General features: G+C 31.5%; 1 protein-coding gene across 3 annotated transcripts; it reads left to right on the top strand.

Annotated features, from left to right (window-relative positions):
* Positions 1–29,820: 29,820 nt before the first annotated feature.
* On the top strand, positions 29,821–50,582 carry LOC134700125 (mesotocin receptor-like). Of its 3 annotated transcripts, none has more exons than XM_063561495.1 (7): positions 29,821–29,870; positions 43,520–43,654; positions 44,602–44,755; positions 46,607–46,923; positions 47,885–48,023; positions 49,236–49,337; positions 49,981–50,582. In XM_063561495.1, the coding sequence occupies exons 2-7, from the start codon at positions 43,523–43,525 to the stop codon at positions 50,238–50,240; spliced, it is 1,104 nt and encodes a 367-aa protein (XP_063417565.1). In that variant the 5' UTR covers positions 29,821–29,870; positions 43,520–43,522; the 3' UTR covers positions 50,241–50,582. The 3 variants fall into 3 exon arrangements, with proteins under 3 accessions (XP_063417565.1, XP_063417566.1, XP_063417564.1); XM_063561496.1 differs by lacking the exon at positions 29,821–29,870 and adding an exon at positions 31,500–31,613 and having other exon boundaries at positions 44,614–44,755; XM_063561494.1 differs by lacking the exon at positions 29,821–29,870 and adding an exon at positions 31,500–31,613.
* The last annotated feature ends 21,507 nt before the right edge of the window (positions 50,583–72,089 follow it).

The raw sequence follows: 72,089 nt of genomic DNA, 5'->3' as shown, positions 1-72,089 counted from the left end.
GTGAATCGAACAATAACTCATAGAATGTAGAATAGTTAACAAAGGTACCAGGATTATAATTAAGTAAGCCAGACGCGCGGTTCGTCCACATCACTCATCAGTGACGCTCATATCAAAATATTTATTAAGCCAAACAAGTAAAAAGGTGAAGAGCATTTTTGGATCCAAAATTCCTTCAAGTTGTGCAAAATACGGCTAAGGTAATCTATGCCTGGGATAATAAAATCCTTAGTTTTTCGAAAAATTCAAAGATTTTTAAACAGGAAATTTGTAAAAATTACCACATTATTGATTTTCATGTCAACACCTAAGTATTGACTACTGGGCTGGTGATACACTCAGGGACGAAACGTCCACCAGCAGTTGTATCGACCCAGTGGTGTAAATACGTATCAAAGGTACCAGGATTATAATTTAGTACGCCAGACGCGTAGAAATTAGTTATGATTATAAAGGGAGAAAAACCATTGTACTTCCAAATCAAGTATATAGTTTTCTCTTTTATATCACTAGTATACATATTACACTATGATATCCATTCACACCACTGTATGTTAACCGATATATATATATTCAGACTTAGTAATAGTCAGACATTTAGACATTAATAAAAGATAATATATCATATAGCTGTGAATGACAATTATTGCAACACATTAACACGAGTTTTACATCATTTTTTTTATCATCCAATACGATAAAATAATTCTATAACTGTCAATAATAAACACGGAAGCCTTGTCTAATCGAATTACATGAAATTACATACAATTAGATCTAACACTTCGTTAACCTCCCAGGTTGCCTTGGGAATATAAATAACATAATTATGTTTCTGCTTCACACCGTCAGTAAAACACTTGCAAACGTTTAGCTGTGCTGTTGTTTGAAGTACATCGCCTCGTCCGGTCAGAATTGGGAAGTTAAACCTGATGCCTTGTGTAGAAAGACTATTATGCACAATGCACGTTTATAACAATTGAATCATCTCTTTGAGGGGTATGTTATTGGCATGTTGCAAAGCCAAATTATTGTCTTTATCCAATTAACAAACCTGTAAAAACATTTGAAAACATTTGAAAACATTTGCTAGTAGACGTTTATCAACCAAAAATCAATCCATTCACATAATTGCTACCTCATACTGTTCTTATAACTATTATATTCCGCTAAAACATTTATTGAAAATAATATGTTATTTTCTTCATAATCCACATCGATCTACGTTAAATATGTGATAACATGTCGGTAAGCATGCAGTTAAAAGTCTTAAAAACTGTCAGAAAATAAGGATAATATTAATGTTACAGCAACCAAGCTATAAAAAAAACGAAATTGTGTCAGGAGAGCAACAAAAAGTATCCAACATGAGACAAGTGTTTGTACAATATAAACACGTTCTGTGGACCGATAAATCTGTCTCTTATCTGATCGAAAGTATTATGAAGACAAATGACAGTTATCGTAAGTCATTATGTTACAATTTTATTTGTATTCACAATTGTCTATCAAACTAAATGTACTTCCGTTTCCGGGCGCCTTTAAGATATACTGAATTTTTAAATTTTTGAATAGGGTACAGCAGAAATCGACCTTATTTAACTGTTGCAACTGTTAAAACAATTGTCGGTAATAGGTTGGTGAGATAAAGACCTTATTGATATGTACAACAGCAATAATCAAAGGTGCAAAGAGCTAATAACATCGTAGTGTTTGAATCACGAGAAATATAACGGAAATTGTGTTTTTTCTAATTAAAGTTTTAATTGTTTTAGTTGGCTTTTTCATATAAACTTTGTAACGTTTTTGGGTAGGTATTATATTGGCTTTGCATTTTTTTCTCGCGTATTGAATGGATATTAATAATAGAAAGTAATGGCTGACATAAAAAAAAAACACACACACAAACAAACAAACAACGTGTCTATATGATAAAAAATTGTGGGTTAAAAGTAAACAATAACAAAGAGAATAACGGGGGAAAAACAGAAGTAAGAAATTTGGCCCCAATGATTTTAAAAACAAACAGAAATAAGGACCCTCAAGTGTAACATGCATGATGTGTGCAAATCGTGCGAACATTAATTATCGGTATAATATTTTGACATCTCAATCCTCTCCTTTCAAGGCGAAGCAGTGTACTAGAAAAATTCATATCTCTCAGCGGTTTTATAAATAACAAAAATATGAGTAAAATGAAGAAAAAAATATTTTAGCTTTTTCCATTCCTTTGAATATTAAACATGTTTGAATATTTGCAATAGTAGTCCGGTGTTCGTGCTGTAAAAGATATTCTAAATATCTGTTAAAAATAAAAACGTCAATCAACAGATATCTGAATAAAAGCACATGATGTGGATATTGTATCATTTAATAACATTTATAAACAGCTTTATAACCAACTTACATGGGACCAGATTTTTCAAATTAAATGAGTATGTTGATAAGATAACGGAATGTTATATGCAATACACAATGTGAAATTTATTAATCATTAAATACGCTTTAATTGCAGATTTTTTTTCAATTCTGTTTAACTACATCAGTATTAAATGTATACAGCAACAATCTGCTAACCATATCCATCTACTTTTTTTTATCATTTTTTTTAATTTTACCTGCGAACCGTGGTTACTACTTCATCAGTTATTTTGAAACAATTGTCTGGTAGTTAAAGGAGGTATATAGATTTGAGGTAATTCGTTCTATTAGTTGTTTCACTTTTTAAATCATGTTATCTCTATTTGGTATTTGGTTTGATCCTTATAGTCTTTTTTTTTTTATCTCAGCATCATCTATTTTCCATTCTTTTTTAAGCTTATATTTTTTACTTTTCCAAATACTTTCACATTTTATGCATTATTTTGTATTTATAGCTCTATACAGACTCTCATAAATACTAATGTCATGACACAAACAAATACCATCTGCAATTTACTTGTTTTTTAATGATGTCTACATGTCACATTGTATTTGGAAATTGAACAGCAAGTACCTTATCATATTGTTCATGACATTAGAGAAATGTGTTCCTTTGTTAACAGTTGTCAAGCTGTTAGGTATTGGTGCGTTTCGATTAAAATCATAAGACTTAGTGTGTTTTTTCAGCAAATATGTGTTGCTTGATTTGAAGTTTCTTGCAGATTTTAAATCTTCTTATACAATTTAATTCTATGATGAAAATATTCATTGTTGCTAATGTTTTTTTTGTTTTTTGTTGTATTTGTTTGTCTGTTTAGGATATCAATTATATTTGCCCTGATAGTATTGGATGAGTCTGTTGGTTTCAGTTATAGTTCCCAGTTTACAGGATTCCAATCATGTGCTGATGACGTAACACGTTGACTGTGTGAAAAAAAACACTTTTAAGATATCTGAGAAACACGAAATTGATTCAATTTCAAATCTTGCGGCTATTTTGTTTAAATGTAAACATATAGTTTAGCCTTATCTGTGTTTTTTACAGAAATAAACAGGACTATATTTTTAAAATAAAAAAAGAAAGATATGGTATTGTTGTCATTGAGGTAACTCTCCTCCAAAGACCATTATAGAATAAACAGTAAAACCACAAAAATACCCAACCCAAATATGTGTCAAAGGGAAACTCAAAACGGCAATTTTCTAATCAAATTACAAAATCAAAACCTCAATCATATCGAACGAATGGACAACAGCTGTCAAACTGATGACTTGGTGCATACATTTTCTTGTGCAGAAAATACTTTTCTACGCTTCGATAGTAATGAACAGTAACTTTTTACGTAGTATTCCCATATAATAAGGTGTGACCTTTATTTAATTATATTGCCTTAACATTCAACTAGTTACTCTACGGTTATCAATAGTATATATCTTAAACTTCCCATCATTCCCATGCATCCATGTAAGTTATTTAAGCATATGTTGGTCGACTGTCGTTGTCATTTTCGACATGAAGACCTCAATGTTAATAGAACGATTGATTTTGCTGTAAATTCACGATTTTCCTAAATAATACCGATTACTAGTTGACGGCTATGTACCTTATACTATATAGCTTGCGCTAATCTCTTTAAACAGACATATAATGTCACAATTATGTTATGTTTTCAAACAAATTGTTAAGCGATAAGTTCAAGTGTCTCAATATTCAGGATAATTTGAAGGTTAAAAGTAACTGGTCCAATTATGAAGAGTGAATGCAATTTAACAGTTAAGCTCGTATTACTATATATATTGTGATTATCACCCTGGACAGACAAATTATGTCATAAGTTTGTAATTTTTACTAATTATCTTCTTAAAGAGAAAACTAGATCAGGTCACTGTAAGCAGTAATTGATATAAAACATTACCTCAGTGCAATTTAATTACTACATACAATTGAGAATTGAGTTGTGGAATGTTTCAAAAAGAGACAACAACCCGACCATAGAGCAGACAACAGCCGCAGGCAACTAATGAGTCTTCAATGCAGCGAAAAACTGAGACACCCGTAGGCATCCTTCAGATGGCTCCTAAACAAAAATGTATACTAGTTCAGTGATAATGGACGTCAAATTGAGCTCCGAATTATAATCAAGAAGCTTATTTCAAAAATCATACAAGACTAACAAAAGGCCAGAGGCTCCTGACTTGGGATAGGCGCAAACATGCATATGCATTTACGGACAAAATAATCAAAATAACCATAAAATGTAGAATGTGATGTTTATTTAAACATGTTAAATATGAGTTCAATAGAACTGCCACACTTTAAAACTAAATGTTTGTGACTAGGAAATAATTGAATAAATGCATATAGTTATTTATCGTAACGCATATCACGATTTAATATTTTTTAGCAGTAATCCATGAGGTAAAAATATAACGAGCAAACAACCGCTTAAATTTACCTTACTTTTAAGTTCAAAATGTATAATGGTGCAAGAATATAACATTTTTTGGTATTTATGTTCTGCTATTTTGAAGATAATTTGGTTGAAATATTAGAATTGACACGTACATGTAAGACAATGTATTGTTGTTGTCAGCTATATCTTATAGCTGTACATGTATTATCATGCGTTTATTTTCCGGCAACATATGATATGTCTCCCTTACAAAATGTTAGATTTCATAATGTAAATATTATATATTATCAACTATTATAGTGATGGTATTTCCGTAATCAACCAGTCATATAAACACGATAAAGTTTCTATAATTGCCTTGTGTTTTACGTTACATCGTGGACCGATTAGTGTTAATACTGAAAAAATCTATATAATGCCTCAATTCATGTATTGACATTTAACTGTAACACATTTATGAGCTAGGAATACATGATCTACAATGCATGTTGGTTTTCACCAGAAGGTAAGATCAAATTGAATTGTAAATGAAAAAAAAAGCATAAGAATTTTCAGATGTTGTTAAAGCACGTATCGTTTCTTAATATTATTGACTGACATTTTGTCTGCTCTAAGTAGTTTTTAAAATTATTAAAGAATAAATTGATACAACTACATAGACACATTATTCAATCTTATGTACATGATGTATGTCTTGTATAACTTATTCCAATATCAATGAAAAGTCTGCGCTTTTGTGTTTTAATATGAAATGTTTATTTCGTCAATGAATCAACGTATACTGTAAATCAACTTAGTTTCGCGACCGAAAATTTGTAAAATCATAAATTATAAACTCTTATAAATACAATTTCACTTTAAACAAAAATACACGTATAGCTTTGTCGTCGAAAATACTAAATTATTAGTGCGATTTTGATCAAATTGCCGAGATGGCATTGGAATTCTAAAATAACCCAGATTTTCAAAAAAGTGTTTTATTTTCTATACGAGATCGTCAAATTTAACGATTTGTTTTGTAATCGAAAATAAATTATGACCTCTGGTAATTTGGGGATTTCTGTTTGAAATGTGTTTGTTAACTAATCCGAATTGATGAACAATCTATTCTATCTAGTACTTGTAAGGTATTTTCTATTTGCAAAGAAGTCAAGGAATTATTTTTTTTAAAACCAAATTTAGATTTTCCAAACAATCGACAACTTTTACAAGGTCTTAAAGTTTTAAATACGGTATGTTTTTAGACTTCAGATTTGTCAGTGCGCCGTCGAGATCAAATGAGTTCAACTCCATTGTTGTGTGAAAACTTGCTGCTCAATCTTTTCATGCTTTGAAGGTTGTTCCACATACACTCTTTTTTGTTTCTTTTAGGCCATGATGCTGTTTGTTTGTAATATAATTTTGAATTTTGTGTTTCTTATCGTTGTTATTAATACAAATGTTTGTTTACAACAATCTTAACATTGACTCCTTGCAAAAAAACCGATGATCTGTTTATTGACATTTGGTATCTTTTTAATCTTATTATGTAGACATAAAAGAGTTTCCACATTGGATGGTTCGTTACCGACGTCATTTCCTATCATTCATATTTATAGCTATGTTATTCCTAGGAACATTAATTGTAGTATCTGAACTAAATTGTAGTTTATAATCGATTTTGTAAATAAAGAAGCATCTGAAGATCTTAACTTAGATAGTGTTGAAAACGAAATACGTGGTCGTTAGAAGCTAAGAAGATATCTTGCCTTATAACAAGTTATACATTTTGAATTTACAAAAAGTTTTCTATTTGGGGATCCTTCATTCCTATATTCTCTAAAATGATAAGGCATTTTGTCTTTATCTTTAAGAATATCACTTTTCCGTACAATTCTCAAGTAATAGAACCCAATTAAAACACCGGGATGTGATCTATGCTCCCCTTCATTATTAGAATTGACAAAATGCTTTTCACTTCCATTTATCCTACTAGCTCGGCATTGAACCTTATAATTCTTTGTCTTCAATTTACCACATAAAAAAGGTTTGATGGGGTTTTAAAAAAAGGAACATAAAGGTAAACAAGATAACAAAAATAGCCAAATAGGCAAACAAGATCAATAAAAGGGGCAATTTATTTGTTTTAGAAGACTATTGGAAAGTATAGCTAATGATTACAAAAATAAAAGCCGAACAGAATAAACATGATAATAATATGAAATTTTCACAAGTTGAACATGTAGTAACGTAAACATGTACAGAAGGAATGTCAAACTTTAAATGAACTAAAATCGACCATAGGACATGGTACCATCGTTTGTTTTTGTTAAATTGTGTTGCTTAATATTTAGCTTTCTATTTTGCATTTTGTCTTTTATCAGTTATTCGCCACGACATTGTCACATTGTTTACGATTTATATGTTTAAACAAATCCATTTGATGTCGTTCGCCTTTATTTTTCATGTAAAGCTAAAGCATCCTTATGTTATCAAAGATTTAATTATAGTTTCCTACACTGTTCCATTCATCTAAGATAAATTCATTTAACAAACGATAAAGTTATAAACATGTTATTAAGTTTGGAAGAGTTATGGTTATTGTTGTATTTTAAGAGGCCAATAATTTGGAATTCGGGGTTGCAATTACATCTATTTATTGAGTTGATAGCCATCAACTGTAACATTTCATTTTATAAATCGACTTTTAATTAAATTCCTAACATGCATTGCTAAATCTTTGACGCCACAATTCTAAGAAACATTTCGCTCTTAAATGTGTTGTAGCATATTCGCGGAAATATAATACTAAGTATGATAGAGAGAGAGCGCGCGCATTCGTTACCTTTACTAGATCTAAAATCGAAGGATGTTACAGGGTTGCTGTTAAGTGTTCGGATTTCTTACGTTTATTCAAGTCACAGTTTGTATAGCTAACTGTTCGGTATTTGATTTGCTCATTGTTAAAAATAATATCGGTTGTATTCTTTTCAAATCGGCAATCATATTTTGTCTGATTTTATATTTTCATGCAGTGATATTTCTTTTATACCATATGAATATAAGGAAATACAAGTGCATTGGTAATGTTGACTAACAGCATGACGAGGTGTGTCTGTTGATAAATTAACGACTCAAATAATGTTTTAGCTGTATGCTATTTTTAGTTCCTAATGACCGTAACTAGGTATTTACCATTTAAACAAAATACACATCTTGTGATAATTTGTGGAGATTTGTTGTTCTACCATAAATGTGAAAAAGACTCTCTCGTTTAGCTCAAATTTAAAGTAAATATGCCGTTTCGAAGGAGTTGTTTAATTAAGTAATTATTCTAACCTTTCCTGGTGTCAATTTCAGAATTCAATCTGCAGGTAAATAAAAATATGACTCTTCCTAAAATAACTTATCTGGCACTCTTGACGTACGCATCAGATAAAATATAACGTCCCTTCCATGAATGAAGATTTTAGAAGCATTTATCAGTTTATGCTACCGATTTCCAATAAATGAACAACAGTGCTTACAGCAGTACGTTGCATACATCAATGCGTGTAAAATGATTTTATCAGACAAACGATGTCACAAGTGTATGCTCCAAAAGTACTTTCAGTCAAAAGCGATATAAAGTCAACTGTCGTATGACTGAAGAGGATAGAAAGGTTAGCTTGTAATTTTTCAAACATAATACCGAATACTATTTGACGTCTATATATTTAATACTATATAGCTTGTGCTTATCTCTTTGAACCGACATTTTATGTCACAATGTTGTTATGATTTAAAAAAAAAACTAAGCGATAAGTCCAATTGTTTTATTATCCAGGATAATTGGTAGGTTAGCAGTAAATAGACCAATTACGAAGAGCGATGCAATTTAACGGCTTATCTCTTTAAACTATATCTATTTTACTAATCACCGTGGACAGACAAATGATGTCATAATTTTATCTTATTATCTACTTGAAGAGAAAACTAGATCCGGTCAATGTTAGCAGTAATTGGCCTTAAACATTGACTGGGTTCAATAAAACGACTACATATATATAGGACGATATAGTAGGAGTGCCAATGAGATAACTCTCCATCCATATAGCAATTCAAAAGAAGGAAACAATTATAGGTCAATGTACGGCCTTCAATACGGAGCATTGGCTCACACCAAACACCAAGCTATAAAGGGCCCCAAAAATACTAGTGTTGAACCTTTCAAACAGAAAAACCAACAGTCTAATCTTATAAAAAACGAGAAACGAGAAACACGTATATATTACATAAACAAACGACAAATAGTGTACATCAGATTCTTTTCTTAGGACAGGTGCAAACATTTGCAGCGGGATTAAACGTTTTAATGGATCCAAACCTTCTCCCTTTTTCTGAAACAATAGCATAACATCACACCATAGAAAAACACACAATAAAATATCGATTGGTAGACTCAACTTAATAAAAAAAAACGTAAATTAATACACATGTATATTCATGTTAAATAAGAGTTTTACAGAACAGCCACACTTTGAAACTTGAAAATGTAAGTGACTGTGAAATGTAAAAAGCATTTGTTGAGTGCATATATAATAAAATTGAGAATCATCTATGAGAAGGACTACGTTAATCAGAAGCATAGAATGCTTAACAGTTATACTATAAATGGGTTTTCGTTTACAAGTACATTTTAGTTTACTAAAAGACTTTCCTCAAGGCAAAAAGAATACCTAAAAGCAGATATAAAACAAAACTTTCCAAAGTTACAAGTTCAATTAGATTTATACATGTACACTCTACATATCATTGTTGAAATTGAATTTAAAACACATAGGATACACATTATTTTATCATATTATCCAAAAGGGTTAAAAAGAGAAAATGGGCGTTGACTTTCAAAAATTCATTTGAGAAAGGAATAATATAAATAGTCCAGGTAAGAAAATACTTTCAGTAATTTTCGAATAAGTCAAGAAAGAGAAGAACTTTTAGTTTGACAATTTGCTGTATTATTTACCATTTCATCAAGTGATAATGTTAAAAAACAATAAAAAAGAGACAAAATCTCTATCAATAGTTTTTTGAAACGTACTGTGACAACACTAGAAAATGCATATATTGTTTCTTTTCCAAATATATATATTCTTACTTTGTGGTATCAGCCTGCAATACAAAAACATACATCCTCATCTTTTAAAATGTCAATAAAATGATTCGAGGCATCATATGGATAGTGTCAGTATTAACATATCAATCGGTCAACAATGTAACTCTAACACGCAAGGCAATTATAGTAACTTTATATCACTGGTAGATTACAAAAATATCAACAGTATGATGAACGATATAAGTAACAATTTGTATTATGAAAACTACATATTGGTCTGAGAAACATCTTAATATAGGGGTATATTGCAAAGTTTAAATTAATGAAATGATGTAAATATCAGATATATGTATTATTAAAGTATAAAGGATATATCAGATGTAACTGATAGTTGTACTATCGTGCGTTTTTTTCCGGCGATGTATAATATGTCTCCCTGACAAAAAGGAAGTTTTCATGATATAAAGTGTATCTAATATAAACTATTATAGTGATGGTATTCATGTAATCTACTAGTCCTTTAGGCATGATAAAGTATCTATAATTGTATGATGCACCAAGTTACAACGTGGACCGATTAGTTGTTATACTGACAGAATCTATATAATGCCTCAATTCATTTATTGACATTTAGGTGTAACACATTTAACAGCTAAGGAAAAATGTTTTACAATGTATCCTGGTATCACCAGAAGGTAAGAACTGTGAATGGAACAAAAATAAGAATTATTATTTGCTGATGTTGTCAAAGCACGTATCTTTTCTCAAAAGTATTGAATGATATCTTATATGAGTAGTTTTTAACTTGACTTAACAGTAACATTGTTATGGAAATAGACATTTTTTTTTTATAGTTTTCTCGTTATATTTTCACCTCAGCAAATGAATGACTGATGAATTATTAAATCTTGAATTGTTTAACCAAAAATAACTTAATGCGGATTTTTTTCAAAACATTTCAAAGATAAATGCATTTGTTTTTTAGTTTGGCTGCTATATATAGATATAAAATTCAATCTATATATTGATGTGGACTAATTACTTAAGAAAATATTTATCAAACATTCCAATTTAAAAGTAGATAATAAGGAAAATATAACAATATTATGACATAATTTGTTCTTTAAGGAGATAAGCGAAATAGATATAACATGACGCGATTGGCCGTGAAATTGCATTCATTGTTAAAACACATTGCAACTAGTCTACTAATTATCTTGAATAATACGACAATTGGTTTTCACTTCTGTTTCATTCAAAATTGTTAAGAAAAACAAAACATCGTTGTAACATAACGTGCCTGTCAAAAGAATTAATTGCAAGCTATATAATATAAATTATTAAGCCGACAAATAACATGCAGTATTATTATTTTGACAAATTGCAGGATAACCTTTCAATTATCTCCCATTATAAGACACTTGACATTTTCTCGCTTTTCAATGTACAGTAGTTTATAAAACATAGCATATTCTTGTGAACACGTTTATTTCACATCTGAAATTAATGGTTTTGAATTCACTTGGAAATCAATGTCATTCCTTGCAAGCAATGTGCGAATGTGGTATATTGCCAATGAGACCAATTGGTCACCAGTATGACTAGTGTTCACCAGTATGACTATTAACAATGAACAAAACTCATACCAGAAAGTAATCTACAAAAAGCCTTGACCTTAAAAAATGTAAGAAATTCAATATAGAAAACAAATCACCTAATTTCGTAATTTATTTAAATAATAAACGAAGCCTAACCGACTATTTTGACACATTCTGTTTTTATATGTATATATCAGTTCAAAAACCCTATCTCTCAATTTCGATTTCAAGGAATATGTAACAACACTATTTTTTTTCCTTCGATTTGTCGTGCCAACGAATGTGTAATGCGTGTAAAGAATTTAATCAAGAGTCAATTTATAAAATGAAATGTCACAATTGACGCATATAAATTTCTTAAATGAATAGATTCATTAAAGATAATGATTTTCAAACTAGGAATCTAAAATTTGACCTCCTTAAACAAGGCAATAACCATAACTCTTCCGCAACTAAATAACATGCTTGTAACCTCGTCGGTCTTTAAATGATTTGACATTAATTGAATTAGACAGTGTTAGAAATTACTACTTTTTTAAACAGAATGCCTAAGGTGGTACCTAACACTACAGGGAGATAACTCTGTAAAATCAGCTAAACGTTTTAATTACGTTGTGTTGTTCAGCGAATACTAAGCTTCTCAGTTACCAAAATTAATGTTTGTCAAACTGCTATATAACCAGTGTATTTTGTCTGATAAATAGGTTGGTTCATTTTTTTTGAAATTTATATATTTTTTGTCAAAGGGTCAAAGTAAATACTTTTAATTTTATGAAAATTAAACGAGCCAAATTAATTTAAGTGAAGGTGTTGGGTACCACCTTACGTTAAATATAACAAGAGAGTTGAAAGATAGCAAAGATATACATTATATATAAGTCGAAAACAAACGAACAGTGAACATGGTGAATAACAATATAAAGACAAAACAGATACAAAGGTAAAGTCTCAGCAAATATAATCCAACATTAAATCCCAGAGTGATATTGTGTGATATATGAGGGAAGGCAAATCCTAGTTCCTTCAAAGTTCTTCTAAGCCAATTTTTCTTTGTATGTGTTCGTTACTACATGTTTTACCTGTTACCTGTTTATTCTGTTCATCTTTCATTACTATTATCAGTAGTTTTCATATTTACCTCAGTTATCCTTCACATTTTTTCGACGGACCAGCAGTTTGGCTTAAGTATAGTAAAGCAACTTCAAAATCCCATCCGTACTATATTGTGAACCAATATTTCTAAAATCACACAATCATATACATCGTATATCAACATCTGGTCATGTTCATACTGTGGATTAACTAGTTTTTAATGAGTTTGATTTTACTTTTGATCATTGAAAAGTAAAACCGTCTTAATTTTGAAAGTATTTAAACAAAAATTTGAAATATTTGATTCGTTTGAAAATGAAGTGAGCATCCTTGTTCGATAAAAAAAATCCATTTGTTTGTCTCAATCGATTTGTGAGTTTCGAACAGCGGTATACTACTGTTGCTTTTATATAGTTTAGGTTCTTGAGCGGAAATAAAGAAATGGTTTAAATTTACTCAAAATCAGAAATTGAAATATTGGTTATTTGAAGGTTTGAAGGTTATCTCTGCAATTTCATCTAATTCGCATTATTAATTCAATATTTTCTACGTCAGTACTATGGGTTTTTTTACAAGAGAAATTTGATCAATTTAATGCACACGAGTTTTATTACCTCTGGTTTTAGGTTGGTGTTTTCATATTTTCACATTGTATTCAATTTAATGTTCTCCCCCAGAGATAAAACAATCATATTTGAAACTGAACATCGTTGCTTGATCAATAACACGCCAAATTGTATACTTTTAATGTATAATTATAGTGTTTGAATATTAAATGTGTTTTTTATTATCCCCGTTATAAATATTGTATTTGTTTTTATATATTTTTATATATTGGTTTTAGTTCTTTACTAAGGGTACATGCATTTTGTGTAATTTGCTTTTTGTTTATTGATTGAAAATCTAATGAGTGAAAACATTTCCGATTGTCTTTTAGTTTGTTCGTCTTGTGCAGTGTTATACCACTGTCCAACAGCAGGTGAGGGCTGCGAGTTAAGAATAATGTGTATCACTGTCACATTCTATATGTCCTTGAAGCAAGGCAAATGCCAATAATATGTTGGTTGCAGATGGTTGCTCTCTTGTTTTCTGATTCTTGTTTTCTCATTTATTATACCGTTTGTTTTGTTTTCAATGGTTTCACTTTTCATTTATTTTAATATCTGACGTCACGATTTAGGTTTTGGTCGATGTTTGGGGTCACACAGTGGTGTATACATATATTCGTGTCTGTTTACTCTGGTGAAAAGTGTTGTACATTGTAACTTTTTCTGTTATGTACATACTAAGAGGAGATAAGTCAAAGATATTGACTGGTTTGTATGAATGAATAAATGGTGAGTCATATAAGGTCTAATAAGGGATGATAATCAGAGAAGTTTTTAGCCTGGGTCCAAGGTGCCTCCTCTCCCCGTTTGTAAGGGAGGTTGGTGATTATATATGAAATTACTAAGTACTGTAATGCATGCATAAACAATTTGTCAAAACACAAACACGATTGTTTTGAATTTTCATAAAACTTACTGTAATTATAATTTCTCAACTGTACCACCCATTTGAAAATGCAGCTTGTATGTGAATAATCTTTTTTTAAGGATTATTCGCTCCAGAAAGTTTGTTAAAACGAAGACTGTGCTAGACTATATGTTTATGCTTGAACAAAATGGCTGCAGATGTTGACAATTTTTATTTCTTGTTTCACAGATAACATAAAAGATGCTATTGTATACGGTTAACGTATTAAATTTATAGTACAATCACTACTCCACGTGTGGAATTTTATTAATTTGAAGTATTTGGAAAGACTTATCTGATTGATAAAAGGAGATATCGAAAGGGGGTCTTTTATCTAGTAATTTCTGTAACTTTAAGATCTGTTTATCTCTATCCGTTAAAGGTTTGATTCTTATTCTAAATTTTATATATTTCAGCACCCTTTTATTTTCTATTAACTTTGTAGGTTATTTTTCTTTTTTTTCTTAACCTTATTTACACCTACTTTTCAATCTTTTGCGCATTTTCTGTATTCATAGTTCCATCCAGCCTCTGATAAAAACCAATGCTATGGCACATTATTCTGTTTTATAGTTCCATCCAGCCTATCATAAATACCAATGATATGACACAATATTCTGTGTTATAGACTCTCATATATACCGTTGCTTTGACACAAACAAATGCAATCTGCAATTAACTCTGGTTTAATGCTGTTCACATGTCTCATCGATTTGGGAATTGAAAAGCATGTACCTTATCATATTGTTCCTGACATTTGAGAAATTTGTTTCCTTTTAAAAAATTGTCAATCTGTTGGTTATTGGTGCGTTTAAAAATATATCATGATGTTGTACTATAAGTATGATATCGCTTGTAATGTTTTATACATTTAATATTGTGAAAGGGAATTAAAATACCGTTATATGATCAACATGCTCATTTCATTTAAGAAAAATGGTCCCATGTTAGTTGATTATAAAGCTGTTGATAAATGTTTCAATTGCAATATCCATATCACGTGCTTTTATTTAAATATTTGTTGATTGATGTTTCAATTGTTTAACGGATATTTAGAATACTATTATCTATTATAGCAAAAACACCGGACTATCATTGTAAATGTTCAAACATGATATTCGAAGGAATCGAAATGAGATATGCTTTCATTTTCAATTTACTTATAAAAATCTATTAAACCATTAATTTCTAAGAAATGTGTATTTTGTTAGTACTTTGGACCACGTTTAAAGGAGAGGGTTGAGATCAAAAAATTATATGAAATGTCTATACTGGTCAAAGTATATGTTTTATGACCAAGGGTAAGACACTGTTTCTTCTTTTGTCACCAGGGCCTCAAATCTGTTACACACTACTGTTTCTGTGAATATTGGGTACATTTCTAGGATATAACACACGTTTTTTATTTTCTAAATGCATTTTTTTCTCAGCCCTGTATGTATACTATGCTGAGATCTCATAAAAGCACATTAAGGTATTACGGCTTACTTTTTAAATTTTGAAAGGACAAAACACTGCAACAACAATATTCATCACGGATATATGAGTTGAATGACTGTAGAAGAGTAAATGCAAGCTCTTCATTGACCATAGGTATAGGTGGAGGGTTGAGATCTCATATACATGTTTAACCCTATCGAGATTTTGCGACTGTCCCAAGCCAGGAGCCTCTGGCCTTTGTCAGTATTATGTGATTTCTAATTCAGTTTCTTGTTTATTATTCGGAGTTTAGTATGACTTCCATTATTAATGTACAAGTGTACATTTTTTTAGGGGCCAGCTGACGGACACCTACGGATGCGGGAATTCTCGCTTTATTGAAGACCCATAGGTGGCCTTCGACTGTTGTCTGCTCTATGGTCGGGTTGTTGTCGCTTTGACACATTCCCCATTTCCTTTCTCAATTTTATCTTGTAACTCAATTAACACCCTTTCGTATATTATACATTTAGATTTCATACAGGACTTTAAATAAACCATGCCTCCCGAAATTTATTTGAATTAAGTTTCTTTACATTCACTAAAGATTAACCACCTGTTGTCTGCTCTTTCGTCGGGTTGTTGCCTCTTTATCAGGGACGTATATAGAAGTCCTTGCTCTTTATCTTTTCCCCATTTTTATTTTAGTTTTAATTGGTTAAATTCTACAATAAAGACGAAGTGTAAGATGCAATTCTCTACATGGCAGGGTTGGCAAAAACACGGGTGTTATAAGTATAGCCAAGCCCAGTGGAAAATACTGCGAAAACCCGGGTTTTACAGGGTTTGAGCGGGTAATACTGGGCATTACTGGGTAATATAATATACTGGTCTGAATTTCATATAGGATTAAGTGATCAAACACAACTGTTATACATTTATTAAAGATATATATAACCTTTTTTATTTGACTTGATTGGTAAAACTGTAAATATAGAGCAAAACACTTGTTTAAATAAATATTACTCCTATTAAGAATAAACAATTTAAAACTTGTATGAAAATTACATTAATATTATGTATATGTACTGTCACTAATTAGTAAGTAATTATTCAGATTAGAATGCAGATCTGTTTATGTAACAATAATCAGCCCTTTCAATTCCCTTAGGGTGTTTATCTAGCAATATGAATGTTCAACTTACATTCATAATTCACTTAAATAAAGGCAACAGTAGTATACCGTGAATCCATGTGTATTACTCAAACTATATAAAACCGTGATACTACCCAGTGTGTTATACGGGTGTGAGATGTGAAATAGCATGAAATCTTATGATAAAGCTACTTTAAACCGTTTTCAACATTTTAAAGTGAAACATATTCTCAACTTGAAAACATCCACTCGATCTGATATGTACAAAAGTATTCTTAGTATTCATCCAATAACAGGATATATTGACAGAAGAAAACTTATATTCCTACAAAAACTGTGCACCTTAGACATTTTCTCTCTTTCTAAGAGAATATTTCTCACCAGATTTTTTACTTTCTTTTTAGACTCTCAAAAAAATAATTACAGATTTATTCCTGATATCATTGTCAATTCAAAACAGTATGGACTATTGAGTTACCTTCTTGACTATATTGAAGATCGAACATTTCTATCAAAACAAATTTGGAAGTCTATCGTTTATAGCGCAGTCGATAGTATACAATTAAACAATTGGTTAAATCGTGTTATTTCAGATGACAGCTTCACACGTTTCAGGAATATCCATACGTTAGTGACAATTACGGAATTTTGGAAAAACTCAAATTCTTTTCATGAGATTAAAACTTCCTTTTTAATCACTAAATTACTAACTGAAATACCAAAAACAACAAGTAATAAACGTGATATATGTACAAGGAATTTTTAAGATATTTATGTACACGCTTGTTGCAAGTGTCCAAGTTCTAATGCACAGCGAGAAGTCTGGTGGGACATTTTAAGTGACAATTTTCCAGTGCAGCTTTACTGTGAACTAAACATGCATGACGACGAAATCCTGTTTCAAATGTTACTAGGTCGAAAACCACAGACAATGTTTTCAAGCATTAATGAATCGGTTCAATTTCTCAAGATGTGTCATGCACATGTTATTCAGTGTGTAACAGAATATAGTCGATCTCTTAGACAGTGTTTTTAGATGTGTCAATACACGATGTGTCAATAAATGATGTGTCACTGCAGTTATACTTTAAATATTGCTTTTATGGACTATTTATATATCATCTTTTGTGTATTTACCTTATACTTTGCTTTTATACTAATAATGTGTATGTAATTATGTTGTAACGTTTGCTTATATTCATTAAGTGTATGTTCATTGAATCTCATTTATGATGAATTAAAGATATGAATGAATGAATTCTATAAGTGTTAATGGCATGATCCCTTAGGGTGTTTATTTAGCAATATGAATGTACAACATTTGAAATCCATAAATCACTTAAATAAAGGCAACAATAGTATACCGCTGTTCAAAACTCATAAATCCATGGACAAAAAACAAAATTGGGGTCACACTAAAACCGAGGGAAACGCATTGAATATTAGAGGAGAACAACGACATAACACTTTTATGTAACCCACACAGACACGGACCAAGCATCAGACAAAATCCCAGGAGAATAACAAATATAACATCAAAACCAAATACATGAATTGGGATTGCGTAAACATTGCAATTAATATTTTTTTAAGGGTTATTGAAACAATGCTTGGTAATTAACAAGGTTTCCTTAAATATGCAAATTTTGTATTCTGTCTACATAGAATGGGAATGAAATTAAATGTTCATTCTTTTAGAAATGACTGTCATTGGTCATCTGTATAAAAAGTATATATTTAGCTATAATACTATGAAGCTATACCAAGACTTTACTTTTGTTTGTTAAAATAAGTTAAAAAATCATATTGCCCAGTATTTACCATTTCTGGGAGTATTGCCCAGCCATGGGAAAACCCGGACCCGGTACTTTCCGGGCGGGTAATACTTTGCCAACCCTGCTACATGGTGATAAAACATTCAGTTAAATTCGTGCTACTGTATTATATTGATGGACTTGACTTTCACATCTTTCCGAATATTCTATATTGACGTTAAATGTTTACTTATAAGTATCAATGTATTATTAGATACTGCATTTAAGGTGGTACCCAACACTTTGACTAAAATTAATTTGGCTCGTTTAATTTTCATAAAATTTTTACAAATTATTTACTTTGACCCTTGTGTAAATTTATAAAAAAAATAAAAAAAATTGAACAAAGCGTTTTATCAGAAAAAAAACACTGGTTATATAGCAGTTTGACAAACACTAATTTTGATCATTGAGAAGCTCTATATTACCTTCACAAAGCAAAGTAATTAAAACGTTTAGCTGATATAACAGAGTTATCTCCCTGTAGTGTTAGGTACCACCTTAAAGTAGACGGATTCTCTTTGGTTTCTTATTTGTACACGGACTCTGAAACACATAAATATATATATATATAATAAATGTCCTGATCTTCACGTAGTTAGCCAAATATAATAACTGTAACAGTTATTTCTTAAAATTAGGTCAAAACGGAAGTTAAAATATACTCAGCAGCAAATCAAACGCAGTATTTTCCATTAGTTGTTGAGGAGTAGGCATTTCTGTAACATATACTTTGTATCTTCAATTTGAAAGGTTTAATTTAGAATGGGTCGAATCTTTGACACAAACCGTTTTAAGAAATCCCGTGCTTAACAACACAAGATCCCGTAGGTTGATTAAGGTCCTATCCCCCCTCATTTGAATTTTGTTTGATTTCAAATGATTGCTACTTCCATGTATTTGTCTCTCTGGTTCATATTTGGACTCATGACATATCTTTTCAATTTATTCAATCTATTATTTCAACAGGGTTGGAACATTGGGCCATTCCAGTTAATTTCTGACAGGTGGGGATTTATGGGGAGAATTTGTTTATACGTATTAGAAAAAAAACATCATGAAAAACTACCTATCAGATCTAAAAGCGAAGGATGTTACAGGGTTGCTGTTAAGTTTTCGGTTTTCTTACTTTTAATTCAGTCACAGTTTGATTTTTTAACCCTGTATGCTAACATTGCCTATGTAAATTCTAAAACTGTTTGTATGCACATTGCACGACAAATTTATGTGACGTATAACATGTTCTGACGTCAGACACTCAAATCAATGCATGTGTTCGTAGATAGATGTTTTTGTTTTCTGTTAAATTGTTTCTTTTAATATTGTTATACGATGATGACTGATGTACCCATATTTTGACTATTTCATTTATTGTGTTTATTTGACGCATCATTGTAAATATAACGGAATTTGATGAGACTGTCATTAAAGTGAGAGAGTTAGCGCTATCGGACCAGGTTTAATCCACCATTTTCTACATTTGAAAATGCCTGTACCAAGTCAGGAATATGACAGTTCTTGTTCATTCGCTTTTGATGCGTTTTGTTATTTGATTTAGTCGTGTGATTATGGACTTTCCGAATTGATTTTACACTAAGTTCAGTATTTTTGTGAAATACTGTTTTTGAATAGCTAACTGTTCGGTATCTGATCTGCTCATTGTTGAAAATAATACCTGTTGTATTCTTTCAAATTGGCAATCATATCTGGTCTGATTTTTTATTTTCACGCAGTGATATTAGTTCCATACCTTATGAATATAAGGGAATATAAGTGCATTGGTAATGTTGACTTACAGCATGACAAGGTTTGTTTGTTGATAGATTAACGACTCAAATAATGTTTTCCCGTTATGCCATTTTTTAGTTCCTTTTGCACTGCAACTTGGTACTTACCAGTTAAACAGTTAAACAAAAGAAACATCTTGGGGATAAAAAAAAAATTGGAGTTTTTTTGTTTCACCATTAATGTAAAAAACACTCTCTCGTTTAGCTACAAGTTAATGAAATTCTGCCGTTTCGAAAGAGCAGTTTTATTATGAAATCATTCTTACCTTTTCCGGTGGCTATTTTTAGAATACATTCTGTAGTTGAATAATCAAAAGACTTTTTAAAATAGTACTTTCAGTCTTAAGCGAGATAAAGTCAACTGTCGTATGACTCAAGATAATTGCAAAGTTAGCCTGTAATTTGTTATTACATAATACCGAATAATATTTGACGGCTATATACTTTATAACATATAGCTTGAGCTAAATATGTTTAAACAGGCATATTATGTCACAATTTTGTTATGTTTTCCAAAACTTTTAAGCGATAAGTTCAATTGTCTTATTATGCAGGATAATTGGTAGGTTACCAGTAATTGGACCAATTACGAAGAGCGATGCAATTTAACAGCTTAGCCCGTTTAACTATATCTATTTAACTAATCATTTTGAATAGACAAATGATGTCACAATCTTTTCTTATTATCTACTTGAAGAGAAAAACTAGATCCGGTCATCGTTAGCAGTAATTGGTCTAGAACTTCGACTGGGTTTAATTAAACGACTACATGTATATTTATGTTAAATAAGACTTTTACAGAATAGCTACACATTGATACTTTAAAATGTTTGTGACGGTGAAATAGTTGAATTAACGCATTAAGTTATTTATCGTAACGAATTTCATGATTTAATTATCTTCCAGTCATCCATGAGGTAAAACTATAACGAGCAAACAACGCTGAAATTTACGTTAATTTAAGTTCTAAATGTGTAATGTTTCAAAAATATAACATTCGTTTCTTATTAATGTTCTGTTATTTGATGATAATTTGGTTATAATGGTTTAGAAGTTGACACTTAAGACAAAGTATTGTTGTTCTTTGTTGTTGTTTTTTTTGCGGGGGGTCATGTTTTGAAATTGTTTTTAATTACCTGATTATGACAAACATGACAAAGACTGGCATTTATATCTTTACCGTCATTAAGACACATTAAGAAACATTAATTTGAAAACTTAAACATATAAGAAAAAGCACTCATAACGTCTTTTGATGATTGCAAACATATGTTTAACATTTGGAGAACCATTTCTTAAAAAATAATCCGCATTCCAATGGAAACCAACCGAACACCCCTTCTTGTTGACTTGTTGTTTTGTATTAGTAGCGGGCTAACTTCTTATGGAAATTTCTGTACCAAGTACAGTTGACAGTTGTTATACATTCATTTGATGTGTTTTAGCTTTTAATTGCCATTTGATCAGGGACTTTCCGTTTGAGTTTTCCTCGAAGTTCAGTACTTTTGTGATTTATTTTTTCTTAGGAAGACAAATAATTTTGGTGTATCCTTTTAATTTCATTTCCGCTATAAAGATGATGTTCTCTTACTAAGATTTCAAAATTTAGTGACTGTATGAAACGAATCTCAAACTTGAAATAAAGGATGCAAAAATTCAGTTAAGTCTGTCAATTATCTTGAGTTACGTCTAGACATTGACAACGAGTGTTAGTTAAAAACAAAACATTACATCAACAGAGATGATTACAGTTTTCCAACTGTGAACTTTCAATTTTTATGTAGCAATATTCTTTGAAAACAAACATACAAAGTTTATATTACTAAATTGATAGATATTTAAAGACCTGTATTTCCTATCATGATTTCCTTGATATATTGTTTTGCTAAAAAGTAAGGTATCATGGCAGGAGTTCAAAATTTGGATCATATTCATTAATAGTGGATTGGGAAATAAACTTTGCCACTTATAATAATCCCTTTTTACTTTGCGGGTGCGAGCGCTGCCTTGTAGCGGTATTATCCTGCTTTTTTAAAATCTACAAGGGTGTCTTTTACGTGAGATATGGCTCTCCCTTAACACGGGTCAGCCATGTATCATCCCCCTCAGACGGACTATCGTCGTTTCCTAAAGACCACACTCTCAAAAAATAGCCAGGGAGAGTCTAATAATACGCGTCGTTTTTTCATAGAACGTAATGATAACTGTTTTAAAATCCAACCAAATTCTTAAATTTCTTAATAAAGCAACCTGTTAGAATATGAAAAGCCAAGAGGACTTTACCCAAAAGGGTTAAAAAAAGGAAATGTACGTTGACTTTCTAATAATTCATTTGAGAAAGGAACATTATAAATAGTCCACGTAAGAAAATACTTGTCGTTACTTTTCTAAAGAGACAAAATCTCTGTCACTAATTTTTTGAAACGCTAGAAAATAATTATATTGTTTCATTTAAAAAAAAAATGTTCTTACGTTGTGGAATCAGCCTGCATCACAAAAACATACATCATCCTCTTTTAAATATGTTACACTTAAATGTCAATGAAATGATTCGAGGCATTATATGGATAGTGTCAGTATTAACACTAATCGGTCAACAATGTAACTCTTACACGCAAGGCAATTATAGTATCTTTATAGCACTGGTATATTACGAAAAAATCAACAGTATGATGAACGATATAAGTTACACTTTGTATTATGAAAACAACATATTGATCTGAGAAACATCTTAATAAAGAGTAAATTAATATAATAATGTTAATATCAGATATGTATGTTTAAAGTATAAAGGATATATCAGCTATAACTGATAGTTGTACTATCGTGATTTTTTTCCCTGTGATATATAATACGTCTGCCAGACAAAAAGGAAGTTTTCATGATATAAAGTGTATCTAATATCAACTATGATAGTGATGGTATTCCTGTAATCTACAAGTCCTATAGGCATGGTAAAGTATCGTTAATTGAATGGTGCGTTAAGTTACAACGTGGACCGATTAATGTTAATACTGACAAATCTATATAATGCCTCAATTCATTTATTGACATTTAGGTGTAACACATTTAACAGCTAAGGATAAATGTTTTACCTTGTATCCTGGTATCACCAGAAGGTAAGAACTGTGAATGGAACAAAAAATAAGAATTATATTTTCTGATGTTGTCAAAGCACGTATCGTTTCTTAAAAGTATTGAATGATATTTTATCTGAGTAGTTTTTAACTTGACTTAACAGTAAACATGTTATGGAAATAGACAATTATTTTATAGTTTTCTCGTTATATTTTCACCTCAGCGAATGAATGACTGATGAAAAATTAAATCTTGAATTTTTTTACCAAAAATAAATTAATGCGGATTTTTTCCAAAATATTTCATAGATAAATGCATTTGTTTTTTAGTTTAGCTGCTCTATATAGATATAAAATTCAATCTATATATTGATGTGAACTGATTACTTAAGAAAACGTCTTTATCAAGCATTCCAATTTAAGTAGATAATAAGGAAAATATAACAATATTATGACATAAATTGTTCTTTAGGGAGATAAGCGAAATAGATATAATATGACGCGATTGGCCGTGAAATTGCATTCATTGTTAAAACAAATTGCAACTAGTCTACTAATTATCTTGAATAATACGACAATTGACTTTCACTTCTGTTTCACTCAAAGTTGTTAAGAAAAACAAAACATCGTTGTTACATAACGTGCCTGTCTAAAGAATTCATTGCAAGCTATATAGTATAAATTATTAAGCCGTCAAATAACATGCAGTATTATTATTTTAACAAATTGCAGGATAACCTTTCAATTATCTTTCATTATAAGACACTTGACATTTTCTCGCTTTTCAATGTAAAGTAGTTTATGAAAACATAGCATATTCTTGTGAACACGTTTATTTCACATCTGAAATTAATGGTTTTGAATTCACTTGGAAATCAATGTCATTCCTTGCAAGCAATGTGCGAATGTGGTATCAATGCCAATGAGACCAATTGGTCACCAGTATGACTAGTGTTCACCAGTATGACTATTAACAATGAACAAAACTCATACCAGAAAGTAATCTACAAAAAGCCTTGACCTTAAAAAAAATGTAAGAAATTCAATATAGAAAACAAATGACATAATTTCGTAATTCATTTAAATAATAGACGAAGCTTAACCGACTATTTTGATACATTCTGTTTTTATATATATATATCAGTTCAAAAACCCTATCTCTCAATTTCGATTTCAAGGAATATGCTGCAACACTATTTTTTTTCCTTCGATTTGTCGTGCCAACGAAATGTGTAATGCGTGTAAAGAATTTAAGCAAGAGTCAATTTATAAAATGAGATGTCACGATTGACGCATATAAATTTCTTAAATGAATAGATTCATTAAAGATAATGATTTTCAAACTAGGAATCTAAAATATGACCTCCTTAATCAAGGCAATAACCATAACTCTTCTGCAACTAAATGACATGCTTGTAACCTGGTCGGTGGTTAAATGATTCGACATTAATTGAATCAGACAGTGTAAGAAATTACTACGTTTTTTAAACAGGATGCCTAAGGTGGTACCTAACACTACAGGGAGATAACTCTGTAAATTCAGCTAAACGTTTTAATAACGTTGTGTTGTTAAGCGAATACTAAGCTTCTCAGTTACCAAAATTAATGTTTGTCAAACTGCTATATAACCAGTGTATTTTGTCTCATAAATTGGTTGGTTCATTTTTTTTAAAATTTATATATTTTTTGTCAAAGGGTCAAAGTAAATACTTTTAATTTTATGAAAATTAAACGAGCCAAATTAATTTAAGTGAAGGTGTTGGGTACCACCTTACGTTAAATATAACAAGAGAGTTGAAAGATATCAAAGGTATACATTATATATAAGTCGAAAACAAACGATCAGTTGACATGGTGAATAACAATATAAAGACAAAAAAGATACAAAGGTAAAGACTCAGCAAATATAATCCAACATTAAATCCCAGAGTGATATTGTGTGATATATGAGGGAAGGCAAATCCTAGTTCCTTCAAAGTTCTTCTAAGCCAATTATTCTTTGTATGTGTTCGTTACTACATGTTATACCTGTTACCTGTTTATTTTGTTCATCTTTCATTTCTATTATCAGTAGTTTTCATATTTACCTCAGTTATTCTTCACATTTTTTCGACGGACAAGCAGTTTGGCTCCAGTATAGTAAAGCAACTTCAAAATCCCATCCGTACTATATTGTGAACCATATTTCTAAAATCACACATATATATTGTATATTAACATCTTGTCGTGTTCATACTGTGGATTAACTAGTTTTTAATAAGTTTGATCATTGAAAAGTAAAACCGTCTTAATTTTGAAAGTATTTAAACAAAAAATTTGAAATATTTGATTCGTTTGAAAATGAAGTGAACATCCTTGTTCGATAAAATAATCCATTTGTTTGTCTCAATCGATTTGTGAGTTTCGAACAGCGGTATAGTACTGTTGCTTTTATATAGTTTAGGTTCTTGAGCGGAAATAAAGAAATGGTTTAAAGTGACTCAAAATCAGAAATTGATATATTGGTTATTTCAAGGTTTGACGGTTATCTCTGCAATTTGATCAAATTCGCATTATTAAGTGAATATTTTCTACGTCAGTACTATGGGTTTTTTTGCAAGATAAATGTGATAAATTTAATGCATAAGTGTTTTATTACCTATGGTTTTAGGTTGCTGTTTTCATATTTTCACATTGTATTCAATTTAATGTTCTCCCCGAGAGATAAAACAATCATATTTGAAACTGAACATCGTTGCTTGATCAATAAAACGCAAAGTTTTATACTTTTAATGTATAATTGTAGTGTTTAAATATTAAATGGTTTTTTTCATTATTCCCGTTATAAATATCGCATTAGTTTTTATATATTTTTATATATTGGTTGTAGTTCTTTTCTTATGGTACATGCATTTTGTGTAATTTGCTTTTTGTTTATTGATTGAAAATCTAATGAGTGAAAACATTTCCGATTGTCATTTAGTTTGTTCGTCTTGTGCAGTGTTATACCACTGACCAACAGCAGGTGAGGGCTGCGAGTTAACAATTATGTGTATCACTGTCACATTCTTCATGTCCTTGAACCAAGGCAAAAGTCAATATTGTGTTGGTTGCAGATGGCTGTTCTCTTGTTTTCTTTATTCTTGTTTTGTCATTACTTAGGCCGTTTGTTTTGTTTTCAATGGTTTCACTTTTAATTTATTTTAATATCTGACGTCACGGTTTAGATTTTGCTCATTGTTGGGGTTCACACAATGATGTATACATATATTCGTGTCTGTTTACTCTGGTGAATAGTGTTGTACATTGACAACATAACTTTTCTCACTAATGGGAGATAAGTCAAAGATAGTGGCTGGTTTGTATGAATGAATAAATGTTGAGTCATATAAGGTCTAAAAAAGGATGATAATCAGAGGCGTATTTAGCCTGGGAACAATGTGCCCCCTCTCCCCGTTTGTAATGGAGGATGTTGATTATAGAAAATCACTGAAGCATTACTGGAGTGTTCCCCCTCGCCTCGTATAAAAAAAATGTTGATCAGCCCCATGATATTAACAAATCAAACTTTATTATTGGAATTTATAAAAAGTTCTCTTTAAAAACACAATGGAAGCCATCTCTGTAATGCATGCATAAGAAAATTTGTCAAAACACGATTGTTTTGAATATTATAAAACATAGTGTAATCGTAATTTCTCAACTGTACCACCCCTTTGAAAATGCAGCTTTTATTTTAATATTTTATTTTCAAGGATTATTCGCTCCAGAAAATTTATTAAAGTAAAGCCTGAGCTAGACTATATGTTTTTGCTTGAAAAAAATGGCTGCAGGTGTTGACAATTGTTTTTCTTCTTTCACAGATAACATAAAAGATGCTATTTTATAAGGTCAACGTATTAAATTAACAGTACAATCACTACTCCACGTTTAAGATTTTATTAATTTGAAGTATTTGGAAAGAGCTATCTGATTGATAAAAGGAGATATCGAAAGGGGTCTTTTATTTAGATTCTGTAACTTTTAGATCACTTTATCTCTATCTTATAGGTTTGATTATACTATAATTTTCAGCAACTTTTTATCTTCTATCAATTTTTTAGCTTATTTTTTTTTCTTTCCCTGATTTACCCCTAATTTCCCATCCTTTGCGTATTATTCTGTATTTATAGTTCCATCCAGCCTCTCATAAATACCAATTATATGACACACTATTGTGTGTTATAGACTCTCATATATATCGTTGTTATGACACAAACAAATACCATCTGCAATTAATGCTGTTTACATGTCTCATCCATTTGGGAATTGAAAAGCATGTACCTTATCATATTGTTCCTGACATTTGAGAAATTTGTTTCCTTTTAAAAAATTGTTAATCTGTTGGTTATTGGTGCGTTTAAAAATATATCATGATTTTGTACTATAAGCATGATATTGCTTGTAATGTTTTATACATTTAATATTGTGAAAGGGAATTAAAATACCGTTATATGATCAACATGCTTATTTCATTTAAGAAAAATGGTCCCATGTTAGTTGATTATAAAACTGTTGATAAATGTTTCAATTGTAATATCCATAGTACGTGCTTTTAATACGATATGTTGATTGATGTTTCAATTGTTTAGCCGACATTTACAATATCGTTTAAAGCGAGAACACCGGACTATCATTGTAAATGTTCAGACATGTTTAGTATTCAAAGGAATTGAAATGAGATATGCTTTCATTTTCAATGTACTTATGTAATCTTGTTACCTATGAAACCATTAATTTCTAAGAAATGTGTATTTTGTTAGTACTTTGTTCCACTTTTGTGATATATTAAACCATTACTTCGTAGAAATTTATATTTTGTTAGTACTTTGGTCCACGATTAAAGGAGAGGGTTGAGATCCAGAAATTAAATGAAATTTCTATACTGGTCAAATTATATTTTTTATGACCAATGATAAGACATTCTTACTTTTTTCTTTGTTTTTCACCAGGGCCTCAAATCTGTTACACACTACTGTTTCTGTGAATATGGAATATTGGGTACATTTTTAGGATATAACACACTATTGTTATTTTCTTAATGCATTTTTGTTTCTTTTCCCTGTATGTTTGCTATGCTGAGATCTCATGAAAGCACATCAAGGTATAACGGCTTACTTTTTAAAATTTTGAATGGACAAAAACACTGCAACAACAATATTCATCACGGATATATGAGTTGCTTGACTGTAGAAGAGTAAATGCAAGTTCTTGTAATTCAATTTACACAGTTTTGTATATAATATATTTAGATTTCATACAGGACTTTAAATAAACCATGTCTCCCGAATTTTATTTGAATTTTATTTCTTTAAATTAACCATCTGTTGTCTGCTCTTTCGTCGGGTTGTTGCCTCTTCGTCATATTCACCATTTTTATTTTCAATTGAATTTTATTTGGTTAAATTCTACAATATAGACGAAGTGTTAGATGAAATTCCCTACATGGTGATACAAACATTCAGTCAAATTCGTGCTACTGTATTATATTGATGGACTTGACTTTCACATCTTTCCGAATCTTCTATATTGACGTTTAAATGTTTACTTATCAATAAGTATAAATATATTATTAGATACCGCATTTAAAGTAGAAGGATGTTCTTTGGTTTCTTATTTGAACACGGACTCTTAAATATATATATATAATTAATGTCCTGATCTTCACGTAGTTAGCCATATATAATAACTGTAACACTTATTATTCAAAATAAGGTCAAAACTGCAGTTAAAATATACTCAGCAGCAAATAAAATGCAGTATTTTCCATTATTTGTTGAGGAGTAGGAATGTCTGTAACGTATACTTTGTATCTTCAATTTGGAAGGTTTATTTAAAAATGGTTCGAAACTTTGACAAAAAACGGTTGTAAGAAAGTCATGAACAAAAAGATTGGTAAATTGAGATTTTTTTATTTCAATTTTTAAGGTTTAACACAAACTTTTTGATTTGTGATGTTTAATAGACAAGTGCTTATATAAAAGGATGAACATTTCATGATAATATAGGTCAAATTAGAGATTATGCCTGCTGAGCTGGTAATACTTCACAAGCAGTGGTATATATTCAGTGGTTGTTAATAAACTCATCTTAGATACCAGGATACAAATTGGGTACGCCAGACACGCGTTTTGTGTACACAAGAATCATCTGTGACGCACGAATTGAAAAACTACAATATGAAGTTGAAGAGCTTGGAGAACTCAATACAATGAGTCGCGAAATGCAATATGGTAAATCTTCAGTCGCATGATTAAAAGGAATCTTTTCTGTAAGTTCTGCATTATGCGACTGCTAGGTTATTATTAAGATAAATTCGGTTGCTACACTTTATTTGCAAACACACGATATTGTGAAACTAGTATACCTGATGAGATGTGGAGCGATATTTGATTTGCTAAGTATATATTGTATAAATCTTTCCTCTTTACAAGGTAGATACATTTATCATACACATTATGTGTAACATCCTGTAACATTACAATGTAAGTATTATACAAATTTTGCGCAATTAATTTTAACCTATTTATATTTTAGAAAATGATAATAAAAAGAGCACAGTTGTCTCTGTGTTGTGCTACATTATAAATGCATATGATTTTGAAGTATAAAATAATAAATAAATATGCCCGGTATCAAAAATTACAGTATTATACGGTATTATATACAATTGGATATGTGGTATAATTTTTATAAAACAATTTGATACGAGAGTTCTAATGACGTTTTTTAAGCAATACCAAGTTACCTACAAAATTAATTAAAACCCATATAGCAACGTCAAATATAAAAATTCCCGACATGACCTAATGTGATGAAATTAAGGCTGATGACTTCAAATAGGCCAATTCAACATATTATAAAGTTAAAAGGTTAGTGGGAGTTCAACTATTGTATTCAGTTTAAACATATTTATTTATAGTGGATTGGAAAACAAGTTTTGAATCTTAAATTAATCCCTATCCACTTTGCTGGTGCGAACTATTGTAGCCATTATCCTCAGTTTTGTGAACTTTTTTTATCTAGCACATGCAGATTTGTCATGATGAAGTCTTTTACATTGACAGTTAGGAAAAGTTTATAAATCGTTTGGCGTGAATAAATATCATGATCGCGTACTAAATTATAATCCTGGTACCTTTGATAACTACTGTAACATTGTCTTTTTTATATAAATAATGCCGTTATTTTTCTCGTTTGAATTGATTTACATTGTCTTATCGAGGCCATTTATAGGTGACTATGCGGAATGGGCTTTGCTCATTGTTGGACGCCGTACGATGACCTATAGTTGTTAATATCTGTGTCATTTTGGTATTTTTTGGATAGTTGTCTCATTGGCAATCATACCATAACTTCATTTGAATTTTGTCTGATTTCAAATGATTGCTACTTCCATGTATTTGTCTCTCTGTTTAATATTTGTACTCATGACATGTCTTGATAATCTATTCCGGGGTTGGTACATTGAAATAAGTCTTGTTGAAGATGTGAACCTTTCATTTAAAAAAAAACATATTTTCGGAAAATTACATATGGAGATTTTTATTTTCAAATTTAAATGTCTTAAGGATGTAATTAGGTAAGGTTAGGTAAAAAATAAGAAATTAAAAAAATTAAAAGTGATACTTTAAGCTGGTTGAGCATCAATTATGGATAAAGATAAGCTTATATATTACCTTATATTTGCATTGGTATTATTAAGTCTCCAAACAAATGAAAGAAAATCAAGAATCATCTAAAATCTTGATAAATGACCTTTCATGAGCTATTAAGTCTTATATGGAAAAAAATGGGTGTTATGGGGCAAAATGTTTTACATTGTTTTGTATGCGAAAATACTAAGGAGTCCGAACATTTGACAGAAATTCCAAAACCTGACCTAAGTACATATGTAAGCTCTTCAAGTTTTTTTTTTATTTACTTACAATTTTGGTTCGTCTTTGGGTATCCCCCTTTAAAGCGCCAAACAGAAACAATTTATGAAATTGTCAAGCACACACACTTAAACATTATATAATCTTAATTTTAGATCTGAATTTAAAACAATTACATATTGTTACATGCTGTATGACTTGCGTTATAACACAATTATGTCTGTACACGCACTTGACTCTGTTTTTCAATTTCATCTCAACATATTTGTCAACATTTAACTAGAAGGTCTTGTACTGGAAAAATTAGTAATTATCTGGAATACTGTGGAAGTACAACCGTGATATAAAAAGGTAAGGTTTTTAAAATATGTAAATGAATCGCTGACTCTTTTTAATTTCTTTTACTCCAATGTTTGGTTCTTTGCGTTTCTGATGAACGTCAACAAAATAATACACTTCTTTTGGTCCTCCTTCTAATTACATAAAAAAAAATAACTACTTATAGGAAATATGCTTGAACATGTGATAGAAGATACATGTAGTACGCAGACTAATGGATGATAGTATGGTCTAATAATGTATCATATTTAAAAAAATAAGTTATGAGTATCAGATTTAAAAGATCAATCTTCTATGTTGGGGTTCAGGTAACTTAATTGACTATGATTTGAATCAAACAGTATTTTTATAAGAAATATGACATAGTAATATATTCTGAACGATATCAGGGATAATGGGCTAACAATTGTCTTCGTGAGAGTACCAAATGTGGATAACCTTATGAAAAAACAGGCCAACAGTTCATGTATCGACCACTAGTTGTAATACCGACACTTAATTTTCAGGCCTCCGCAGCGTAATCCAACTATAATAAACATCTCTGCAGGTGACCAATATTAAACTAAGGAGAGGTACGTGGTGTGATTGGTAATGAGACATCTATCCATAAAAACATACGTGTATGTAACTATCTGTATTGCACCCATAAAAGTCAAGTCAGCTTTCAAAAGTCTCCAGTCGAAAAATTCAAAACCATTCAAACTAGGCAAAACTAGCTGATATATAAACAACAATAACCACCACTTAATAATAGGCTCTTTTTTGTGACTTGCACATAAAACATGTAGCGGTGTTAAATTAAAACAGAAAATGTGGTAGAATTGCCAATGAGACAACTATCCACAAAAGATAAAAATGCCACAGACATTAACAAATAACTTGTTTGTGAACACTTAACCCTCAGTTAATATTTAATATTAAAATAAGATGATGGTGTATGAATGCCACACAGGTAGGTTAAGGCACTTTAACGTAAATAGGGGCAAAATATGATATTTCAAGAATAAAATTGTTTTGACAACAATTCATAAATCTTAGTTGTTGAATTTATATTTTCATGTAGTAAGGATTCAGTAAACCGAAATTTTGGTCATGATCGCCTAGGTCACGTGACTTCCACAGGGGTAAAATGCCTTAATCAAATTGGCAAAAAGCGGGTTACTACACTGAATAAAAATCAACAAACTTTTTTTTAAACGAATCCCTGTGCTTTCCCGTTGCTTAAAAGTGCTGCGCGATTTTCCAGAAGTGAACATATTAAATTAAAAAAATATTTTTAGTTTACCCGGCAGCATATAACGTTAAATTTGTACACAGTTTCGTTCTTAATTTGATTACAGTTTCATATTCATTAAGTGCGCAGCACTTTTCTATTAGGTTATAACTATAGCTTTCTATTTCACTTGATTTTTTTGAGAAATATCGTCTCTGGTAACCCGTTTTTTTGTGAATTTAGATTTCGTTTCTATGGTTTCGATAAATTGTCTATGTCATTCAAGCGCACTGACGACCCGAACAATCATCAAAGAACCGCAACTCTGTTGTTACAGTTGACGATGCTGGAGTATTTACATTATTAAACCTCAACATAAATTGATCTTATTGACAATATCCGTTGAAATCATTTGACCTTTGTAGTAACCGACGATAGTAAAACAAGTTGTGCGTGTTTGACGCACTTCTTCAGGTTTCAACTGTATGTAGAATGTCGATTTTTCCCGGAAAAAGAGACTGACAAAATATGTGCAGTTCCACCTTCATAAATAATTTGTAATACCAATCACTATGTAAATTTGGTGGCTTGAAATTTAAAAAGTTGTCTTATAGTGTATATGTTGGTTGTCTGAGTTCTCTATATATATATGTCAGGGGCGGATCCAGCCATTTAAAAAAAAGGGGGGGTCCCAACCCAGAGTAAAGGAGGGCAGGGTTCCAACTTACTAGGCAAGGATATTCATTTCCAAAATTGATGTCCCAGTCAGTACTGTCATGCAATTACATTTCATCCATCATGCATTTTGTGTACATATATCAAACATCACATTTCATTTTGTGACCAAAACAAATATTTTGTGTTGGTGTTTTACAGTTTTAAAGGGACAGTGGCTTGCTTTAATTTGGTTCATGTCTGTCGACATATCTGTTTTTTTTATATATTAGGCTGTTAAGTTTCTCAATTGAATTTTTTTTGTCCAAGCCATATTTAGCCTGTCAACATATATTTGTTCCACCTAACAGAAGTTCCGGTGGAAACTTTATTATAAACAATGTTATAATACCTGTACCTGATGGAACAAATATTCTATACTGTTTATTCCGTTAGGAACATCTACTGTAATATTTATACCTGTGGAAATAATATTCCAGAATATTTTTTCCATTTGGAACTTATATTATGAAGGAATTTCTATTCTGTGACAGCATTAAAGTCTTTGTGTGACCATGTATTGCATACACATAGGCGGATTTAGAGGGGGGCCCCGATCCCCCCTTTTTGGAAAAAAAAATGGTTGCTTATATATGGAATTAATGAAGCGTGACTGGTGCTGGCCCCCTCTTAGAAAATTTATGAAAATTTCTGGATCCCCACTGTTACATATTTCTTGTTGACCCGCGCCCATCTTTAAAAAATTTGGATAAACTTAAAATAAAATCAGTTTATAAAACATGTAAAATCACCCAGCAATTTTTAAAAAAACTGTAAATACTATATAGTACTGAAAGTTTTGCATGCATCTAATACACTATTTCCAGTATATGATCATTTATTATTGCAATTATTCAAGAATGGATGCCTTAGCTGTTATCTGCTCTTTGGTTGGGTTGTCTCATTGACATGCATATTCCCCCAATTCCATTCTCAATTTCACTAAAAAATATCTATTTATTGAGATTTCTAATAATTCCTCATAAATGTGCATCATCAGCATGATTCAGTTACAAATGTTTAAGAATGCAAGTTCTTATTATTGCGATATTTACCTAGTCACATTATTCGCATTCAATTATTTCTGAATTTTTAGTACTGTACATGTAGTGTTTGAGTGGTTTACAATAGGCAATATGTGGTATAGGACTTTACGGAAGAAAAATAAATAAGCAAAGACAATGATAGAAGTCTCATCTGTGTCTTATTTTGATAATGGAAATGGCAATATTTTATGATTACATGTACATGTATCTGTATGATTTACAACGACTGAAAGTATGTTTTCTGTCCAAATACAGAAAAATGGAGCATACTTCATGTAAAACTTTTACTGGGATTCATGTTTAGTACATGTACCAGATTGTTGCTTTATATATGTTTAACTTCTTTAAATATTTCTTTATGAGTCCTTGTGCATGTTTTGTGTGTTTAACATCAATCAAGTTTGATTGAGCTATTAATTTATATAATTTTGTTTTATTTTTTCTGCATTGTCTACAGACATGACTGAGTTTGAACTTCGTCAATTGCTGGTATTCATTGATATCTACACGTCATTCATGTTGACCGACACTCTTTACCTTATAGTAGATTCTTTTAAATACAATGTTTATTGCAAGAATACAATGTATAAAAATCCTAAATTTAGCTTGTGAATGTACATGGTACCACCTTCTATTGAACAACCTGCATCTCAAACTTTGAACCTGTATTCACCACTGCATGTTTCATTTGTCATTATTTACATAATTTTCTAAGGATTTCTCAAGGTTGAATTTTGTACTGCAACATCCTCAATTGTTAAAGGCAGTACAATTTTCAAGACGAGCATTTCAGCTAAATGACTATGTTGTATAAAATTTGCTCGTAGTTGTAGGCCTAACACTGACCTTTAGTTTTTTTATTTTTACATCATTTAGTTGCTTGCCCGTGCTAGGGAGAGTTGTCTCATTAGCAATGAAACAACATTTTCTTAGTTTTGTATGTACCCATACATGTAGATGATATGCCCTTTCTTAATCTGATATACATGATATATGTTAATTTCACAGAAAAACTCTCAAAAACATGTTTACTATCACATGACTATTGTCTCATTGGCAATCATACCACATCTTCTTTTTATATTTACTATGTCACATTTAATGTGCCAGTTTCTCAACATGCGTAAGCTTACATTGTCCTTTTTTAGTTGCTGTCTGTCATTATTTGTTAATTTGAGTATTAAGGTAGCATAACTCATGTACAAATGTAATTGTGTGTATAAATGCAAATGATAAAGGGTTTTACTCATTATTGAAAGCTGTACAGTAACCTATAAATAGTTGTGATGAACATGATGAAACATCCAAGAACTTTCATAAAAATCTGAAATCAAACTGGCTCAATTGCTCATGAAATGTCATGTAAGAACAGTGCATAAATAGAAATATTTAATCAAATTAATGGTTTGATACACATGCTTGACAAAAAATTAATGGATGATGTTACTGTTCAAATGTTGATACTGCTGTTTGTTCTTATGAACATACATGTAATGTAAATTTACAGTTATCTATAACATTTAGCCCTGTTTTGTTGGTCTTCTGTCCGTCATAAATTGCACATGTAATTTTTCCACTATACAGGTACAACATTGTACAACGTACATGTATATGTGCACAAATTCTTTTTAATCAAATTGTAATTGTTTAGATTAATCTCTGTCTGACATGTCTGTGTTCATGTTGAAATTAGAACTGGTCATCTTTGACCATTCTTTACTGCTGTGGAACGATCTCTACGAGGCTGCTACAAGATGTTGAATTACTTTATAGATTACATGAGGTTTTTTCTCTACACATGTTTCCATCTGTCATTCTGTAGGTCCCGTTAATTTGACAATTTAACAGTCACTTTCTGCATTCTATTTAAATGGAGGGTTTTCTTTCTGTCCAGAAAAAACAGGCAAGAAAAAGTGGGTGTCAAAAACTTGGTCCTCCTTTCACCTTTAAGCTGAGTCTTACTATATTGTTTTAATCATTTTTAACATGCTGTTTGACAACACCATGATCACACTGTGGAACTTCTGGTTGGAAGTTATCTTTATTCAATTTCAAGAAGTTATGTTGCCGTGAACACATTGTTGTCCATGTTTTCTGTTCATACATCCTGCAGTCACGTATTGCAATGTACGTATCTTTTGCACTTTTGTTCTCATCATTTTCATCTTGAACCTGTAATACAAAAAGTAACAATTGACAATTGTATATAAAAAAAAAAAACATCCAGTGAGCAGTATAACAGTATCAATGATTATATTGTAATCCAAACGTACATGCAAAGCTTCTGTGAAAAGAGATGTGTTAAAAACTTAACAATATCCACCTAACATTTTGTAAAATACTCACTAACTATCAAAATAACAAGTTTTCGCAAAAATAAAAATAACTCCACGCTACATTAAGTGTGTATGTAAATATATGTGCCTGTCTCGTTTGAACATGTTGAATTGTTTTACATTGTAATTTCGGTGTTTTTTTATAGCTGACTATGCGGTATGGTCTTTGCTCATTGTTGAAGGCCCCTACCGTGACTTATAGTTGTTAATTTGTGTGTCATTTTGTTCTCTTCTGGAGAGTTATCATTTTTGCATTCATACCACATATTCTTTTTCATATTAGATAATTTAATCTAAGTCAAACCAAAAGGAATTTAAATTTATATATGCATGTTTCCAGCCTCCAATTTGAAACAAAAAGGTTCAGGTAGGTAATTAGCCTTTTCCCGAATCCATATACATGATATATAGGACTATATTGGTAAATGGTCATCTCATTGTTCGTACACCAAAATGAAAATAACGCCACATCATTGAATGGAATTCAAATATTTAGTACGTGTGAAGCCAATCACAACTTTTTGGTGAACGCTTTTGAACATATTAGCCAGAATGCATATATAAGAGTCTGAAACGACAAATCCATTTTATGTCTTAGGCAGCAACCATTTGATTTTCTGGGGGGGGGGGGGGGCTATGTTTTTTTTACTGGACAATTTTTTTTATTTCAATATTAGCATTATATATAGTCATGATAGTGGCAGCTGAGGGTGGAACAAACAATTTTTTTTTCTCAAAATCAAAAACAAATTATTTTTTTCTCCAAAAACTGGAAACAAACTTTTTTTCCCAAAAAAACCATAGCCCCCCCCCCCCCCCCCCCCCCCCCGAAAATCAAATGGTTGCTGCCTTATTTTTTTAAATTATTATACAGGTACATTTCAGAACAGTGAATGTTCTAACTTCCCAGCCTATACCAAATAAGCATTAAACACCATATATACACATGTAGCAACCCAGTGTTGCAATTGTTTTAGGTGAAGCATAAATGTAACATATTAGATTTTGACAATATTCATGATATTAAAGCTTGATTGATCATAAGTTTGTACCCTGACATTTTTTTAATTTAGGACGTGTTTTTCCCTGTACACCAAGGAATAATTGAATAATATATGTGGTATATGTGCGCCAAAGAGACAAATCTCCATCAAAGTCATAATCAGGTTGGGAACCACCCCACAATGTTATAGAATATCCCTTTTATGAGGGGTCATATACATGTAACAATGTATAAGTTATTATATATTAATTTTTTGTAAAAAAAAAACACTTTTTAGTAGAAAACGCCTTATATTTTCTGAACTATATAGAGGGGGATAGGTCCTTTATCAGGACTCCGGGATCGGTGGTTTTAAGCTCGAGATTTCAGGATTGACCCTTTCAGGATCCGGGAATTCTTTTTGTTGCATTTTGGGATGTCAGGATTTATTTTTTGAAAAAATTCAGGACCTCAGGATTTCGTGTTTTTAAGCCCAGGATTTTGGGATCAGGACCCCTCCTACCCTCCCTCTATATAGCTATCTGGTATTAAATGGTCAAAACATGCCTATAAGTTTTGTTATACTTCTCGACTTTAATTAATCACACATATCATTTACTTTTATATTATTCAGAAAGTGTGGACCCCTCTTTTAGAAAAGTTGTTTCAAATATGATGTAGTTTTCCTTGTTCTAAGTAAAACATTCTTAGCTTTTCCAAGGATTTTTATAGTAGCACTATACAAATCCTTGCTTTATTTTATTTTTCTTTTCTATAACAGTAAAATAACCCCTTACTTGAGGAAGGGTTCTTCCCAACCTGATAATAACAAATTCATTTATCGGCCTTTTACACAGGCTAGGGCTATGACCAAGACTTAAAAGCAAGGTATAAGGGCATAAGGGACCCCAACATAACTAGTGTACACAATTTAAACGGGAAAACAAACAATCTAATATATATATACAAACTGAGAAATAACAGGCTATGAACCATACAATAAACTACTGAACGACAAGCCCCCAAATCAATCCTGACAGGTACATACACATGCAGCGAGTATGGGTATTGGGTTGTTTTGTTCTGCCGGCATACAATATATTTGCAATTCTGACAACGAACATATTTTGTAAGTAAGGGGAAGGAAACAAGTGTTCAGGCATTTTTTTCTGTTATATATTTATATCGGAGTACTCTCACTTGGGATAAATAGGTTTAATTATTAATTAAAAAAATTGCACAAGATATTTATACAGTGTGGTCGCGTGCTTATACACAATGGTTTTAAACAATAAATACAGGCAAGACAGTGATTTAAAAACAAGTGTTTATATCTTTTTATAATATTTACAAAAAATGATGCGGGAAATGGACATGATTGCATTTCCAAATGCAGTAACAGAGTAAGGGTGATAAAAAAATAAATAAAAAAAATCCTGTTTTGAAACAAATAGTTGCGGGCGGGTTGGTTGGTCAAACAAGGAATAAAATTGGTGTGGCCTTTATGCATGTTACTTATTTCATAAAGACTGACCAGTATAGCAACAGAATGAACCTTATTCTGGTAGTACAAAATGTTGAACATAAAGAACTTCTGGAGCTGTCTTTTGGTATACATGTATGATATTGTACACAAAAAATGTACAATGTCAAATGAATGTACACCCTACATCTCCTTTTATTCATATACATATTAAAGAACTAAAACATGTATATATGTACAAAGAAGCATACAGAATAAAATAAGGGTATATATTGTATATATAAGATTTACACTTGGGTACAGCCTACAGGACAAACAGAGGTGGATTTAGGGGGGAGGGCTTAAGTTTTTTTTACACCAACAACTTGAACAAGTGATAGCATAACAAATTTCCTGGACAGCTCATAGGTATTCTAAAAGACTAAAACTTCACCTAAATTGCACATAAACACTGTGGACCATATAAAATGACTTGCAATTAGGACAGTTCATGCATAGTTTACTATGCAATTCCTTGGTTCAGGGATAATTTCTAAAACAGATGGAAAAAAGGGGAAGAATTTCAACTTCATGGTAGATTTTTGTCAAAATGAAGACAGTCGGCTACAGAAAACAGCAAAAAGACGACAGAATACTTACTCATAGTCAAGTTATGGCGTACAATTTGGCTTGTAAGCTGAAATCCTTGGGTACATGGGCCATTATTCGCCTCTTGCAACAAAACATTCCCGTCCTTTCAAAACATGTGGATTTCAAGCTTCCTGTTGAATCGGTTTTCCAAATAAGGAAATCAAGCCACGCCTCCGTTGCGAGATCGACAAGTAGGATTTTCATACAATACAAGTTATGGCTTGTAAAATAATGTGACATATAATTTTTATTTTCAACAAATTATAATTATTTTTCTAATTCTACATAGTTTATCAATAAAAAGATCAAAATACAAGAGCGATTGACGACCAGAGAAATGAAGCGGACAGCGTCGTCACTATGGAGACGCAACGTTACTCATTAATATTCATGAGCATCACAAGAGTTATTTGCCCCTAAAAAAAATGCCTTAACATACCCGCGCAATGATAAAACTGTCCAATCAGAGACAAGCTAGAGTAGACGTTAACATATATAGGTCATCGTACAGTCTTCTAATTAGACTATTTACCGGATTGTTTATAACGTAAGCAAAACGACGTATGTCACATGTGGAGCAGGATTTACTTACCCTTTCGGAGCACCTGAGATCACCCCTAGTTTTTTTGGTGGGGTTCGTGTTGTTTATTCTTTAGTGTTCCTTCTATGTTGTGTCATGTGTACTATTGTTTGTCTGTTTGTCATTTTTATTTTTAGCCATAGCGTTGTCAGTTTGTTTTAGATTAATGAGATTGAAAGTCCCTTTGGTATCTTTCGTCCCTCTTCTTAAATAAATTCATTCCACTTAGTAAGCTTTTAAAAATGGTTCAGAAATTGCAAATACAAAACAATTCAAACTAGAAAAGTAATCGTATTTACATGAAAATAAAACACTTAACAAATATGATAGTATATACTAATAAATCCTTATGAGAGAAGATAATATTAAAAGTGTCATATCATACAATACCAATGCATAAGTTTTTATATGAACATAAAATGTTTTATGTAAGTATTGACCGACTCTCAAAGTTAATGTGTCTACACATCATTGCATTGTCAGATCAAATCATGCAAATTGTTGCAATATTCATCTTAAATTTAAAATTTATATCGTTTGTATATATTCATAAATGGAAGTAAGGGGATCTTCATTGGTTTATCCTTTTTTATCTATTCATTCTTGTTCAATCCATCTTACTATTTCCTTTCTATATTAAAACCTTTTGTATATTTTTTTTTGTTTACTGGTTTATTACTCGCCTTTTTCAATTTTTTATTATCTTTAATAAACTTTTTCTTATTTTGTTTTGGTCAATATTCGGCATCGTGTCAACCAAATTTCAACGTATACTATATAATTATAATTTGAAATAAAGAAAAAGCACCTGGCATGTAAATTGTTGACAAATAGGGCTTATAGATAAATCTCGTTTTAATTTGATTATGTAAGGGAGTTTATTTCTTATATAAAACAGATAAGGTTAGTTGTTTGAGCTGAATTTCATATTTTTGATGACTTGTATTACGGTTTTGTCATTATTTTATTATAATAAGTTCAGACAATGCGAATCGTTTGAATTCTGTCATATATAGGATCGTGAGCATGTACGTGGTTGAACCTGAGTCGGCAAATACTTGTTACAATTTGAAAAGTTCACATATTCAAGTTACATGTTTGTGTCTATTCTACTTAACAAATTTCCCATCGGTTATGATACCAATTAAAAAACACAAACCAGATTAAGTAAGGACAATCCTATTTATAAGTTATAATGTCAGTTTCAGTTTGAGTAAAGGTAACCTGTTACCAGTTAAAAATGTGAATATTTTCAAATATTAAAAGAATTTTAAAGTATATCATGGAAATATCTATGTTGGAAAACACTGTCTCACTATCTGCAAAAAGACGTGTTTTAACGTGAAAGTCGCCTTTTTTTTCTTCAGAAGTGATTATTTCACCAATGAAAAAAATTATATCAAACTCACCTTGCGTATAACAAAAACAATCTTTGCTCTGTTAAAAAAAGGAGCAAAAGATACCAAACGCGCATCAAAATTCAAAAGTCGAATGCCATGAACAAACAAAAGACCAACATACATTTTGCACCTGCGCTTAAATGAATAAGTTTACGCTGGGATGACACTATTTAGACATTGTTTGTTTCCATTTAAGGATTATTGAATGGTTTTAATCTAGACATTTGGTTTAGGTTAATGCGAAGCATGACAAATTGAAGTGATATATATATATAAGCGTTTAAAACAATTTGTATTTAAAGATAAATTTATTCAAAAGTAGTCTGCTTATCAAATTTTTGAACTATTAAAAAAAAACCATAACGAACAAATCAATTAATGTGTATTTCCACTAGCTCCTCGATTTCAAAGTCAATTTATGTCCAACATAAGGGAAACAGCTGAAAAATAACTATTTTTGTCCATCAGATGAGTTAAGCATTGTTTTACTGATTTTTATAGTTCGTTCTTACGTTGTATTGTTATACCACTGTCCCAGGTTAGGCGGAGGGTTGAGATCCCGCTAACATGTTTAATCCCGCCACATTATTGATGTTTGTCCCAGTCAGGAGCCTGTAATTCAGTGGTTGTCGTATGTGTATGTGTTACATATTTGTTTTTCGTAAAAAATTTTACATACATAAGGCCGTTAGTTTTCTCGTTAAAATTGTTTTACATTGTCTTATCAGGGCCTTTTACAACTGACTATGCGGTATGGGCTTTGCTCATTGTTGAAGGCCGTACGGTGAACTAAAGTTGTTAATATCTGTGTCATTTTGTTTTTTTGTGGATAGTTGTCTCATTGGCAATTATACCACATCTTTTTTATTATGAAAAATATGACGACTAAACACATTGGTTGACTTTGTCTGATATCTGCTCTTTGGTAGGGCTGTAGTCTCCTTGACATATTCCCTATTCCATTCCCTATTATATAGCTTCAGCTTTCAACAAGCAGATTTAACAAACTAAGCTTGTTAAACGACAGTAAACAGATTAGTAAGACTCATTTCTCTAGGTCAACATTTCGTTTATCTTTAACAAGCTTGTAGTTTCCCCGTAAAACAACCTATCATAAATCGACTAATTTGTTGCTAAGGTAGCAGTTACCATTTCTGATGAATGGCATTGTTTATTTCATGACATGTTTGCACTGGGCTTTTTTCCATGTGTATATAAGGGAACATGTATTTATCTATGTCAACCTGTATTTAATCATAAATGGTATACAATAGGGAGATGTGGTAGGGCTGTCAATGATACAATAAACCATCAAAGTTCTAATGAAGTTTGTAAGAGCAATCATAGGCAACCGAACGACCTTCGACAATAAAAAAAACACAATACTGTATGGTTCGAAGATTTAAAATATGTTATTTTTATTTTAGGTTTTGCAAGTAAAAATCCATATAATAATTAAATCTCATTTTTAGAACAGAAAGGTAGTTTGAATGCATTCTGTCTTTAAATGTTAATATTATTGATATTCGAACAGTAAATGGAAACCACCTACCAAAAATCGAATGATTCTCTATCCACAATGGCTGCTATGTATTCCAACGCGAGTGTTAACAGTAGCTTTGACTTAGATTTAAGGAATGGATCCAGAGAGAAGATAAACACTCCTTCTGTAAGTATTGACTTTCCTGTAATCAAGATATAGTAAAATAAAATAGGAAATAGGATACTGTGTTGTGTTTGTCAATGTGAATATACTATATCAGAGATACATCTAACTTATAATTTAACTAAAGGTCACCAATATGGTTTATCCATTGAACACCGCAAGTTTATAATTATTGACTATTTATAGTAATACATGTAGAACTACAAATGAACAATTTATAAATGGACATGTTATCCAAAAACATTTTCTTCAATTATCTTGTTTAAAACTTTTCATGAATTATTAACCCTTTACATACTTTAGTCGTATCAGAAAAGATAAACAAATTGTCTGGTTGATGAGAAATCATGTGGTCAACTAAGTTACACATTCTTTAACATGCTTAATAGTTTTTGTGTGAATCAGGCAATATCAGTATTTTCAAAGTAATAATTATCAAACCTTGGTACTTATCTTATTAAGTATCTATTCTAAATTGAATCGTAAACCAACAAAAAGATCGGACTGTCAGCTTCAACATGCTCAAGAATATTAAAGCATATTAAATTGATACAAACTATCTAGTAAGAAAGAAACCCTTGTTTCTATCTTGAAATATCTTCCATTTTTTTTTAATTTAAGGAGTGACTGGAATATGTTTTCTGTCTATTAAGAAAACACATAAAAAATGTGGTTAACACTACATATCACGCGTTGCAATATTTTTAAAGTGTGCACCACATGTTTTTCGTGCTTTCGAATAGGCAGAAAAAATATTACAGTCATTTCTTATGATTAAATTCTAAATTCCATTTTAAACAGTGAATCATGAAAAAAACGTTGATGACGTCACGGTCACATAACAAAATTATGCCTTTGAGCTAATAAACAAAACGATATCAGCCAATCAGAAGACACGTTATATCCAAAATCAAATTATGTATCAATAAATATTTATTTGGTTAATTTAGTCTTCTATCCAGACAATGAATGAAGTAACTAAATGGATGGCAGTTGGAATCCTGGTAGGAATTTTGGTGTTAAACTCAACTATACTGATATTACTTTTTCGCAAGAAACATAACAGTAGAATGGCTTTCTTTGTACAAAACTTAGCTGCAGCAGGTAATATATCTAGGATATGTCAGTAGGTCCGAGACCAAAATTATTTCGTAGTGCATTTCTTTTGCAACATAAATGAAAATTTTAAAAATCCCACCTGCGCTTACTCAATGAAATTTTAACAGTGTGTTGTACTTTTTATGGGACAAATTAAATCAAAATTTTAAAAATCTTCATCTGCTCTAACTCAAAATATGGACAATTTTGTGTTTAGGGTGTCTTAAAATCTTATGACAGCTTCCGAAGTGCTATTTTTTTACCTTTTTCAGCTAGACCAAATCACTACTTTCCTGTTAAATTCTGGACCCAATTTTTTGGCAGTGTAATTTTACCCCCCTACTTACAATTTGAGGCATTAAACATGGAGAAATAAATTTGGAAGGAGTATAAAAATTAATGGCAAGTGACCGACTGTCAACACTAGGGACTATATTTGTCAAGGGACGAAAATTGTGGTCTCGGACCAGTATAAAATATGAAAAATTTATTAATTTGCCTTTCCTGAATAATCTTCACCAGGAACGTTCAAATCAAAAACAATGGAAAAAAACCAATTGAATTATGTTTATCTAGCAAATAGTGGCAACATTACTATACCTATGTGCAAAAGACATAACACAATTACAAGTTACTAACTAAAACTCACAGCAACACATCAATTATAGGAAAACAATGGAACAACAAAAGCACTGAACTGCAACTTTAAACGGACGCATGAAAAAATGTCTTTGTTTGTTTTTGAAGTAAAACTTAAGTCCTGTATTTATCTAGAAAGTAAATCATTATGACCCCCCCCCCCCCCCCCCCCCAGCTATCAGCTTCCAGGAAACAGCTGAATGCAATTAAACATTTAAATACTTTTATGAGAACTTTATACCGCCAGGGAATCAATTAAAACGTGAGTGTATTTGTTTTATACATTAATCATTTGTTGTTTACATGATAACGTCCTTTTCCGTATAATGTCTCGTTGATCAAAATTTGTCTCATTCAATCTTTACTCGGGATTTTATTTTTAATCAATTATTTATGATTGATCGCTTATAGATTCGTTAACTTCAATGTTTCTGCTGTTTAATTATGATAATTTGAGGTTTCCACGTATAAGACAAACAAGTGAAATCACAGATTAACATTAATGATATGAAAACAGTTGGTACAAATCTGTTCTTGATATTTCCTCTTTTGAGTACATACAATCAAATTTAAATATGACAAAGATTTACGTGAGTATATTTGTTTTTAAAGTAAATTTAACCAGTTAAGAATAGAATTCATCTGTGGTATATTTGTAAATGATAATTGCACTTACTTAACCACACAAATTACCTTCAGTATGCAACACTTATGGTCACCGTTCTGACATACCACAACAAGTACCTTGGATATGCAACACTTTTGGTCATCGTTCGGACATACTACATCAAGTACCGTTGCTATGCAGTACTTATGGTCACCGTATGGACATACCACAACAAGTACCGCTTATATGCAACACTTATGGTCACCGTACGGACATACCACAACAAGTACCGTTGATATGTAACAGTTATGGTAAGCGTACGGACTTTATCAATAAAATTGAGAATTGAAATGGGGAATGTATCAAAGAGACAACAACTCGACCATAGAAAAAACAACAGCAGAAGGTCACTAACAGGTCTTCAATGACCATACGCAACCGTGTTGTATATGTAAAAGCAACAGCATGATAAATACCAAGTTTTTGAAAGCTCTATTTCAAAGTGCATTTAAAAGTTGTAGCCATAATGACCATTAATGATAGACAAATGATGATAATATGATATTGCTTTGTGGTTATTTCTTAAAGCAATTGATTTTTTCCTGTTTCAGATTTCTGTGTTGGTATTATTTATGTTTTACCCGAGCTTATCGTATTTAGATTTCATATCGGTTGGACAAGATACGCATGTTATATATTGTATGGAGTGAAAATGTTTCCGCTTTACGTATCTACGTTTGCTATTGTTACCCTGACACTAGACCGTGTGTATGTTATTCTAAGACCTATATCTTCATCTGGCAGAGGTGTAAAATACAGAGTATCATTAATAATGACAACATGGATTCTAGCAATATTACTTTCTATACCATATATGGTGTGTGTAAGATTCAACAATGGAAAATGTGTACATGATTTTGAAAAAAAGGTAAAATTTCTACATGCGTATTTCAAATTCAATTAATGTGGTATTATTCTACAAGATAAAGCTATCGACCAAATACATTTATCGTAGATTTTTAGGAAGAAAGACATTTGTACGACTTTCAACAATGAGCAAAACACAAACTTTATATATGATTTAAAAGACCTCCATATGACTAATTGTAAAACAATTGTAATGAGAAAACCCACGGATAATGTGTGTTCATAAATTAAACAAAACAAATATGAAAGGCAGCAACCAACGGCACTCAGTGAATTACAGAATCCTGACTGGATTAAACACACAAACTATGTTGTTTGCCTTCAAATCTTAAAAAGTAAATATACGTATTATCAAATCACAAACATTTAACATTTTTAATTCAATGAAATAAAACACTTCTTTTTCTGACTTTAAATATGACAAAAGAGAAGATGTGATATGATAGCCAATACGAAGACTCTTTTCCAGTGACACAGTGATATAGAAATTAACAACTATTATGGATTCATTTTAAACTTCAAGTTATAAATTTCCGATATATTGAAGCAGGGTTATTTCGTTACCGTATATCGGGTTATTTTCGCGGGGTGCAAATTTTCGCTTATTTTCGCGGACAGAACTAAATCGCCAAAATAAATTCCGCCAAATTAAAGGTGTACATACAAAGGTATTAATAAAAGTTTTTAATTCGTTAAAATAATAACCGCCAAAATATTTCGTATACCTTGTTCAATGAAAATCGCGAAATTTTACACCCGCGAAAATAACCCGCTATACGGTATGTTGTACTATCCAATTATTGCGATGTACATGTACAGTGTCATTTTGCCAAATTAATTCATGTTATAAAATGACATGTACTGACATATGAAACTTCTACACATTATACACAGCAACTATACATTTCTTGTATATAAATTTTGAAGATAAATCACGATATTTTTTTTTGGTTTGTTTCTAGGTTATGCTTATGTTTGATATCAGCCTCATTCTGATTCTGCCTGTCGTGATCATTGGAGTGTGCTATACATGTATTATTGTGACAATTTGTCGTCGCGAGCGAAATGAACTTTTGAATGAAAGTACTAAAAGAAGCACTAGTGAGTATTATCTTTGAGAAACAATGTGAAACAGTAGACAAAAGAGTATGAGGGTTTACACCTATCAAAACAACCTTAGGTTTGACAAAAATAATATAACAGTAAAAATGTTACCGAAAAATACTAAAAGAAAACGTAAAATATGCATGACTCCCATAAATTGAATTACCATATACATGATATAATCATTTATTGACTTGCAATGTAACAAAAGGAGGCGACATATGATTTGAAATAAGATAAAATAACGTAGATGTTAGTAATCCCAGATCGTCGTACTGCATTTAACGATTAGCAAAACCCATACCCCAAGGTCGATCAGAGATCTTTGTCATTTTTTCTTTTAAATATTTCAGCATTTTACATATTTTTTTTGTCAGCAACAGTTATTATTTACTTTTATTTAGGAAGTTCGCATCAAACAAGTTATGTCTTTTTTTCGAAATAGAAATTACGGCCACAAATCTTAATTTTGAGCAAATATGCAAAATGTCGACCTCATTTTACTCAAAAAGTAGCGTATAAAGGTATATTTTTTATTACATATTTGATTTAATCAGGTAAAAAATAACCTATATGCAAATTTTCATGAACTTGTAAATACAGGATCAAAACTGTATCGTATGCCCTTAATCAATCATTACAAAATTGCTGTCTTCCCGTTAAATCGATTTATTTTTGTTTTTACACTCAATTGTATGATTCTGTCCTTTTGGTAAAGGTAGCATCACAATCAAACATTTAATCAAGTAAAGCATTTTTCACAAAAGATGAATGGTCGATTCATAAGAAAATAATAAAAAAAAATATACTTATTTTGTTATGAATTACAACACACGCGATCGATGTTCTTTAACTTCAATTAAAGCATGAGTGATCAATTCCTTTAAAAAATAGGAAAATGACTAATTTGTTTTGAATTCGTTTTACTCCAAATAGGTATCAAAGGTACCAGGATTATAATTTGGTACGCCAGACGCGCGTTTCCTCTACATAAGACTCATCAGTGACGCTAATATCAAACTATTTATAAAGCCAAAAAATTACAAAGTTGAACAGCATTGAGGATCCAAAATTCCAAAAAGTTGTGCCAAATACGGCTAAGGAAATATATGCCTGGAATAAGAAAATCCTTAGTTTTTCGAAAAATTTAAACTTCCAAAAAGTGTCTAAACTTATTGTTTACAATTGAATTTGAAATGCTCTTTGTAGATTCATCACGTAAAAACGATGGTCAAAAAAAAGGTACAAGGAAACCTTTCATTGCTCAGGCAAGAATACGGACCATTAAATTACTTCTGATCATCGTAACTGGTATGTATATATACTTCATAAGTGTAAAAAGTAGTGGACCAATTTTAAAATGTCAATCAACTATCAATAAGTTACACATCAAGATAAAAGGCAGAAGGAATATCAATTACTCCACAAAGAGATTTTATATAGGGTATACCTCTGATGAAGTATCCGAAAAATAAGGAAACACAATTCGTTAAGCGTTTGTTTGATTGTTTCTGTATATTACTGTATCAACAAAGATTTTGTCAGAACAAAATATATATACCAAACTAAACAAAGCTGTGAGGCAATTTTGCAAAACGACTGGACAATCGCGAATCCCTAAACATTGAAATCTTATGTCACAAAACCATGCTAGACATATACAATTTTTAAGAAAAATATGGATAGAAATATTTCGGAAAAATTTCAGAAAAACGGTAAGACACAAATATCAATCTTAAATGTTGTTTTAATAATTAACAATTATGAAAGCTGTTAACAAAACTCTTTCAAAACACTATTAGAAAGATATTGGAAGTGATTGAAATTATAAATTCGTAGTTGACCTTTGACATTTATGTATTAACGTTAATAACAAGTTCTTCAATTTAATTCCATCTATTAAGTCTTTTACTTTCCTCATTCAAAACACATGCATTTTCCTTTACTTTTACAGCATACATTGTTTGTTGGACCCCGGTTTGCGTTGGTACATCATTGATGATGTGGAAATGGATTAAATTAGGAGCTACTTATCAACTTCTGTACGTCTTGGCGCCATTGAATAGCCTCGTGAATCCTCTTGTGTTTTTATTGTTTCATGGGAAAATTTTCAAAAGAAAAGAGTTTGGAACTTACAGATTTAACCCGTCTGGAACATTAAAAACGTCAATTTTTACAAACGGGCCTGGAAAGCAGGTATCATCCAGGTGTTAGCTATTTTTTTGGTCTCTATATATTTTTTTCTGTGTTAACTGGTAATCTGAGAAAAAAGTTTTGCACACTGCCATGTCTACTGTACAACTTAATGATTTTACATTTAAGGTTGTTTGTTGTCGATAAAGTTAAAAAAAAATAATCCGGGAATACATGATTAGTTCATAGCAAGTCCGTTGTTTTCAGTCCAATCTTTTTTCCGTACACCTGGTAATGTACTGTAAAAAGATAGCAATATATGCAGTGTTGAAACTAGTACAATGTCTATATGCTATGTAAACAAGGTCTCAATGTAGTTTTGCGATGAATAGAAACAATAAAGCGCTGTTTGTCTGCTCTTTATTTGTTTTATTTTATGCTCTATTTTATGTTTTAATTTTAAATTAAACTCCATGAGGTGAACCAACGCTTGTTCTAATTTTGATTATTAATAAATATTCCATATCCCTTGATTTTCGTCTAAATCGAATGGCATTGTTATCTTAAATTGCAAGTTTAAGACTTTTAAAGCCAGTCCACATTGGAAAAGATAAAAACATGAGAATAGATCTTTCCTTAATCTTTCTCATACCAACAAAGGTCTTGATGGCGTCAACTTAGGCAATATCCTTCATAATAAATTAATTAGTTCAATCGAAAATACCTCCGTATTGCAAAGACCAGTCTGTACCAATCATTTATTATACCTATACCAAACCTTTTGTAACTAAAATTTTCAATTACAAACACGTTTTACAGAATCCTAATATCGACGACTTCAATTCTAAACCCCTGAGTGCACCTATGCTAGTTTAATTGACATATAATGCGTCTGCTCACATTAATACCGGTGACCCCAACCTTGTTAATAATACATCTCTACGAAATGTGTTATCGAAAGGTCCGAAACATCGTGAGCCTTAATCCATCAATTGAAAATACAACTTTAGATTTGATGGATTCAGTCGAGGATTAGGTCAGACAATGGGTTAAGTACGCGAAAGAAGACGTAGACACTCTTTCCGAATGGATTAAGGCAGTTAGGTCGTTGATACAAATCAGAAATATGAAACTGAATGGGTCTATCAATGCCCATGCAACTTCAATCTTTACAGACCCAAATATTGCAAAACACTTATCCTACCTGAATGAAAAATATGTTTTTGTACTCGCAGATAAAGCCATTAACAACATCGTTTTTGTGTGTAAAACTCATTACATTAATTGCTTGATAAAAGAATTACCTTTTGACAATTCTCTTAGAAACTTCACATAAACCTCACGACACTTACAAAAGAGGAAATCCTAGATAATCAAAAGTTTGTTATATGTTCCTTTACGAATTCAACCAAAGACGAAGAACTAGATCTTCTATCACTGTATTGGTTACCTTAACTACATAAGTGTCCTACCAACGGTATATTGTTGGGTTTTCCAAGTGATCCATAAAACTTCTTTCTAAATTATAAACCTCTATTATATTAGCTATCAAAGACGGACTACAGCATTATTGTGAAACTGCCTATTCTAAAGGTGGCGTGAATCAGATATGGATACTTCAAAATTCCAAAGATCTTTAAGAGTACATACAATCTAACTATCTTTCATCTTGTAATAGTATTAAAATATTTGACTTTTCAACAATTTCCTCATTCCAAACTAAAAGACAAATTTAAAGAGTTGGTATTGCTTGGTTTCATAAAAATGAATGGTCAATATAGATACTAGTATCTTGTCTTAGGGAGGGATAAATTCTACTTTGTATAGGATCACTATAATTCAAACAATTCTCTGAAACTGACATTATCAAGTTGCTTGATTTCTTGATTGACAACAAATTTGTTACGTTTGGAGGACGTGTTTTGGAACAGAATGTCAATATTCCAATGGGAACAAATTGTGCCCCATTCTTGTCGACTTATTTCTTTATTATTATGAGGCTGACTTCATACAGGAACTTCTTATGACGAAATATAAGAAGTTAGCAATATCATTTCACCCTATTTTCCGCTATATTGATAATGTTCTTTCACTGAATGATTCAAAATTTGGTGACTGTGTTGAACTCATCCATTCAATTGAATTAGAGATAAAGGTTACTACAGAAACAGTTAAGCGGGCATCATGACTTGACTTATATTTAGAAAATGACAACGACGGTCGGTTGAAAACAAAACTTAACGACAAAAGAGATGATTTCAGCTTTCAAAATATGAACTTTCCATTTCTAAGTAGCAACATTCAAGCAACAACTGCGAACGGTGTTTGTATCTCTTAATTGATACGATATTCCCGTGCTTGCATTTTCTATCATAATTTCCTAATAGAGGGTTGCTGCTCAAAAGGAAGTTTAATACCAACAGTTCAAAATGACGAAGTTGAAATCATCACTTCGTAAATTTAATGGACGCCATCACGAGTTGGTTGACCGTTATGGAATAACCATTTCACTAAGGACATGTGAATGACGTTGTAACTACAAACCCCTTCCCTTTCATGAATGTGACCTACCGAATAAGACTTTTTTTCGGATTTATAATAACATATACAAAACGACGGGTGCCACATGTGGAGCTGCTTACCCTTTCGGAACACCTGATATCACCCCTAGTTTTTTGGGGGTTTGGTGTTGTTTGTTCTTTCGTTTTCTATATTACGTCATGTTTATTTTGTTAGTCCTTCTTATTTTTACCCATTATGTTGTCAGTTTATTTTTGATTTGTGAGTTTGGCTGTCCCTTATAAGGTGATGGAGGTATAAGCGTTTATGAAAATTTAGATATAAATACTTTTCAAATCTTTCCTTTTGTTTAGTTCACATGTTGAACCTCAACATTTAAACTACAACCATCCCCGCTTTTTCTAATAATCACACGCTCAGTAAGATGGCCAGAGGTTGTTACAAAATAAGCAGAGATCGGGGAAGGGACATATCATCTGCCGCCCAATTATAGTTTTTGTTTGTTATGTGTCACTTGTTTGAAAAAGAATGTACCCTAAAAATAGATTAAAGGATTAAAACGTTTTAACTAAACTTCTGAAATCCCTTAATTGGTGAATTTGTCGTCAGAGATTTTTCAATTGGTTTCATGCTGCCTAATACTAAGCTGTCTGTATAGAATTTTGTGAAAACTTTTCCCCCTTTTTTTCTTTTTATTGTTTCTTTTTGTCGATAAGTAGTTTTGATTACTCCATTGGAATTTTTTACATTTGTTTACTGGTTGAATTTTCTCGTGTAATTCCGTGGTTGGCCATATTCACATGAAGGATGCTAAACTGAATACCATGACGAGAGTCAGAATAATCAGCAGATCAAAATAGTTAAAATGCCAAACAAGTACAAAGTTGAAAGGTATAACAAGTCTGTTCAGAGATATTACTAAATCTGATACAGTGCAAAGATGTTGGTTACCTCTTTTTTAAGCCCATACAATGTACATTGTAGATCGAATAAACGAATGATGCCATTAATGTCTTTTAAAATTATCATTCTTAGAAAAAAAGTTTTTTTTTAAGAACTACGCTAAGTATTTCATGTAACCAACGCAGATCAAAATCTTGTTTTAGTGGCAAACATTTAATCCAGTAATTCGCCGTTTCAGAATCTAATGCATACTGGGTATTTTTTTTTACACCAACACGTTGTGAATGGTTAAAAATGTCATAAACAATGGAAATTCAACCATTGGCATTACTTTATTTTCATTTTGGGCTACGAAAATGAAATTACCCATGTTTCTTTAGATTCTGAAACCCTTTAAATGTTGTTACATTCTGAAGCGGCCAATAAGCCAGCAAACGCCCGGCATTTACGTTTGATGCCAGAAGCATGAAAGTGACCAAACCAAGATTAGGGGTAAACATTTCAACATCTTTTCACGGATTTTTTTCAATGAAAATGTAACACTGACATAATGATTGAAATTAAACTATGTACTTTTTTTGTATAAGAATAACTACGCGTCGCCAGATACACTTAATTTGTGACAGTAAAACTACCGATGGGTGTCTGCAAAGCTTGAAATACAGTTATTCCTCAAATGTAAACAAATGGCCTCAATTGTGCTTAAACAATTAAGTAAAATTTAACTTCAGTCATACCATGTCGTTCATTTTTCTATCTAACTCATCGTCTCTCGTTTATTGATTCATATTTGCAGCTATGCTGCAACACTACTAACTGCGCTATGTTTATACTATTTGTGGTGTCAAAGATTGTGCAATTCTTGTAAATAATTTGATTAAAAGTACATCTATAAAATAATATGTCACAGTTGATGCTCGTAAATTACTTAAACGGATAGAGAAAATGATTTTGAAACTAGGACTAAAAGTAATGACTTCTTTTAGCAAGGCAATAATCAAAACTAAATTATATGTTTGTATCTCACCCATTCGTTTAATGAAATTACGTCAGATGAATTGGACAGTGTTAGAACCTTTAACATTTAACATTGATATAATCAGAATGTTATAGTTTAACATGACTACAAAAGGAGAAATATATCAAAATGATATATTCAACTCACAATGAGAACACAAACGAACAATGACATGGCAAAGAACGTAACAAAGATAAAATATAACATAGAAAGCTAAAAAACTTATCAATACGAATTCAACCTAAAAAAAGGGGTGGTATCATGTGCTACGGAAGAGTAAGCAGGGCCTAGTTCCTTCGTATATATAGTCTTAATTATACAATAAATGATCCTAGGTATAACATAGCAATAAATGTGAATGAATGGACTTGATGTCGACAACGACCTGTCAGAAGATTCTGGAAACTCACTCAATGTTTACATTATAAGATAGAACAGATACCTAGAGACATCTTAAATTCATTGGTCGATGGAAAGATCATCGAAATAAAACGCAAGTGGGCAATGTAGAATATTTGTAAACACAATTTTGTATTAATAACAGCGATAAAAATAAAATGATATTTACAACAGACAGCACCATTGCCTAAAAGTTAAAAACAACGAAGATATGTGGAAGAATCATGAAAAACATTACACAACATGTAAAGATAACGTAACACTATTCCACACATAAAACGGAGGTGAACTTTTTTACTCTGGACGGACCAGCTGTTTTGTTGAAAATGAATTGTTTAATCTTCTAGAAATCCTTTTTTATGTGCTCCTTATAGCGTGTTAATACTGACGCGAAAACAAGTCCTAATCAAGTTTAACTAAATTGTTAACATTAATTCTAAGTATATACAGTATTTAAAACTTTCAAAACAAAATAAAGTTGTCGATTGTTTGGAAACTTTAAGTCATAATTCGTTTTTGACTTCTTTGTAACAAAGAATGTCTAACAAAAGATAGTTAGATTAGATTGTTCGTTATTACAGGTCGATTAACAAAAACATTTCAAACCTAAATCTGTAAACGGAAGTCATTATCCATATCCAATTACAAAACAAAAACCTTTAGATGAGTACAATTTTTCTTTTAACTTAACACAAAATTGAAATCTAGGTTAAAAATGTTATCTCTGCAATATGAAATCGGTTAGTTTGCCCGAGAAAATGCTCGACTATACGTTTTTTTTTCAAGAGAAATTTTATCAATTTAATGTAGAGTTTTATTATTTATGATTTTTTAATGTTGTTCATATTTTTACATTTTAATTCAATGTAGTGGTCTTCCCGAGAGATTAAGCAATACAAATTTAACACTTAATACCATTGCTTAATCGATGTAGCGCTGTACTGTATACTTTAAATCCATAATGAAACTAATGATTTATATATGTTTTTATTATCAGAAATACGAAAGTGAATGTAGTATGAGTTTTTTCCTTTTATTTTTTTGTATTATATATATGAACATGCATTTTGCGTCATTTGTTTTTTATTGATTCTATAAAACGTGGCAATATCAGACGTGTAGTTATTTCTAATTGATTGTTAGTTTGTACTTACGTTGCTCTGTTACACCACTGTCCTAGACTAGGGGGAGATGCATCAGTTTCGTTCTTCTCAGAGCAAATAAAAGTTGGTATTTTCACACAGTTAAAGTGTTACATTAAAAGCTCAAGCGAGAGTCCATGTTTGGAATTCTGTACAATGTAAATTATAACTGAAAAGAACATACTCATCTGATAATTGTATGGAAAAAATAAAACAAAACCATTGAATAAAGCGGCTAATATTAAATATCTAAAACAAAAACAAACGAACAAATAAACAAACAAACAAAATACGAAGAAGGCACCAAGAGCTGTCTTCAGCAATATCCAATTCATTAAAAAGTAAAATCACAAAAATACTGAACTTACAGGAAAATCAATTCGGAAAGTCCACAATCACATGGCAAAATCAAATAACAAAACGCGTCAAAAACGAATGGACAAGAAGTCATATTCCTGACTTGGTACAGGCATTTTCAAATGTAGAAAATGGTGGATCAATCCTGGTTTTATAGCGCTTACCCTCTCACTTTAATGACAGTCTCACCAGATTCCGTTATAATTACATTGATGCCTTAAATAAACAGACACAATAAATAAAATAGTCAAAATATGGGTACATCAGTCATCATTGTATAACAATTTTAAAAGGGAAAATTTAACAGAACATAAAAACATCTGCTATCTACGAACACATTCATTGATTTGAGTGTCTGACGTCAGAACATTTTATACGTCACATAAATTTGTCGTTCAATGAACATACAAACAATTTTAAAATTTACATGGGCAATGTTAGCATTACAGGGTTAAAAATTCAAAAGTATGTAAGAATAAATTTCAGAAATAGATTTACAATAGTCCAAAAGTTATAAATAGAATGAGAATCCAGAAATAGTTAATTCCACTTCGGATGGAATGATTTTGACGTTTGTGGTTCAACATATATTGTAATTCATTATAGAAATATATCATAATGGCATATAATAAAACAATATCATAATGGCGGAATATTTTTAAGTACAGAGTCACATTATCAGAACAAAAGAAATACAAAACAAACCACCGAAATATCAAAGCCAATACCAACACATTGACGAGATGTATAAGTACCGAGCCACGTCAAACGTAAATCTCCTTAACTTTTAAGATCATCTTTTTTTCAATTTGTCATTTAGTATGATCATTATCGTCTTTTTTATATATGTATATCAAAATCCTTCTATTCTCTATTCCTTTTCTAGCCTATTTTTCACTTTTCCAAATGTGTTTTACTCTTTATCCTGGAACGTCCGAGCAATATTCTGTTGTATAGACTCTCAAACATACCGATGTTATGACACAAACAAACACCACATGCAATTAACTCGCGTTTTTATGTTGTCTACTTGTAAGATTGCATTTAGGAAAGAAAATCAAGAATCAGATTGTTCATGACATTTGAGGAATATTCTCCCTTGTTAATAAGTGTCATGCTGTTGTTGCGTTTCCAATAACAGCATGGTTATATTCTATAATCAAGATATCTGTTGCTGGTTTTTTTTTTCTATGTTGAAGGTAATCAATTTCGTTATGCAATTTAGTTCTCAGATGGAAATGTTCACATTTGAATTTTTGTTTATATGTATTTCCTGTTGGAATCGTAAATATCAATTCTATCGTCATAAGAAATTGTTACTGCATACATGTCACACCGATGTTATGTAAACAGAATTTAAAAACACAACATCTGCAATTAAATTGCTTTTAATGTTGTATACATGTCACATTGGATTTGACATATACAATGCCGGTATATAATCAACATGCTCATTTAATTTGAGAAATCTGATCGTGTGCTAGTTAGTTATAAAACTGTTTGTTTTAAATTTTAGCATATTATTATCTAAACTATATATTACAGCATGAACATATCCTTATCATTGCAAATGTGCAAATGTGCAATCTGAAAATAGATATGACATTTAGTTTTATTTTGTTTGTCCTTTGTATCTATTAAAGAATCACTCTGATTCAAACAAAACATTCTCTGAAACCGATATTATCAAGATGCGTGATTTCTTGATTGACAACATATTTGTTACGTTTGGAGGACGTGTTTTTCAACTGACTGTCGGCATCCAAATGGGAACAAACTATGCCCCTCTACTAGCCGACTGGTTTCTTTATTATTATGAGGCTGACTTCATGCAGGAACTTCTTAGGAAGAAAGATAAGAAGTAAGCAATATCCTTTAACTCTACTTTCCGCTATATAGATGACGTTCTTTCACTAAACAATTCAAAATTTGGTGACTTTGTGGAACGTATATATACCATCGAATTGGAGATAAAGGATACTACAGATACAGTTAAGTCGGCTGCATATCTTGATTTACATCTGGAAATTGACAATGCGGTTCGGTTGAAAACAAAACTATACGACAAAAGAAATGATTTTAGCTTTCCAATTGTGAACTCTCTATTTCTAAGTAGCAACATTCCAGCAGCACCTGCATACGGGGTATATATCTCCCAATTGATATGATATTCCCGTGCTTGCATGTCCTATCATGATTTTCTTGACAGAGATCTACTGCTCACAAGGAAGCTATTAAACCAAGAGTTCCAAATGGTAAAGATGAAATCATCCCTTCGTTAATTTTACGGACGCCATTACGAGTTGGTTGACCGTTATGGAATAACCGTTTCACAAATGATATCGGATATGTTCCTTACGTCGTTACTACAATCCCCTTCCCTTTCATGAATGTGACCTACCGAATTAGACTTTTTACCGGATTTGTAATCACATAAGCAACATGACGGGTGCAACATGTGGAGCAGGATCTGCTTACCCTTCCGGAGCACCTGAGATCACCCCTAGTTTTTGGTGGGGTTCGTGTTGTTTATTCTTTAGTTTTCTATGTTGTGTCATGTTTACTATTGTTTTTCTGTTGTTTTTTTTTTATTTTTAGCCATGGCGATGTCAGTTTGTTTTAGAGTTATGAGTTTGACTGTCCCTTTTGTATCTTTCGTTCCTCTTTTAAACCATTTTATTTTTTAAGAATCATGTTTCTTTCTAGTGCACTGGTCCACGTTTAAAGGAGAAGGTAGTGTTCCAGAAAATGAATGTAAAATACTATCCAAGGTTCTAACGGTTTGCACAGAGCATGCATGTTGTACTAGAGGTTCTTCATTTCTGTGGAAAATAATTTGAGCCAATTTTCTAAATTTTAGTTTTTGCCTGTTATTCTATTTTTTATTTGCCTTTTACCCCAAATTTGTAATTGTGTTTGCTTTTTATATAAGCCATTGTAAAGGCGTACACAAACAAAATCAATCCTGGTATCTATTGAATGTTTATTTACAACCACTGGGTCAAAGCGACTGCTTGTGGAGTTATAATTCCCCGAAAGTATCACCAGGTTATTAGTTCGCACTTCTGTGTTGACATATTTAGTTATCATTGATATGTTCATGATTATAAATGAACTGTTAGCATAAACTTTGATTTTTTTTTAAATACTACTTTTTTACCTCAGGAATAGATGACCTTATCTGTATTTGACAACACTTTTAAGAATTTGCGGTTCTCAATGCTCTTCAACTTCGTAGTTTTTTGCTTTTTTTTTTTTTTTTTTTTTACATTTTTGAATTCGAACGTCACTTGTACACAAGAAACTGAAATTAAAATAATACAATAGATATAGGAAGGTGTGGTGTGAGTGTCAATGAGACAACTATCCAACCAAATAAGGGACCGTTCAATATTGATTCATAAAAAAAGTGATTGCCAATCCTTTTAAATTCTGAAAAAAGTCCTCGCCCATCTAAACAAATCTGTAAAAAAAAGTCCTTGCCCAACTAAAGCTTAATACAATCAAAAAATATTAAAGTTCTTTTTCTATTTGAAAGTTTGCAAGTTTATGTCTTGAAATCAAATAGACTTTGTTTTAAATACAAAATTTAAAATGTGCTAGTTAATTCCATTTATATATAAATATTTATGTGTGTATCAGAACCATACATTTTATTGTTTTTAAAACCAGTATGAGTATACGTGTATATATTTGATTTTATATTTGCAGCCTCAGATACAATATTGAATTAAACTAAGGGACACTAACACTTGGACTAGTAAAAATATTATCACATGCTGAATTACTAATTATTGTCTTAATACAGCATGTTAAATATAGTTCAAATACCAATGTCCCTTTATCTAATCTACTTTTCAAAAAAGAAATTATGGTCTTTTTAAGCAATTCAGGGAGACATATTTCTGACTTTGATGTACCCTTTTTCACCAATTAATATATCCGTACATTTGACAGTACAACATCATACAACCTGGCATTCTGTAAGGTTAATATATAGATAAGATAGCTGTAAAGTTATATGAAGATCTAAATTGATTTAAAAAAGTTATAAAAATGTTTAAAGATGACAATCCAATGATTTAGCCTTAACTGAAAATTTAAGATTTTTTTAAGATTTTTATTAAATCCATAGAATAATAGCAATACACCAAACTACAAAATAATCTGGTCTTCTGTAAGATTAATATATAAACGAAATAATTGTAGAGTTTTATGAAAATCCATGTTGATTTGAAAAAGTAATGAAAAAATTTAAAGATGACTATCTGGATTTAGCCAAAACTGAAAATTTTAGTTTTTTTTTAACCTATTTATTAAATCCATAGAATGACTGCAATGCACCAAACTACCAAACAACCAGGTATTCTGTAAGATCAATATATAAATGAAATAATTGTAGAGTTTTATGAAAATCCTTGTTGATTTGAAAAAAGTTAGGAAAACAATTAAAGATGACTATCTGGATTTTGCCAAAACTGACAAAAATGCTTTTTTAACCTATTTATTAATTCTATAGAATGACAGCAATTCACCAAACTACCAAACAATCTGGTATTTTGTAAGATCAATATATAAATGAAATAATTGTAGAGTGCTGATTAAATGCTGATTTAAAAAAGTTGTAAACAAATTTAAATATGACTATCTGGATTTTGCCTAAACTGAAAATTATTGTTGAGACCTTATGTCCCTTATTTTTTTTGTGCCTACAAAAGAAATTTCTTACACACCGATAAAAATTGAAAGCAAATTTTTTCCAATAAAATAAGTTCTAGCCCATCCACTATATATATATGAAAAAAAGATCTTGCCCATCTAAATATTTCCACCAAAAAAGTGCTTGCCCCGTCCCATTTTGCACCGGCCCATCTATCTGATAAATTTTGAACGGTCCCTAACAATTTTTAAAAAGTAAACCATTATAGGTCAAAGTACGGCCTTCAACACGGAGTCTTGGCTCACACCGAACAACAATTACTAGTGTAAAACCATTCAACCGGGAAAACAACGGTGTAATCTATATAAAAAACGAGAAACGAGAAACACGTATATATTACATAAACAAACGACAACTACTGTACAATCAGATTCCCGACTTAGAACAGGTGCAAACATTTGCAGCGGGATTAGACGTTTAACGGATCCAAACCTTCTCCCTTTTTCTAAAACAATAGCATAACAGAAATACACACGATAAAATATCAATTGGCAGACTTAACTCAATCAAAATACGTCAATGATTATACAATGAACGAATAAATTTGATCTGCGATATCTGAATACAAATGCACAGTTAATAAAGTATTAGAGACAATCATTCATGACCAAAAAGCAAACAAATAAGTTCAAACAAAGCCACGGCAGGACACCACTGAGAAATATTTATTCCTTCTAAAATATTGATCAATATTCACTTTAGAAAAAAACCGGTTTTAAAATAAAATAATTATTATCTTCAAGTTTATATAAATGTAGTAAGAATAAATGAAAAATTGAAGATATTACAAATAATCAAAGCTGGTATACAGACAAGATCCATATAAATAAAAAAATAACAAAAAAGCATTATAAACTGTATCAACAGGTCGAATTAACAAGAAAATACGAAAAAGTACTCACAGTTACTGACAGCTAGTTAAAAGCCGAAACCAATTAATAATAAAAAATCATGCATCAGAGACTAAAATCAACTAAAACACATCCCAGGGATTTAGTATTTTAACGTCATTTTAACGTCATTAATAGTAAAAGAAGACATGACGTGTGCAATGCCAAAAATAAATGTATCGACAGGTAGTAGGATAGTGAGGAGCGACTTCTATAGAAATACAAATTAACGTGTCTGTGTCTCTATACATCTCGCCTCAAAAGATAATGAAATTTAGTTATGTTTTAAGTTGCTAATGACAAAATCAATATTAGTGCCAATGTGAACTAAATTCAGAGATCTAATTACAATATTAGTACGACAACCCTTACTTATAAGTTTGTTTAAAGGTTCGATGAGTTTACAATGATCACATAGTGATTTCCTCGCTTTAAGTACAATATTACCATAAAATTTAGGATGTGAAATACCATTTTTAATAAGCTTTCTTCAGGTATAGCCAAATTTGCTAATCAAATCTTTGTATCTATAAAAGAATTAAATAAAAGTTTTAAGTAATTTATGGTATCGAAATCCCTGACACAACAATTTACCAGTGATTCATTGATTACGTTCGTTAAAATTGATGACATCAGAACACACACGGGCAAACCGAACGAGTTGCGATATATAAACACCGTATGATGGAGCCAAAGGCACTTCGCCGTCTAAAAAACAGTGAAAAAGAAAAATCAATAATAGGAAATGAAAAAATCGTCTCTTTTGTCGTAAATTTTAGTGTGAAGTTTCACGTTTGAAATTGAAATGTCAAAATCTAGAAAAGGACAACTGCTGCTGTTTATGTTAGATTTAGTTAAAGTAAGTTCTTTTTGGTAAATTTCTGAAGAATATTTAGAGAACTCTGGATTATTCTACGAAAAAATATCATCCAGATAACGGAAGGTACTTTTGAATGTGTCAAGCAAATATAAAAATGATGGGTCTTTACTGAGTTTGGTCATAAACTGAGATTCATAGCAATATAGAAATAAATCTGCTATTAAAGGGGCACAGTTGGTGCCCATATGAATACCTACTACCTGACGATACACGTTATCGCCGAAACGTACATAAATGTTATCTATCAGAAAGTTCAAAGCTTCAATCATATCCTCACATTTCCAGTAAGTGTATCTATCATACTTTACTTTTTCGTTACATAAAAAGGCTTTAAACGAGTAACAGCGAATACAATTACAATGAGATTTTTCAAAAAAACATTTTATCAAATACAAAAACTTTTTCTTTATAAGATTGTGTGGAAGTGTAGTATACAGAGTAGAAAAATCATAACTGTCAACAAAATTATAAGGACAATTGAAACCATGTATTTTATCTAAAACCTGTAAAGAATTTTTTACACTCCAAAAATAATTAATACCATTATTTTCATAAGCTTTATTACAAAAGTTAATAACCAGTTCTTTGAGAGTAGTAAGGGATGTAGTTAGAAGCACCGATAGATTAGTAGTAGAACACTTACTCGAAGCGGAGATGAAACGGAATTTAGATGATTTTTTTGTGTAATTTCGGTAACCATTACATGGTAGGGACTTTCAAATGTTCGGAAGATGCTTTAAGCTGGGTAGTGGCAGTGGTATGCTTGTTAACGATTTGACTCTCTGTGTTGCGCACTGACCTGCATGTAGAGGAATTGATAATTTCGCCGACTATATTATATAGTTGGTTATATTCACGTGGATTTTAATACAAGTCGGTTTCTTTTTCAAACAATTAAAATTATCTGATGAGATAGCTTTTGTCAAATTGAGCCTTTGACACCGAAATATTGGTTCTGTTAATGTTATAACAACAACTGGTAGTTCACGAGGGTGTCACCATTTGGTACTCACATGAAGACAAACATTATCCAATATTACTGAATTACGTTAGGAACAATTATTTGCCATATCTCATATAAAAGACGGACGAAAGAGGGATAGTCAAACTCATCAAACGAAAATAAACTGACAAGGTCATGGCTAAAAATGAAAAAGACGAACAGACAAACAATAGTACATATGACACAACATAGGACACTACAGAATAGGCAACACGAACCTCACCAAAACAGGGATGATATCAGGTGCTCCGGAAGGATAAGCAGATCCTGCTCCACACGTGGCACCCGTCGATCATGTTGCTCATGTTATAATCAATTGTCTAATTTGGTAGGTCACATTCATGAAAGAAAGGAAAGGGGATTGTAGTTACGACGAAAGGAACATATCATATATCATCTGTGACACGGATTGAAGTATGCACTGTTTCAATGTTCACCGCGGTAGTTTTTTCCCTGTATGCTCTAAATCGTATTTTTTAATTATTTCTATCTAATTTTATAGATTTTGATTTTTCTTTACTTTAAATCGCATTTTGTTATATTTTTTGTCTAAATTTGAAGACAGCAGCAACAAAATATATCACGGCGTAAAATGTTGTTATTTATGACAAACTTAATATTTTGTGTTCATAAAACATACCCTAGTCTTCTGAGACATGGAATTGACAAAGATGAAAAGAAAAATTAGCGATTCCGTATCTTAAGAAATGCTCTGAAAAATACATATAATATACATTTAGGTTTATCAGATATTTTAAAGAATGTATTTTGTTTACTGAGGACTTTCACTATAATGATTATTATGATTTAGACTGATATTATCCACCATACCTATTATCTTAACGATACTTAAAACACAAAATAAGTGTTTGACCTTTATATTTTGGCATTATATATCATTTCATTTTCACAATATAATTATGCCATATTATGATACAATATCAGACCGAACTATCACTCATTATGCTATTAATTATCATGTTTTACCATATAGGTTGTTGATTGTAAGACAACATGTGTGTAATGCCATCATTTAATTCAGCATTTGTTATTCCTCCTCACATAACCTGAAAGCCATTAGACATGTTAAAGTGGACATCTGCGTAAACTACGATTATAAATGTAAAACATAATTATTTGTTACAAAACAGAATACGTTCATACGGAGACTAATCGTCTTTATAGACATTATTACAGATAATTTTTATTCTCAAAGAACATGTATAGTGTATCGACGCTAAACACATCAAACAATAAAATTGAAAAACCGGATAATGTAATAATTGTGTTTTAAAACATATTCCCACAGTTACATGATGAACCAACATATAAAGTATTCTGCATTCTTACAAATTTTGAAGTAGCATTTGTATTTCTTCTGCATTGTTAATCTGTGTATTTGAGCGCATCGGTATGGTTGCATGTAATGTGCTCCTCTGAATAAAAAAAAATAAAAAAACAAACAAACATGGCAGCGAAAGACATGAGAGAAAAAAAAAGTAATCAGCGATACATTTACTTTCTGATATTATGTTTGTACTTCAAAAGTATTCCAAAGTATATAGAATACACTTTTTTTTAGTACAAGTCCATCTTGTTATTTGTTGAAAAAATATAAAAATAAACTTGAAAAATAACCCAGTGGTTGTAAATTAACACATCGTACACATGTAGATAACAGGATTGATTTTTAAATTTACGTCTATATAATGGCTTATATAAAGATCAAACATATGTACAAATTCGAGGTAAAAGGCAAATAAAAACTAGAATAAGGAGAAAAATAAAAAAAAAGAAAATTGTCCAAAATGATTGTCCACAGAAATGAGGGACCTCTAGTACAACATGCAAACCGTTACAGTCTTGGGTAATATTTATATTTATTTGATTTTCTGGATGACAACCCTCTCCTTTAAACTTCGACTAGTGTACTAAAAACAAACATGATTCTAAAAAAATAAATGGTTTAATAAATACCAAAAGTACAAGTAAACGAAATATCATATCTCTTTTTAGATTGGACTGTGGTGGAAACTTTCTGTCCCGGTCTATCTACCAGGTGAGCTGCTTCCAGCAATGGGGCTTATGAGGAGTTGCTTGAATTGGTCCATCATGTTGACTATATTTCATGGACTTGGCCAAGTTTATTTTCAAACTTCTTCATTTTTTATCAGACCTAACTCAACTTTCCATGTACTTTTTATCCCTTACATTGGCCCTTGATACTTACGGAAAGCCTGATGGTGGTCTTTAAACTGCTCATCAGTTACCTGCCAATACTCCTGTCTATTTGGCTTGTCATATATTGCCTGCGTGTTTTGTTGGAATAGCCGTATGTTATCTATGGCCTCCTCAATACTTGTTGGCTGAAGGTTAGAGATTTACAATCCAAACTGTTTGTTTTCAATACCTCGACACAGCCGTGTTATGACTTGCTCGTACATGTTATCGTTCAATGTTTCTAAACACCCTGGTAGCTAAGGAAAGCATCCGATCATCCCAGTCCTGAAAAGACTCTTCAGGGGCTTGCCGGGCATTGCTTAACTAGACTCGGCCAGTCTCAGGGAGCGCCTTAAAACCAAAACGATTGTGAAGCTTTTCCACAAGCTCCCTATAACTGACCTCAAGGTCTTTACTGTTATGAGGGTATAATATGCAGTGGCTTTGCCCTCAAGACACCAGCAAAGTTGGTCCTTGTATTCCTGTGAACCCCATTCAATAACCTCCGCATACCTTGCATTTTTTTTTAAAAGGCCTGTCAGTTGCCCTTCCCTTCATACTTAATATTTTTAGGGGCATTGGTAACTTTAGAGACGCCACCTAAAGTTCATAGTTTCTCTGTTGTCAAGTCCCCTTGTGTTTTCCCTAGACCTATTCTCATGATATTGTACTGGGGGTACCACTGTTTACCCTTGATTCTACTGATTATTGTGTTGCCTATCACCATAGTCACGAGATGGGGTCTGACTTGTGTCCACACCCTTATTGCCTTGAATTTTTCCATAGATGTGGGCTTGAGCCTGCATTATGTCTTCGCCCCTATTGTCTTGCCACTTGCATACCAACTGCAGTTAATTTCATACTGTCCCGTACCAGTATAAGCTGGATGGGTACAGATCCCTATGGTATGAAGGTATCCCCACTTTTGGTCGGGACATTTCAGTCCCATGCATTGTCTTCAACTGCCCAGTATAGCTTGTTCCCAATACTACCTGCGTGGTGATGGGGATTACATTGATTCGGGTCCCCAATATTGTGGTGACTCCTTTCTGTTGTATGTAACTGTTCCCTGTGTCCCCAGGCTATGATAGTGTTTTCCCTGTCTAACATCTCACTATGCCTGCCTTGGACATGAAGTGGTGGTCCAATAGTTTGGCCACCTCCATTCAGGCTGAAGTCCAGCCTGCATAACAAGAGGCCCCTTGTTACTCGTAGGTGGGAGACTGTGGCCAAGTCTGATTCGGTCACAAAGCCCTTGCCCTCCCTCCCAGTTTTTATGTCTATAAATTGGAGCTGGATCTGAAATTTATTCTTACATACTTTAGATTTTTTAACCCTGTATGCGTACATTGCCTATGTACATTTTAAAATTGTTTGTATTCACACTGAACGACAAATTTATGTGACGTATATAATTTTTCTGACGTCAGACACTCAAATCAATCAAGGTGTTCGTAGATAGTAGATTTTTTTGTGTCCTGTTAAATTGTTCCTTTTAAAAGTTTTGGATTCTCATGAATTCTATGTATAACTTTTGGACTAGTTTGAATCTCGGTTCTATTTCTGTTATTTATTCTTACATACTTTTTATTTCTTAACCCTGTATGCGTACATTGCCTATGTACATTTTAAAATTGTTTGTATGCACATTGAACGACAAATTTATGTGACGTATATAATTTTTCTGACGTCAGACACTCAAATCAATCCATGTGTTCGTAGACAGTAGATGTTTTTGTGTCCTGTTAAATTGTTCCTTTTAAAATTGTTATACGATAATGACTGATGTACCCATATTTTGACTATTTTATTAATTGTGACTGTTTATTTAACGCATCATGTAAATGTAGCAGAATTTGATGAGACTGTTATTAAAGTGATAGGGTTAGCGCTATAGAACCAAGTTTAACCCACCATTTTCTACATTTGAAAATGCCTGTACCAAGTCAGGAATATGACAGTTCTTGTCCATTCGTTTTTGATGCGTTTTGTTTTTTGATTTTGCCATGTGATTATGGACTTTCAAAATTGATTTTCCTCTGAGTTCAGTATTTTTGTGATTTTACTTTTTACCTCTTGAAAGGTACAAGTGGTTATGTTTACAACCGACATTTGTAAGTTCCGTAAATCACTAACAACAATTTATAACAAGGTTTTATTTAATATCTAGAGAATAAACAACAACAACCAACACACATTAAAGGCCACAAGTTAATTATTTTTGTATCACATATACTGCTTCGGGTAACCCGTCTTTCTGGTAAATGGTTAACAGAAGTAAACAAAACAATAACACAACGGCTGGTAACCCGTCCTTTTGGTCTGCGGTTAATATTAGTAAACAAAACAATAACACAACAACTGGTAAAATAACCCGTCCTTCTGGTCTGTGGTTAACAGAAGTAAACAAGCATTTAAAAATCGGTTATGCGGTTAACGGTCACTGGTACCCAGCTGTCCCTTCAGGGTCAACAAGGTAACCCGTCGTCTACAATCCTTTCTTCTCAACTACCAACAAATATTCCTCCAAGATACTACACGAGTGCCTGAAATGTCTTATTTTCTCGCTGGAATAAACCAAATGACCTTTCCCTCCTCTCTTACTTTTCTTGCTGTCCACAACCGGCACGGCAGAAACATAAAATATAACTTAAAGCTCTGACACTGCCCGATAATTGCTCGCAGCGCAAATGTTGGGATTCCGAGTATATCTTAAGATCGATATATACATTGGATATTCGTTCCTGCACTCAGGAACGGCAGATTGCTCTTCGAGTGTAAATAGTCTGTTATAACCATTGTGTTCAACCGGAAGAGAAGGATTTCTGGGAAGTTCTTCGGACATCTCTAGTAGATTGGCTGTCTGATGACCTAAAAAATAACCCTCCGATCTACACTGTGTTTATTTGTTCGTCTGTTTTGTGTTTTTGTTAGATATTTAATATAAGTTGCTTTATTTACTTCTTTTATTTCTTTTTTTTTAGCCATGAAAGTATCGGATTAGTCTGTTTGTGTTGTTTTTTTTTTGTTTTTTTTTTATTTTCATGTCAGATATAGTTTACATTTTACATGGATTTTCGCTTGCGCTTTTAATGTAACACGTTAACTGTGTGAAAATACCAATTTTTATTTTCTCTAAGAAGCACGAAATTGATGCATTTTCCCGTAGTCAAGGACAGTGGTGTAACAGAGCAACATCAGAACAAACTAACAATGAATTACAAATAACTGCTCTCCTGATATTGCCACGTTTCATAGAATCAATTGAAAACAAATGACGCAAAATGCATGTTCGGTTATATAATTCAAAGTACCCGAAACTAAAAGGAAAAAACTCAAACTACATTCTCCTTCGTATTTCTGATAATAAAAATATTATCATTATACATTTAATATATACAATCCAGCGCTACATCGATCAAGCCACGGTATTAAGTGTTAAATTTCAATTTCTTTATCTCTCGGAAAGACCATGACATTGAATTGAAATATAAATATATGAACAGCATTAAAAAATCATAAATAATAAAAAACCTACATTAGATTGATCAAATTTCTCTTGAATAAAAAGACGTATAGTCGAACATACTAACCGATTTGCAAATTGCAGAGATAACATTTTTAACCTAGATTTTTATTTTGTGTAAAGTTAAGAAACATTGTACTAGATCATCCTGATTGTTTCATTTAAAGGTTTTTTTTGTAATCGGAAATGGATAATGACTTCTGTTGATTTGCAAATTTATGTTTGAAATGTTTGTGTTAATCGACCTGTAATAACGACCAATTTAATCTAACTATCTTTTGGAAGACATTCTTTGTTGCAAAGAAGTCAAAAACGAATTACGACTTAAAGTCTCCAAACAATCGACAACTTTTTTTTGTTTAAAAAGTTTTAAATACGGTATATATTTAGAATTAAAGTTAACAATTACGTTAAACTTGATTGAGACTTGTTCACGCGTCAGTATTAACACGCTATAAGGTGCATTCTTTGTGATGTATATGAAACATGACAGAAAAAAAGATTTCTAGACGATTAGAAAATTCATTTTCAACAAAACTGCTGGTCCGTCCCTCCGTTTTTTGTGATGATTCTTGTTACGCAATCTTTACATGTTGTGTGATGTTTTTCATGATTCTTCCACAAATCGTCGTTGTTTTGAACTTTTAGGCAACGGTGTTGTCTGTTGTAAATATCATTTTATTTGTATCGCTTTTAAAAATACAAAGCTGTGTTCAGCAGATTCTTACATTGCCCACTTCTATTTCTATTTCGATGATCTTTTCATCGACCAATAAATTTAATATGTCTCTTGGAATCTTTTCTATCTTATAATGTAAACATAAAGTGAGTTTCCAGAATCTTCTGACAGTTCGTTTTCGACATCAAGTCCTTCCATTCACATTTACTGCTATGTTTTACCTAGCAATATTTAGTGTATTATCAAAACTAAATATGTGAAGGAACCAGGCTTTCCCGTAGCACATGCGTGCATCCCTTTGCTTAGGTTGTATTCGTTTTGATTAGTTTTTAGCTTTCTATGTTATGTTTTTTTTTCTTTGTTACGTTCTTCGCCATGTCATTGTTCGTTTGTTTTCTGATTGTGAGTTTGAATATATCATTTTGATATATTTCTCCTCTTGTAGCCATGTTAAACTATTACATTCTGATTATGCTTATAGTAAATGATAGGTTCTAACACTGTCCAATTCATCTGACGAGGGGGAGATACAAACATATTATTTAGTTTTGGTAATTGCATTGATAAAAGAAGCCATTACTTGGAATCCTAGTTTAAAAATCAATTTCTTTAATGAATCTATCCGTTTATGTAACTTACGAGCATCAACTGTGACATATTATTTTATAGAATGATGTACTTTTAATCAAATTATTTACAAGCATTGCACAATCTCTGACACCACAAATAGTATAACAATAGCGCTGTTAGTAGTGTTGCAGCATAGCTGCAAAATGAATCAATAAACGAGAGACGTACAGTTAGATAGAAAAATAAACGATGTGTTATAACTGAAGTTAAATTTTACCTTATTGTTTAAGCACAATTTAGGCCGTTTGTTTACATTTAAGAGATAACTGTATTTGAAGCTTTGCAGACATTCATCGGTAGATTTATTGTCACAAATTAAGTTTACCTGGCGACACGTAGTTATTCTTATACAACACAAGTACATAGTTTAATTTCAATCATTATGTCAGTGTTAAATTTTCATTGACAAAAATTCGCGAAAACAATGTTGAAATGTTTACCCCTACTCTTGGTTAGGTCACATGTATGCTTCCGACATCAAACGTATATACCGGGCGTTTCCTGGCTTATTGTCCGCTTCAGAATGTAACAACATTTAAAAACGAAGATTTTTAGGTGTAACACGTTCGTTTTTTTTACTCAGTGTACATGTTGTAGACATTACATTTTTACCAATTCTGCAATTAAAAATGTCGGCTTTTACAGACAAGGAAATAGATAATTTAATACCTACTGTCAACAAAACAAACATTGATACAAGATAATTGCATTAGATTATTCATGTAAATGGTTGTACAGTTTATTTTTTCGTATGACTTTTACTCATTGTTGAAAGTTATATCTGTATAATTGTGTGTTTCATTGACAACAATATCAAATTTCATTTTCTTTTGTTTCGTACCACAGGGATATTACATCGAGACCATAGAAAAGAAAGTAAATACTAGTAAAGTGCATATAACAGATTACAGATTGTTATTGTGTGCCAGATGGAAAGGTGTTGGTTCTGGTAGTTTTCTCTGTAAAGATGACAACGAAACGTTTCTTGCCGACAAAATTGCTCCTTAAGAGACTAATAAAATTGTGTATGTTACTCGTGATCA

Source organism: Mytilus trossulus, unplaced genomic scaffold, assembly GCF_036588685.1.
Source record: "Mytilus trossulus isolate FHL-02 unplaced genomic scaffold, PNRI_Mtr1.1.1.hap1 h1tg000122l__unscaffolded, whole genome shotgun sequence".
Taxonomy (NCBI): domain Eukaryota; kingdom Metazoa; phylum Mollusca; class Bivalvia; order Mytilida; family Mytilidae; genus Mytilus; species Mytilus trossulus.
This window is presented reverse-complemented; position numbering and strand designations above follow the sequence as displayed.

Coding starts and splice junctions, on each gene's coding strand:
- LOC134700125 (XM_063561495.1), top strand. CDS start 43,523: ATGGAAACCACCTACCAAAAATCGAATGATTCTCTATCCACAATGGCT. Junction 46,924..47,884: donor TACATGATTTTGAAAAAAAG/GTAAAATTTCTA, acceptor GTTTGTTTCTAG/GTTATGCTTATGTTTGATAT. Junction 49,338..49,980: donor ACTTCTGATCATCGTAACTG/GTATGTATATAT, acceptor TTACTTTTACAG/CATACATTGTTTGTTGGACC.